The sequence below is a fragment of the Anopheles nili genome, chromosome 2, assembly GCF_943737925.1.
Source record: "Anopheles nili chromosome 2, idAnoNiliSN_F5_01, whole genome shotgun sequence".
Taxonomy (NCBI): Eukaryota; Metazoa; Arthropoda; class Insecta; order Diptera; family Culicidae; genus Anopheles; species Anopheles nili.
Window position 1 is genome coordinate 30,797,188 of NC_071291.1, and position 70,121 is coordinate 30,867,308.

Genomic DNA, 70,121 nt, shown 5'->3' on the forward strand with positions numbered 1-70,121 from the left:
GCAGCAGAGAACCGAGCGACATTTGAGCCACGGGCACGCGGAGTTGTCGGTGGTTGCAAGGATTTAACCAAGCAGAACGCCAAACAGGTAGTGACTGATCCACCGAACCAGCCGACCATTGCAGGGCTTCACAGGACCGCAACAGGACCGAGAGAAAGTGAGACAGAGCAGCCCAGAGTATCAGGCAACGGAGTAGCCCCTTCGCCACACGTCCCATTCGCCGAAGCCCTTTCCGTCCGAAGGCTTCCCCAATCGACCGATGGGCGAATATGGCACACTGGACACCAACACCATCACCAGCAGCAGCAGTGCGTCCTCTGTTACGTCAATTCTGATGCCGATGCCGATGCCGATGGCGGCAGCTGCCGTTCCACCGGGTTCCACCATCACCGCAGCCGCCATGTCGGTGACGGCCACAGGAAAACCTCCACCATCTTGCTCCTCATCGTCATCCGGCGGTAGCGGACCATCGCCATCGATGGTGGCAGCAGTGGCCGCATCGAACGTCACCGCGAACCAAATGCCGTGCAATCACGTCCTAGCGTCGGTGTCCTCGTCCTCGGTTGAAGCGGATGGGTACCATTTCTACCACAAAGCTGGCGGTGGCAATGGATTGGCCGGAGTCGTCGGAAGCACGTCCGGAACTAGCCCTGGAGGCCACCACAATGGGACTGGTGGCTCTAAAGGTGGTGGCCGAATGAGTCACGAGTCCTCGTCGTCGTCCGGAATGCCACGGCCAGCTGGAAGTGGAGCGACTACCAACGGTAACGGGAGCTCCGGCAACGGTGGCAGCGTGCGGGTAAAGTGCAAGGATCCGATACGTGTCGGTTTCTATGAAATCGAGAAAACGATTGGCAAAGGCAACTTCGCCGTGGTCAAGCTGGCCCGTCATCGAATTACCAAAAATGAGGCAAGTATCGTTGCGTGTGGGGAATGACTTCCTTGGAGGGTTGTTTTTGTTTTTTTTTTCGTCCATGGTTCGGTCATATATCAAACGGCATCGATCGCTTCGGGGATGAAGGAAAGGTCTTGTGTTCTCTTGAACGCTTCTTCCCGTGATGGAACGCTTCAAGGAGCCAACGAAATCCGCGCCCTGTGTGCCCTTGGAGAAGCTCTACACAAGGTGGCTCGGAATGGTTCGCTCGGCCGGAAGGCAGGGCTTCATAATTTTCACTTTTCATGGCCAATCGGAAGGTTTAGTAACATCCGGTTGCTGGGCCGAACTTTGCCAGACGTTGCTTGATGGCGCACCGTTTGCGAGAAAACATAGGAATGTAATTAACTGGACTATTTCGGGAATGCCGTAAGGTGAACCGGCGAACTTTCATGCCCGTGCGGGAACGCTGCTTTTCTTCGAACGAAACTTCTTCTGGCGTGGAAAAGTGAAACCAAGACGGATGGCCTTTCGCCGGACCGTGCCGGCTTCTGGTTTGTTCGTGTAATGCTTATTGAAGCACCGAAATTCGTGGCCATGGTGAGGCTGTTGTGTAGTGAAAACGCCTATTAGTAGCCGGTCCTCGTTACCAAGCACGAGAAGTAAGGTTGATGGAGAAGGACGAGAACACAAAAAAAAACCCTACAAAGCACCACTTTTTGTCCTTGATCGTGTCCTCCTTGTAAGCAAGCGAGTTTGAGTGATGCCTAAAACATACGGAAGAGCACCAGATTCGTGAAAATAAAAACAGGCCTATTTATGACACGAACTTGTGGGAAATTTTCAGAATCCGCATCGCTCAGGCGGCTAATCTTGTTTCAATTGTTTCGCACTACTCTTGTTACAGGTAGCGATTAAAATTATTGATAAGTCTCAGCTCGATCCGAGCAACTTGCAGAAGGTGTACCGTGAGGTGGAAATTATGAAACGCTTAGACCACCCGCACGTCATTAAGCTGTACCAGGTAGGTGGGACGAAAAGTGTCCAAGCGAACGCCGAGTGGACGGTGCAGACGGAATTTATATGCAACCAAGCTGTTCTCTTGCAGGTGATGGAGACCCAGAGCATGATTTACATAGTCTCGGAATATGCTAGTCAAGGCGAAATTTTCGGTAAGTTCCACTGTAAACATAAGGCGCCACGTGGTGACGGTCGGGCAAGGGATCGATAAAGCTGGAATTATGGTCGAATATACAGAGAATTCATACCGATCTGAATATCAGATTATACGGTCGAAAGCTCACCACGAATGGGAGCGTTATTGTTGAGACAAGTTTCAGCTTTGTGTCGCGTTCGTCAGATGCATGGTGATTAAGGTCAGGGTGACCAGGTGGCGCCACAAAGTCTGTTGATACTGGAATTAATTTGGGCTGCTGGTAAAAAGGTGCTATTTTACGACCCGATCATTTTCATGCGATTGACCAATTTCATGGACTAACAGCTTCAGACTAACGGACAAGTATTGTGCTCTCTATTCGATTTCAGATTATATCGCGAAGTACGGACGGCTTAATGAACGTGCGGCTAGAAATAAGTTTTGGCAGATCCTATCCGCCGTAGAATATTGTCACAATAAGGGAATAGTACACAGAGATCTTAAGGTATGCAGTTGAATATGTCGTTTATTAAAATCGATCCTTTCTGACACATTTTTCCCGTCTTCCTTGCTGCAGGCTGAGAATCTTCTGCTAGATTCCAAGATGGACATCAAAATAGCAGACTTTGGGTTTTCTAATTTTTACAAAAAGGGCGAATTGCTTGCCACCTGGTGTGGCTCTCCACCGTACGCGGCTCCGGAGGTGTTCGAGGGAAAACGCTACACTGGACCGGAAATTGACATATGGGTAGGTAGACAACACCAGACACCCGGCTGGTTCTTGCGGTTCCTGCGTACTATAAACTGCTTCTTTGCTCTTTTGTGTAGTCGTTGGGAGTTGTGCTGTATGTGCTTGTGTGTGGTGCCCTTCCATTCGACGGTTCCACGCTACAGTCGCTGAGGGATCGCGTGTTATCCGGACGTTTTCGCATCCCATTTTTCATGAGCTCAGGTAAGTTGTCTTAATTTTGTCCCACTACTAGCAGCACATAACATTTTCCCCATTTTCCTTTTTTGCTCCATAGATTGCGAGTCGCTTATCCGCAAGATGCTCGTGCTGGATCCTTCTCGACGGTTCTCCATCGATCAAATCAAGCGACATCGTTGGATGATGGTCGAAATAATCGACACACCGAAGATCAGCAGTATCGTCATCAACGGCAACGTGAGTGACGTCAGTGCCCTCGACACGGAACCAAACGAGCAGATACTGAAGATTATGCAAAATCTCGGCATCGACATCCTCAAGACCAGGGAAAGTCTAAAGGTGAGCTACGCCTGTCAACTCTCGTACATTTTGGGACAACGCTCATGTGTTTGCGTTTTTGGTTGTGAATTTTTCAGCTCCACAGCTACGACCACTATACGGCGTTCTATTTGCTGCTTCTCGAGCGATTGAAGAGCCGCTCGGTGACGCACGAGGCTGGAAACACCACCGGAAGTGCTGTCGGGGTTGGAAAATCGGCCATGCTCGAATCACAACGCCGTCGTCCTAGCAACGTAGCCGAGCAAGCCATGAGAAAGCTGGCCATCAGTTCACAGCACAAGTAAGGACCTCGAACGAGAATGATCTCAAACTCGTGCGCCCGATCCTTTTGCTTACTAATGGATGGTTCTTTCTCCCGCCCCGTGCTTTAGAGCCGATCAGTCAAGCTCACCAAAGCATCAGCAAATGCCACCCGCAGTGACATCGGGCCTGACCAACCACAGTTCCGAGACATTGCACAGTCTGCTGAGTGCGCCAGTTGCCACAGGTCTCCCAACGATGTCGACTGGCGTGATTATGTTGCGAGATACGAGCATCCGCGAGCAACAGCCGGTCCTGAAGGATAGTTCCTACTTCCGTGGCGTGTCGTATACGTCTAGTTCGGGATTTGCGGATGCTTCGCTGTATCAACTTGGGTCACTGCGTGAGCGAGACTGTAGTTCGACATATCTAACCGGACCGGGCGCTATTGGGTTGTTGCCATCGTCGCTTTCCTCGAATGTGGCCGGTACCTTGGCGGCATCGGCGGCCTCACGAGAGAACAACTCGATCGTACTGCGTGAGTCAGGCATCCTGTCAAGTCGCATCTCGTCAACACGGCTGCTTTCGAGCAGCATTGACAAGCGCATCCTGCAGCAGAGTACGGAGGATTGCCGACGGTTGCTGCAGCAGGTAAGCCTCTCCTTGTAGTAGCCAGTGAATCGACATTTACGTCGTTTGAAGTGTCTATTTTGAGTCGCATACTTTAAGCGCACATTTTTGGAGATTGTAATGTCCGTGTAGAAGCTAAACTAATTATCTGTAAGTAAGGTAGTCTGAGGATACGATTTGGTGCTATTTAGCTGCGGCCCTTAGCCGTTGAAGCAGATTGTAATGTCTACACCAGTTAGCTATCGTACAGGTTGTTTGAAGGTACGATTTGGTGCTATTTAGCTTCGGCCATCTACCTTAGCCTTAAGAGCATAGATTAGGGTTTAGTAAAGAAATAAAGCCGTCTTTGATTATTATTACTTTTGTTTGTTTTTGGTTTATGATTATTTTAGGATTAAGCTCAGGTTGTTTCGTGATTGGTGAATCGTTAGAAATCATGCTCTATCGTGTTTAAAATCGCATCAATATCACCATTAGAACCGTTGAGTAGTGTCTTTCTTCTATCGTGTTCTGAATCTGTCTTAGAATAGCACGTTAAACCGTCCCGTTTGTTTGTTTGCTCCTGCAGGCTCGCCCCGTTTCGATGGGTGAATCGAATCGGTACACAAAACCACCGTCCCATTCGCCGGTGAACAATGATCTCCAGCAGGCAGCCCAATCACAGGCGTCTCCAGTGCCGGCATCGATGCCACAATCCCAACGCTACTCGGATCCACTAAATGGCTTCAGCAAGGACTATCTCACAAGCACATCCGCTGCGTCGAACGAAACATCGATCACCGTGCCACCGTTCAAAGATTACATCAACAACATTCAAACTTACTCGTACCTTCAGCACTACGAGCCCAACCTCACGGTCACGAGCTCGTCCGGAAGTGGTCACACTCCACCGCCACCGACGTCTATCACGGCGCAATACAGTTCCAGCACCGACGAGGGCTGTGAGACTGATTTGGGAGGTGAGAACCAATCAAATAGTAGGTGGTGTTTGTGGTTGACTCATTTTGTTTTCTTGCTTTATTTGACCCACCGCCAGACGACGACGTGCAGCAGTCGATAGACAAGTCGATCCAGCGGTTGAACTCCTTCGCCAGCTCAAGCTCGTCCAGTGGCGTAGTAACGAACATCCATCCGAAGAGCCTGAGCCAGAATCTGAGCTGTGATTCATCCCGCAGCAACTTCTCGACCTTCGAAAGCCTGGATCTCAACCTGTCCGATTGTGCGGAGCTCGCCGGCAGTCTACCATCCTGCACGGCCACGACGGAAGCGTACGAAAGTGTTGTAAAGGATGAAGGTTACTATTTGCTCCAGTTTTGTTTGTCCTTCGACCAGCAGCAGAAGCTTAGATGACGAAGTTTTTCCCTTTTCTCTGGTTGCAGCTTCATTCCGTGCTGTCACGAGCTCAGTGTGCATCAATCAGCCACAATGCGTGTACGCCATGTCTGAGAAGTCAGCTGGTGGTTCGTTCCTGAGAGCCAACACGGTGTACCAAGACGTGCACAATGGTGACCATCGCAGTATTACTCGATCACCCGTTGATTTTCGGTAGCGTATTTCATTGTGAGGCAGCTTGTGGCATTATGTCTAACATATCCTTCCTCCCACTAGTGAGGGACGACGTGCTAGCGATGGACTGGTCACGCAGGGTCTGGTCAACACCGCGGATCATCCACTAAATTCCCCGGTCGCATTCAACAGTCAGCGCTTGAACGAAACCTGTAAAGCGAAGGGTGTGCTAGAGTTGCACCTGCTGCAAAAAGAAGCCGCCCAGCTAAAGGTGAAGTACCAGGCAAACGTGCCCCAGGACGAAATTAATGCACGTCAGATCCAGCACAGCCAGTTCCGTGTGAACCCTCTGGACGGGCTCATACTGAAACCATCGGTAGGTCCTTCACACGGTAGCGTTTGCCTGGAGCAGATGAACGGAGGCAATGCAGGGTACTACAACAAAGTGACGGACTACGTAGGGCTTGCCCTCGGTGTGAAGACGGCAACGGTGGCGACCACCGGAGTCACCGAGCATCCGGTGGGAAAGCTGGATGCGGAACAGCTGCTGCTGCGGGCCAGTGTGGCCCGCTCGGACCAGCTAAGTGCTGCCGCCGCACAGCAGCTGCAGCAGAAGCCTCCGCTGCAGCAGCAACTCATGCAGCACCGGTTGCTGCAGCAGAAGCGCCAAATTCTGCAGAAGCAGGGCGCCATGGAGGCGGGCCTGAGCCGGCGGCAAATGCTGCGGCAGCACAGCTACAAGATCGCACAGCAGACGCAAATCCTGCCACCGCTACCGTACGGTGACATGGCCGAATCGCTGGACGGTGCCGGTTACCCGACGCTTCAATCCGTCCGCGAGTCGGCGATCCTGGAAGCGGAACCAAACTCCACCCTTGCGGATCCGCTCGATCTGTACTCACACCTACATGCCCATCATTCGCACCTGCATCATCATCACCACGCGCAGCAGCAACAGCAGCAGCAGCATCTGCTTCTTCAGCAGCAACAACAGCAGCAGCTGAGTGCCGGAGGACCACATGCCGTTCATTTGTCCACGGATCGGACTTCCCTGTGTTCGTGGAGCACGCTGCCGAGTTCGATGAAAACGTGCCAGATCAGTGAAGGGACACCCGCACCTGACAGCCCGTGGAATGTGGCGGCACTCTACCACCAGGTACATACGACACAGAAGTAGTAGTAGACGGATGTGTCGCTCACAGTTTCATAATCCCCGCCATCGCCCGGGTCCGATCATTAGCAACCACCTCATCCAATCTCCGGGCGGGGTTTTGCGGGTCCATTTGCTAGTTATTGAGTCTCATCTGAGCCACGTGCTTCATCCGTTCCTTCGCTGTTCGATGCCTCGCTTGTGTCCGCTTCGACGGGGGTTTTTGTGCGTGTGGCCAGCAACAACCTACTGTTGACGGTTTATCTGGCACATGGGACAGCGTTTAGGGGCTGGAAACAATACCACATAGTCTGCTTATGCCCCCTGATGTAGATATAGAGAGTGTGTTTCTAAATGATAGTCGTCGTATTAGTAAACCGGAACGCCATTCTTTCGTTTTGTGTTTCGTAACTAAAATTATCGTTCACTAGCCGCCGTAGATGCGCTGGCGGGATAGTTTATTCGTTCGTTCGTTCGTTCATTTATTCGTTCGCATTTGTCAGGAAACAATAATCAAATATCTTAACCATTTTGTATCGTAATGGTAATAACGGAAGTAAGATATTGGAATTTAATTCGCTTGGAACGAGTTTTGGAAGGATATCGCGAGAAGGATGAAAAAGAAAAAGTAACAAATACGTACGCTCGTAGGTACATAGAAGAGAACAATACGATAGAAAATAACGTTTGTACTGAAACTCTAAAGCCATGATGTTAAATGTTTATAGGAATATGAACCTACTTATAGCTGCTAGAAAAATGGTAAAAATTTTTGAACAGCAAATATGAGACAACATCAGCTCTGATTAACCATTCAAGGATAACATATCTATAAATAGCTTTTTTCGCTTTTACCTCATAATTTGTACACTTTCATTGTAATCTTTCGTAGCTGTTTAGTTTGAAACAAATTGTAAAAATTATGGTTTTTAAACATTCCTGCGACGAATGGAAAGTATTGATTTTATGTTTCCCTGCTTTAGTCATTGGTAGGGTTTTCTTAAAAAACGAACAACGCTAACTTATAGGCTGACAATTTTTCATGAAATGATGTAGAGAGAGAGAGAGAGTGAAAAATTAGAATCTTGCCGCTAGTGTTTGATTGGCTTTTACATTAGTGTAGTTGATATTTATTCATCTACGTTTTTTCAACCCCATTTGTTTCCGTTTTACATTGCACGAAAATGGTTACTTTCCTGTTCTGTACAAAATCATCATTCTTGCTGGTATGTCGTGTTGTGTTTCGTAAATTAACAAAAGAAGTATGCGCCATCGTAGCGGTGACAAAGCCACCCCTTCTAACAAACGCTAGTGTTGCCTTAGCCATGTTTCCGTAGCTTTTGGTGTGTTTCGCTAGGTCTGTGTAAAAGTAACCTGTCCATCGTTTGCTTTAGAAGGCGAAAATAACCGCGCAGTAACCGGCTTGAATAGATAACCGTAGCAGTATTACAAAATCAGCTTCTCATTATGAAAATCCGCCAATCCGCAAGTATCGTAAGCGAGTGTTCGTTCGTGTATCACCCTCACAGAATGTGCCGCCTGGTCCGCTGTACTCGACGCCGCAGTGGATGGCACCGCACGTGTCCTCGATTCCGCACTCAATGCAGCTACCCTTGAGCGAAAGTCCCATACCGGAGCTTGCCGAGCAGATGGAGTCTATTTGAGGCGAGCCTGTAGACGGGGCTAGCGATACGATCGGTTGCCCGCCGTAGGTCCAAGCCGGATAGGGCAGATATAGCAGGACACTATCCAGGCAATTCGTGGGCCAAAAACCATGAATGTACATTAAGGGTGCGCTACGGTAAGATCTCGAACGAACGCTACTTTAGAGATGCTGTATGGATGCCGAATGGAAGCCACAGACTCATATAGTTGTTACCGTTAAAAGGGATAGGGATAGGAATAACAGCTCATTTACACGAAATGTTTCGCCTAGCATTTCCTTATTGCTGGACTTTTTTTTTCTTTGTACAATTGTATAAGAGTAAGAAGCACAGCGAGAACGAGAGAAACAAAAATCGTGCAATGTGCAATAAGAGAGAAGATGCAGCGGAAGCAAATTACTACTGAATAAGTCAAAGAGACTGGTTGACGTCAATTTAATGAAATTGAAATAACGTAACACAAATACACACACACACACATACTTACACATACAAAAAATTAGCAGATAATAGATGAAGCTTTGAAAAAATTACAATCATATACTCGCAAACCACACCGCAGCACCGCCAGAAGCATTGACTATGTTCACGGATTTTGAGCTTTGACATTTTTGAACGAAACTTTGGAATCACAAACGGTCTCGAAAGCTCTGCGACTGATCCAACATCCTTTAGGAATTTGTCAGCTTCGAGGGAAGGCGTTAAGCGAATAGTTTTTTCTTACGAGAGTAATAGCGCTGTATTAGCCGCAAAGGACTTGGGTGAGATGTTGATGTTTCTCGTTTCAATGGTTTTTTTGCGTATCTACGCGCTCGCTTGGTATAATGAAAAACTGAACCGATCCGTTGGCCGACGGATTGATGGCGGCACACGAAAAGTAAATGTTTGGATGGACTGTATTGCCCTTCTGTTTGATTAGATAGTCGAGTAAACAGAATGATGACAAAAGCATACCAACATTTACGGTCGGAATAAGATTGGATTATTTTGCGATGTGATACACAAACTACTAGTCAATAATTGAAGTTTCCGCTGTTGCGCTTCTTGTCTCACGATGGCGATGGTTTAATTAAGCGTCCTAGAGCAAAACATGCAGCTGAAAATTTATCATACTATCCCATACGTTGTTTGATAAGCCAAAAAGCTACAATTTGTCAATAGCCAAACATGATGGGCCTTTGGTAACAATTTTGAAACGGTCTCCGATATGCGGTGATTTGATTTTCGTTCTAGAAAACTCGTAAATCTGCTGCTATCTCTGCTAAAGCTAGTTGGTAAGCCCGTATAAGTATAACGGACTGTAAAAAGGGCTGATGCAAAGCTCGTATAGTTTAGCTATTCTCGGTTGATTGCAATTACATGCTATATGTTTTATTTCTCCGTTTGTTGTGGTGTATTCGGTTTCCAATGAGACAAAGAAGGCTATTGGTTTTCAAATCATTGCAATACATAACAATCATTACAATCTTCAACTTGTTGTAGCACTGCAAACCGAAGGTGCGCTCTAAATCAGAGGATCAAACTTTTCCTTCCGAATAACCCGGTCGCCTTTAGCAGCAGTAGTGCGTTCAATTTTCGACATTAGCGAATAACAGACAACTGCCAAGTATATACTTAAAACGAAAAAATAAACAACATAGCGTTGGACCCGCGCACTAACACGAACTGCCCATAGTAAGGCGATTTGTAGGGGGGTCTCATGGGCACGCCGTTATTTATTTCAAATTTGTGAACCTCGTTTCGTTAACAGCATACATGCACCGCAGCAATTGGGCATCGATTAGAACACATCGAATAGTACTGTATACACGCCTAAGTGGAAGCTATTGTTTATTGAGCACACGTGAAGGCGATTGTTAATGTCATAGAAAAAAAAACAACATGGCGAAATCGTTGCGAAACGGTTGGCAGTAATGTCGTATCGTCGCTTCAATAATACCTATTGTTTCGAAGCAATGCGAAGAAACGAATAACCAAGGGACCGGACAAGATCGGTTTGAGTTCGATCGTGAAAAGGGTGACCAGACAAAACACACTCATACAATAACTCTGCTAAGAAACCACGGGGAAGTGCAAATTGAATGGATTCAAACCATGTAAAAAAAGAAGAAGAAAAAAGGAGAAAACTATGTTAACAGAGCGAAACGATTACCGAAAATCATTCATGTGATTGTGCTCTAATTGGAATAAACATTAGCAAAGTAAAAAAAAATGATAGTAAAAGAACATCAACAGCCACAACATCACCAAACAAACAAAAGGAATCGCGCCAATTCTATATCTAGTCATATCAATCATACACGTGCACATATACATATTACAACAAAACGAATCGATAGCAGGGGGACGAGTTAGAAGCAGTAAAGCATATTTGGTAGCAGTTACAATTCATCACATTCGGTAGGGCATACATATTCGCATAGGCGTCAATGCCGAATGGCAGTGCATATGTTCGCACACCATCGTGCATAGTCCAAGAAAGCATAGCGTCGTCCACTAATAGTGCAGCACGAATCGTAATATAAGTATACATATATACCACGAATATTGGGACAGTGAACGCTGCCGAGGAAAACATACAATAGCAAGTGCGCAACCAGGCGCCCTCTAGCATCTAGAGTAGCAACCAAATGCAATCAAAACCGACAACGAGAGTGAAGCAATCGTTTGATAGGGATTTGTGGAATTAACACACCATGTAATGTGGTGAGCAGCTAGTTTGCGGAAGAACTGGAACGATCCAGAAGCCGTCCGATTTGATGCGATGCACGTGGCGTGTTTGCCTGAGGCTGAACCACCAGGCGTCTCCATCGCATCTGCCGAGGTTGTTGTTTTGGGATGAGAATTCGCGACCGTAATGGGCGTGAATGCTGTAGTGTTCGGCTTTTATCATGGCGTTTTCAGGTATGTCACGTGTCGCAAATTACTCAAGTGTTGCTTGAGCGATTGGATGAAGTGAAACTTGCAGTATTTGTTGCGATGAGCAGAAAGCTTTTTCGATCGGGGGACGGATAAAGTAGCCATAACTTGAGTTGGCACGTCAACGTTGCTCGAATAGGAGAAAAAAAGGCAAGATAAATAAAAGAACAATGTAGATAGTTCAACCGCCCACCGTAGGCGTAGCGTTGTTGGAATCGTATCTATAGAACACAATTATTAAGTACATTCAACACATCTACTATGCAAGCAACGCGGCATTATAACTAGAGGCAATCCTAGCGAATTTAGCGTACGTACATCGCTACAATTAGTCGAAAATTAACTACAGGAATCGTGTCTAGGGGAAATTTTGTTCAATTTAGTAAAAAAATCATCAAGGCTAACGAACGCAGAGTTGAGGGGATGAATAAACTGTATATTTCCGCAGTAACTTAGTCTTCGGTGGCATAGTTAATAGCAATACCAAGTATTAGCAGTCAATAAACGAGACCACCCCAGAGTGTGAGTGTGTTATAACAAAAGCACATTGCACACGTTGCAGAACGGTCGAAATTTGAGACTCATCATTTACGAAAAAGTGCATGCGTAGAAACAACGAGTATCAGAACGCATGCATATTTAAAAATCATTCCTACCAATCAGACGCTACATAACACCCTAACCGAATGTTTGCATTCTCTGCAATAGCTAGAGGTCGCATATTTTTCACTTTAAGTATTACGGATAACGCTGTCAGTTTGTTCTTCTTCATCTGGCTTGTGATCGCGAGATGGCTCACACGTTTCGCGAAGAAATAATGCGGAACACGATGAGAAATAATCAGTGAAGCAAAGCTCTGCACAAATATGCTCTAAACAGTTCAAAATCTAAGATTCATGCATTCGGCCGTATCATCAAAGCACCTTTAGTCACTGGGCCAAAATAGGTGCACGTGAGTGCGCATTGAATTATTTTGTGTCGATTCTGCTGGAAGCAGAGGCTTTCGTGATGCAAACTGAGCCCGCGGGCTTAAGGCACAAGCAGTACTCGAGGGTTGATTGAGTAATCATGAGACCAAATATAAATAGCATCCCCTAAAAGAGATCCGGTAATCCCGTAACAGAATCCAGCATAATTCCAATGTCCCACAACAAACTGTCAATCATGAGTGATAAATGAAACATTTACAGAGCAAACGGCACCCGCAAAATGGTTGGACTAGACGCGCTGTGGAATAGGGCACAGAGAAAATCAGCGGAATGGGAAGAAAAACGGAGTGATGGGAAGAAAAAAGAATGGAAGGGAAAGTAATGGGCAACGTAATACAAATGGATGTGAATGAACACATATTGATTATTTATTAACATTACATTTACAGGAAACGAAAACAATAACATTATTAGATCATGTTTGTAAGGAAAGAAACAAGAAAAATACAATTAAACCGTAGACTAGCTATAATTACTTGATATACATTTTTTCACAAAAAATATACTTATAATCACGGACAAATAAAGAAATATTGTGAACGACAAAAAGGAAACACAAATTTCGAATAGTGTGCTGCGAAATGGTAGAAATTCTTTCGTATGAATTGAGAAACTGTTAATTCGGTATAGTTTGGAGTACACTTTTATTCTCTTGTCATTGCCTTCCTATATCACGTTCGAAAATTCCTGTATTCTTGTATATAACATCTAAATTTGTCAACAAAAAAGCATTTAGATCTACTGTATATATTTCCGTTTCCATCTCATGATTATATTCGTTACGGTATTTCTTGTGCGTGTAGGAATGAACTGAAGCAAAGAGTACTGTTATGAATTGATACAAAACATATTGATGTATTATACAGCAATTGTTCAACGAGATTCTTGTCCACAGTTATGGACTTTTCCGGTAAAAGACGATTATTGTTTGGCACGATTATTTAAACTACTTTAATACTTGAATTGCTAATACTCACATAATGCCGTGTACAAAAATTTAACCTACGCACGGCCTATAATAGCGGTTAGACCTATGCGCCAAGCAACTATGTTCTAAGACAAAAATACACAAATATACCGACATGCATCTTAAGAAATCACTATATAAAAACGGACTGCAATGGATCCGCTAGGGAATCAGTTCGGAATGGGGTTTGTTATCAGCCAGCTGGTGAAGAAGGCGGTTAAACCTACCCTAAGACGAACGGGCAGGTCTTCTTCATTTACCTCGGAATCGTGGTTACACAATGTTCATCTGTATCTTGATTACCACCATATTATTGTCGGCAAATTTAGCCAATATATCTTTGATTTTTGCAAACTCCAAAAACCCGAAACCACGGGGGCTTATTTCTTGGTTCGGGCGATGAAACGCAAGAATTTCGGGTTTGGACATAATCGTGTCGTGCTGTGACAACTCGGGAGAGCGCACGTTGAGCAGCGTTATTTTGATGCGTCCTTTGAATGGCCACTCGAGGTGATAATCGTTCTCCGATTGCATCAGGTGCACGTGCAACCCGATTGAGTCTTTAGTGCGTGGTGATACATTGATGCGAGCGCAAAACTTGTACCCATGCGGTGAGGTGTACGCTTCGCCGCTGTAAAACATGCAGTTGCTGTTCGTTAGCATCGAGTCCATTTTGTTCGAGAAATCATCCAGTTTCCACAGCAGTACTCCACCGCTATACCGTGGGTCAACAGACTGGTTCACCTTGGCCAGCTGCAACTCCTGCTTGGACAGTTTGATGCCGAGAATATGCACCTCTTGCTCGAGTATAACGATACGCTCGTACATCGACCTCACAAGATCGTTCGTACTCATTTCTGGCACGCTATTCTTGGCCGGTGGATCCCAAAATTTATACCGTTCGTGGCATCCCGTGTATGTGTCCAGCAGTAGCTATAAATTGTATGACAAATTTTCGATCAAATTATCGTTTTTGCAACGGTGAATCGATTGTACCAATTTTCACATACTTGCAAATGCTTCTGACAGTCAGAAGTAATGTGCGCATTCAGCGTAGCATCATCCTGAGCGACGAATGCGCATTTTACGCGTGCAAACGGACACGGTTGGCTTTGACGGGACATTGCAAACGGGCATTGGTGCAGGTGGGTGTCGATTTCGGTGGGTGAAAATTGGTCCGCGCAACCTCGTATCGAGTTCGGGCAGGGTTTTTTGATCTGCGATATCTCCCTACGAGTGCAATTATCCGGAAAGATGTCACTCTTAATGTCCAGCGGTTCGTTGTCCAACGGGCAGCTGGATTTTTTCTCACTAGAAGAAAGATAAGTTGTAGTGTGGTACTGTGAAGGATGTAATGGTGCTAATCGTCCAATACTCACTTCAACCAATCAGTGATGCATTTTCGGCAAAACCGATGTCCGCATTTTGTCAGAATTGGCTCATTTAGCCAGCAGTAGCAGATGGGACATTCATATCGTGCTTCCAATCCATCGTCTACCCTAGCACCACCCTGGCGTGGAACATATAAAATATCGATCATTGAAAGTTGAGCGTTCACATGTTCGAATTAAATGTAGCATTCCATGCTTGTTCTTTTGTCCCTCGTACACTTGTGCTCAGTCGCTTCAGCATGAGTCATCCGGGCATATCCGGGATCATCTGCCGACCATGTGCTCGTTGCCGTTGAATATTTCTCACCTGAAGGCAGTTTTCCTCCGCCGATACTTCTCTTTTCACGGGTTTACTCATTTTGCCTCATAACTATGCGTACTAAAATATTGCACAAAACAAAACTGTTTATATATTTTTTGCCATTGATTTGTTTGCTGCGTTCGATTTGTCAACCGCCTCAGTTGTCAAACAAAATAGCACTTTTGTTCGCTTGACAATGTTAGGGCCTAGTTTAACGTCAGTATCTCTAGGATGTATAAAACAACAGAAATTGCTATGTAAAACGATTATAAGAATCAAGATATTATTGATAAGTAAAACATTATGGATATAGATATTATTGATAAGTAAAACATTATGGTTAATGTTTAACATAATTAAAACGCTGATTTCGGAATTCTGCATTGAAGCAATTAATGATAATTTGCCGTGTAGCTAGTCCCTAACTCCCAGTTGGAGTGCGTGCTGACAACTGTCACTGAGGACGTGTACAGCTCCGTTGTTCCTCTTGCCACTGCTTTCGGAATTGGCTAATCGGTAAATCTGCAATCGCACCGAAATCGTTCTGCTATACCTGCAAACTGTCCTTCGGGAGCTTCGACTAGAATTGGTCCGCGCCAGTTGTGCTTCGTGTTTGTGCTATCGAAAGTAATCCAGAATGGCAGGGGCACTGACACCGGAGGAGAAGGAACACCTCATCACCCGCAACTTGCAGGAGGTGCTGGGACAGGATAATCTCCGAGCGGTTCTGAAGGAGCGTGACCTTAAAATATACTGGGGCACGGCAACGACCGGCAAGCCCCATATTGCTTATTTCGTGCCTATGTCAAAAGTGGCAGATTTCCTGAAAGCCGGCTGTGAAGTGAGTGACCAGATATATTTTTTAATTGTATCATTCAACATCCGTCGGATGCGTTTCTTAACGATCGTTTTTGAAATGTTATCTCTCACCATAGGTAACCATCCTGTTCGCAGATTTACACGGCTATTTAGATAACATGAAGGCACCCTGGTCTTTGCTGAAGGAACGTGTCAAGTACTACGAAGCAGTAATAAAGGAAATGCTCATTTCGCTCGGTGTGCCACTGGACAAGCTCAGTTTCGTGTGCGGTACAGATTATCAGCTCTCGAAGGAGTACACTTTGGACGTGTACCGGCTGGCGTCAGTCGTGACCCAACACGATGCTAAAAAAGCCGGCGCGGAAGTAGTAAAGCAAGTGGAACATCCACTTTTGTCGGGTATCCTGTACCCTGGACTGCAGGCGCTGGACGAGGAATATCTGAAGGTGGACGCACAGTTCGGTGGCGTTGATCAGCGGAAAATTTTTACCTTTGCTGAGAAGTATCTTCCGCAGTTGGGATACGGTAAGCGTATTCATCTAATGAATCCCATGATTCCGGGTCTGGCTGGTGGAAAAATGTCATCGAGCGAAGAAGACTCGAAAATTGATCTGTTGGACAGTGCAGCGAAGGTGAAGAGTAAGATCAAGAAAGCGTTCTGTGAGCCGGGCAATATCGAGGACAATGGTCTGCTGAAGTTCCTGAAGCACGTAATTTTCCCGATGTACAAAGAAGGAGAGGTGTTCACTATTCACCGTAAAGCGGAGTTCGGTGGCGATCTCGTCTTTCCCCAGTACGAACAACTGGAGACTTGCTTTGCCGCACAGGAGTTGCACCCTGGCGATCTTAAAGCAGCCGTAGAGGTGTGCATTAATCGTTTGCTCGATCCGATTCGCAAGGCATTCGACACTGAAGCTCACCGGGAACTAACTGAACGTGCTTATCCTGCACCGGTAAAGGTACTCGGTGGAGGGAAACAAGCCTCGGCGGGAGGCAAATCTCAACCAGCAAACACTGGTGGCACAAACGCAGCAGCGGGTGCTGGAGCTGTAGGAGAAAATTCCCCTGATAAGCTTGAGCTCAAAGTTGGACAGATCATGGACGCTATCAAGCACCCGGACGCAGACAGCCTGTGCGTGCTGACGGTGGATATCGGCAATGGTGAGCGCAAATCAATTGTTAGCAATCTTCTCACGCACTACGCGCTGGAGCAGCTTCGAGACCGGTTGGTTGTGGTGTTGACAAACATGAAGGCATCAAAAATTCGTGGCGTCGAGAGTGAGGGATTGGTGCTGTACGCGGCTGGAACCGATCGATGCGAAGCCTTGGCAGTCCCGGATGGCTCGAAGGTTGGTGAGCGAATCATTGTGGAAGGATTTGATAATACAAATAACCCGGTACCGCCACTCAATCCGAAGAAAAAGGTTTGGGACAAGATTCAGGCGGAGCTGCATACTGGCACAGAAGGAGAGGCACTCTGGAAGGAATTTTCACTTATGACGTTGAATGGCGATCGGGTGACGAGTACACTTCCTGGATGCAGCATCAAATAGGCGAAGATGGTTAACGACATGCGCTACTACGTAGTGAAAGTTGGGTTTACTGAGGCATTTCGCAGCTACTCTAGCTTTTTTCAACTCATTTACAGCAAGATCAAGATCATTGGACGGTGAAGATTTTTTTATACTCGTTTAGTTTTTCGCGGAGTAATTTATTAAAGTTTGTGCTGCACGTGATATGAATTGTTTTTTTTATTCATCGAGTCCGAAAATTTAATAATTATTCTTAAAACGATACGTACGAGGATATTTAATTGTAGCAAGGATACGCGCATCTGTAGCTTTGTTATTGCTACTGGCAACACTGCGCATTTGCGGTGCGCTGGAATGTAAACATAAACATTAGCACGTGCGTTGGAAGTAGTCAAAAACAGCTGATCGTGCTAGTTGCTGTGCTGGCTACGGACGCCCGAAAAAGGGCGGCATAGTTTTTTTTTATAAAATAGTTGTTTTGTGGATGCAATAACTCGCAAAGAAAGAAAAATCATGGTGCGCGTGGAGTTATCGAAACTTCTGCAGCTGCAAACGGAAGCGAACAGAGTGCGTAACATTTGCATTCTGGCACACGTGGACCACGGAAAGACGACACTGGCCGATAGTTTGATTGCAAGCAATGGCATCATTTCTACGCGACTGGCAGGCAAGCTGCGATACATGGATAGTCGCCCCGATGAGCAGGAGCGTCAGATAACGATGAAGAGCAGCAGCATTGCATTGTACTTTCGACAGGATACAAAAGGAGCGCTCGCATCCGAGGAGGATTTTTTGGTAAACTTGATTGATTCGCCTGGTCACGTTGATTTCAGCAGTGAAGTGTCAACCGCAATCCGGTTGTGTGATGGGGCCATCATAGTCGTCGATGTAGTAGAGGGTGTGTGTCCCCAGACGCGCGTGTGTCTCCAGCAAGCGTACAACGAGCAGCTTTCAACAGTGCTACTGTTGAATAAAATTGACCGGTTGGTGTTGGAAAAACGTCTGGATCCCACCGAAGCATACCGTCACCTGGAACGGGTACTGGAGCAGGTTAACGCGGTTGTAGGAAACCTCTTTGCCACGGACGTCCTGGCCAGGGAGCAAATTAGCATGACTGCTGATCAAACGTCCGCCCTCGAAGAGGCAGATGATTCGTTTCTCTATTACTCCCCCCAGCAAGGCAATGTTCTGTTCGGATCCGCGCTCGATGGATGGGCTTTCGATCTGGCCACGTTTGCACAATTTTACCATGGAAAACTGGAAGGAGTAACGGACAACCGCGAGCTGATGAACGCCCTGTGGGGTGACTATTTCTACTCGCCGCGACGAAAAGCGATTGAACCTGGCGCCACCGAAAAGGGTCGTAAGCCGCTCTTTGTACAGCTGGTACTGGACAACTTGTGGAACATTTACGGACTGGTTGAAACGCGAGACGAAACAAAACTGCGAGCATTTTCCGAGCGGTGTGGCGTAGTGCAGAGTCCTCGTGATTTGCGGCATGCGGATGGTCGTGTTCCTGTGAAGAATCTTCTTTCCGGCTGGTTGCCAATAGAACGTTCACTACTACGGGCAGTTTGTCAAACTGTTCCTGATCCAGCTGGCATCACCGATATGAAAGCCGAAAAATTACTATGCTCTCGGTTGGTTGATTTCGAATCGTATCCCCCCGAAACACAAGCCCTCAAGCAGGACATCATGCGCTGTGACGCCGACAGTGAGCGGTTGATCGTGTTTGTATCGAAAATGTTCCCGATTGATCATGGTGCTTTGGCGGGAGCTAAGGACACGTTGGAACGGTTAGCGAAATCGCTTTCCATCAGTGGCCCCGATGATGATGGAGGGTCAGTAGATGGGTCTGGTGGGTCATCAGAAATATTTCTTGCTTTCGCACGGGTTTACAGCGGAACTCTAAAGAGAGGATCTCGCGTGTTTGTCATTGGGCCTAAGTACGATCCCCGTACAATGCAGTTGGACGCCGAAGTAGCATCAACTCCGCATCTTGTAGAGGTTGAAATCGACAGCCTGTTCGTGCTGATGGGTCGGCAGCTCGAACCGGTCGATTCCGTGCCGTCGGGGAATATTGTGGGCATTGGGGGATTGCAAAATGTGGTCCTGAAGACGGCGACGCTTAGTAATTCTCGGTACTGTCCACCCTTCGTCGATCTACCTCTGATTGCGACACCAATCCTGAGGGTGGCAGTTGAGCCGAAGGAAATTTCAAAAATGCCTCATCTGGTACGAGGCTTAAAGCTACTTAATCAAGCTGATGCTTGCGTCGAAGTACGAGTGCAAGAAACCGGCGAGCATGTTCTGCTCACGTTGGGTGAGGTGCATCTCGAGCGTTGCATCAAGGACTTGCAGGAAACGTACGCCAAGATCGAACTTAATGTATCGAAACCAATTGTTCCGTTCAAAGAAACGATTGTACCATTCGTGTCAACTTCGGAGGACAACGCCGAGGAGGAAATCGCGAAAGATCGCGAGAAGGACAAATCCGTGACACTTCAGACACCGAATAGGCAGTGCACGATCAAGCTGGTGGCTGTGCCGCTTTCGCAGGAAGCAGTAGATCTTCTAAATGACAATGAAACCGTGATGAAAGCGTACGTTCGCATACACGAAGCGAAACAGTCGTTGCCACAAGCACTGCAAGAATCGATTGCGGAATTACAAAACAACCTAAGGAAATTACTGCCGGATACAATATCTTTCGAACGCATATGGTCATTTGGTCCGAAGAAGTGCGGCACTAACTTGTTAGTCAATTGTACTGATTTCAAGCACACATCCGTGTGGCATGAACTTGGATCTGGTCAGGGAGCATCGAACGATCCGCGAGCACAGTATGAGTCATCTTTTCTGAACGGATTTCAAATGGCCTCTCTGGCCGGTCCACTTTGTGATGAACCGATGCAGGGTGTTTGTTTTATGGTGGAACGTTGGGAACTTGATACAACGATTGGTGTAGACCTAGCATCTGTTGCCTCACATGGACCACTCTCTGGTACGTATATTTCGTTGCATTGTAGCTCGAAAAGATTGCTTCGCTTTAGGACGATGCATAATGCTAAATCTTTTTTCAGGACAAATAATGTCCGCCGTGAAAGAAGGATGTAAGAAAGCATTTTTGAATCAACCTCAACGTTTGGTTCATCCGATGTATAGCTGCAGCATAACCGTCAATTCCGATGTTCTCGGTAAGTACTATTTAAAATGTTTGATGACTACCTGGGAATTGCATATATTTTATGTAATTTACATATGTTAAATGCGTGATTGATATTCATATATTGTAATGTGCAATATTTCAAATATTGTTTTGGCAACACTGTGTTCTTCATATGGGTTCTGTTGCCTACCCCCCGGGAGGAATAGAGAGCTGTCACTTAGGGGGTTGTTTTTCTTGTTTACGGTTAAATTGCTGTCAACGTTGTCAAAACGAGCACATGGTTTGTTGTCGATGAAAACGACGGCAGCCGATGCGCTTCTTTGGCCGGTTAACAAATTAAAAGCGTGATCAAGTATACAAAACTAACGTTTCTTAGTGTCGTGCATGATAATATTGTTGTTTAGAAGGCAGATAATAAACGTGAGCAGTCGCAAGCATGGGTAAAAAAGGAAAAGTAGGAAAGGATCGGCGAGATAAGTTCTACAAGCTCGCTAAAGAATCGGGCTACCGATCGCGTGCCGCTTTTAAGCTCATCCAGCTTAATCGCCGCTTTGGCTTCCTGCAACAATCGCAAGTATGCATCGATTTATGTGCCGCTCCCGGCGGATGGATGCAGGTGGCCAGACAGAACATGCCCGTTTCGAGCATCGTGATTGGTGTGGATCTGTACCCGATAAAAAGCGTGCCTGGCTGTATAAGTCTTATCGGCGACATTACTAGCGACAAAACTAAGTTAGATCTGGCAAAAGAGCTGAAAACGTGGAAAGCCGACTTGGTGTTGAACGACGGTGCGCCGAACGTGGGTAAAAACTGGTTGCACGATGCTTATCAGCAGGTCTGTCTGACGCTCAGTGCCGTCAAATTGGCCACACAATTTCTACGCCCTGGTGGGTGGTTCATCACGAAGGTATTCCGTTCGAAGGATTACAACGCACTGATTTGGGTGCTGAAGCAGTTGTTCCGCAAGGTGCACGCCACTAAGCCGTCGGCGTCGCGTAAGGAATCCGCCGAAATATTCGTCGTCTGCCAGTACTACAAGGCGCCGGATAAAGTCGATCCTCGCTTTCTCGATTCAAAGTATGTGTTCGAGGAGCTCGATGTCCAACCGACGGATATTTCTTCGAACAACATTCTCAAGCAATTGGAGCGCAAAACGGTGAAGAAACCGAAGGTTGAGGGCTATGAGAGCACAGACGTTCGACAGATCGTAACTGCTATGGAGTATATGCAACACGAGAAGCCTCTCGCGCTACTGACGCGTGCAACGGAAATTACGTTCACGCCTGCCGACGAAGCCATTGCGAAGCATCCGCGTACGACAACGGAGCTGAAAGAATGCTGTAAGGACATCAAGATCCTTGGCCGAAAGGATATCAAGGAGCTGCTTCGGTGGCACAAGTTGCTAAGCAGCGAATTTAGAAAGCCATCTGAAGAGGTAATGGAAAAGTCAAGCGATAAGAAAAAGAAACGCGTTGAGGGAGATGAGGACTCGGAAGAGGAGGAAGACGTGGCAGAGGATATTGTAGAGTTGAAACAGCTAGAGAAAGAAATCGCCGCTCTGCGTAACGAGGAGGACCGTAACTCGAAACGAAAGCGCAAGAAGACTAATAAAGAACGTACGAAGTTGAATGAAAAGCTCAGCCTGAAGATGGTCATCAAGGGTGATGCGGGACCGACGGAAGAGGGCGATGATATGATATTTGCATTGAAGGACGTTGCCACCAAGCAGCACTTGGAAAACATACTGGACCAGCCGCCGGACATCGTTGCCGAAGAATCATCGGAAGACGACGAAGAAGAAGATGTCAAATACGTACGGTACGATCGTGAAACGAAAGGGGATCTGTATGAGGACGAAAAATTGCTCGCGGCAGGATCGGACAGTGGGTCGGATGTAGATTCGAACTTTGATGAGAAGGGTCTAGCGTTCGACTCTGATGAGGAGGAGTTAAGCTTCGATGAGGATCTGGACCAGCCTGATCTGTCGGATGATGAGAACCGTAATCCGTTAATCACCGATCTGGACTATCGCAATAAAACCGACAAAAGGTTGCAAAAGGCTCAGCTGTGGTACGAACAGGAAGCTTTCCAAAAGCACAACCTCGCTGCAAATGACGAGGAGGTGGACTACGACATGGACCAGCTGATCGATGCGTACAAGAAGGCTGGTGTGAAAGTGATCGGAGCCGATAAAGATGAAAAGGATGGCGAGAAGGAATCGCTGGGTAAGAAAGCACGCCGGCGGGCACGTCATGATCTAGACAATGAAGAACCGTCGAGTGATGAGAGCAGCTCGTCGGACGAGGAGGATGAAAAGCTAAAAGCAAAGGTAGGAACGCTAGTTCACAACACAGTGGAGAAAGTATCCGATAAGAACGGTGGATTCGAGATCGTTTCTTCTGAGAAGGTGCGCAAACCGAAAAAAATAAAGCTGAACGAGAAGGAGTTGGCGCTTGGACAGATGCTCGTGATGGGAAAGAAGATGCGGCGTGACATCATGGACATGGCGTACAATCGGTACATGTTCAACGATTCCAACCTACCGGATTGGTTCGAGGCCGACGAACGCAAGGCGATGAAACGCGATCTTCCGGTACCGGAGGACGTGGTCGACAGTTACCGTAAGTCCAAGGAAGAATTCAACGTGCGTACGATCAAGAAGGTGATGGAGGCAAAGGCGCGTAAAAAGCGCCACGCGACCAAGCGCCTGGAAAAAATCAAGAAAAAGGCCGAAACGATCATGGAGAACGTGGATAATACGAGCCAGGAAAAGATTCGGCTGTTGAAGAAGTAAGTATCGAGGTGTAATGCAACAAAGATGGGTGATTGTAACGCCTTTCCTTCCTCCTTCGCTTTTTTACTAAACCCTTGTTGTGTTTACTCTCTTTTAGACTCTATAAGAAGGCGGATGCCAAGAAGAAGGACGTGACGTACGTCGTGGCCAAGAAGACGGGAGTTAGCGGTAAGAAGGTTCGTCGTCCAAAGGGTGTGGAAGGACGGTTCAAGGTAGTCGATCCACGTATGAAGAAGGACCGGCGAGCGGAAATGGCAAAGGAAAAACGCGCCCAAAAGCACGGCAAAGGCAAGGGCAAAGTGAAGACAGGCGGTGGCAAAGGTGGTGGAAAAGGCGGTGGAAAAGGCGGTGTTAAAGTCGGTGGCAAAGCTGGTGGTCGAAAGAAGTAAAGAAAATACGAGCAAAAAATGCTTCGATTTGAAGCAATGAATATAAATAAACAAATACATTTAAAGTTATATATCGGGTTGATCAACTTTCTACGACATCCTGGCGTCTCCACTTTACTGGTTCCAAGTTAAAACTGTATCTCCGGTCAATAAGGAAGACTAATGGATTCGTCAAATTCAGTTGAATTTATTGTGATTATGTTATGATTTTGTAAGTTATACACGCAAATCTAGGAACATCTTAAAATTGGCAAAATGACCCAGCATATTAAGAGCGTCTCTAGTTGAAGTGACGAAATGCTTGAGCCCATGTTTTTGGACTGAGATGATTTGCTGGTATTATTCGTTCCGTGGCCATTCGTAGTATTGGTGCTTGTAATGGGAAAGGATGAAGTGGATTTCTCCGCACCAGGGGTCGTGCTCCCAGGACTATTTCCGGCTTTGTTTGATTGCGAAAATTGTGCAAGTGGCATGGAAGTTGACGAGGTGCCCAAAGGTTGCGACGGAGATCCGCGTCCAACCGTAGGTATCTTCTCTGTGCCACCCGTTACTCTGCACTGAGTGCGTTCACGCCATCCTTTACAGATGTTGGTGGTGGCGAAAGTGCAACCCATCTGATAGTTCCAAATTCCGTTCACTGTGTAGTTCACCTGAAAACACTGATATTGGCCGGCCGCTGGAGCAACTTTCTCGAGAGACGGATTGTGCATGGCGAGCAGGAGGTGCGTCACGTTTACGAGAGGGTCGTTACATTCTACTGGGCCGGTGCTTGAATCGCAGTTGATGTAGCTGCTATCCGAGTGGCAGAAATTGCAGCTCAAGCTGTGTACTAGAGTGCAAAATTTTTAGCGCGATTGAGGTTGATTTTGCATTTTTTTCTCTCTCATGCTTACCTCCATAGTTTATCGTAATGCACGCTAATGGTAGCAAAATGACGAACCAAAAATTTAATTTAAATTCCATTACTGAAAGTTCGTCCAAACTCGAGCGTTTCTGCTGAAAACTGGCTTCTCTTCGGTGTGGAAAGTATTCTACGTGTCACAGAATATGATTGTACTTGTTCCTTTACATATAATATGAATGAAATCGATTGTTATCTTCTTGTTTGGCTATACGAGAAAGAGAACAATAAGTTCTGTTTGTTGCAAATTAAAGGAGGGTCGACATACGCTACTGTCTCAAATGTTCAGTTGAACGAAAACCACGTGATATGCATAAAAGAAGTATCCGTAGAGCTTTTAAATGTATCGATTTTGTTTTATTAATAATATTGTTACTAAAGCTACGTACGTACTCTTACTGTTCTAGCGCTGGAATTAAATAGTTGCGTGGGATTCTTCCGCTAGGTCAATGATTTGTCTCGTTTCTCGTGTCTCCTCACGTAATCATAGTGGTAGAAAATGTCAGTAAAATGTCCCCCTCGCAGGACTCGTCCAATTTACTCTACATTGATTATTGAGCTCCCGTTCCTCGCTGGATTATACTTTAGTTTTACTTTAACTACCGCATAACCGCACATATAGCTCCACCGACTTTCCCAGGGCTGTCGGGCTTGATTTTGGCCTCCGTTGGGCAAAATCGTTTGAAAACTATTTACAAAAAAAGTATACTACCATCCTAAGCGTCTTGTGTGCTGGTGCACGGATCGGTCAAAGTACTTTAGGCGGTAAAACTAAGGCTGTCGCGTTTAAAAAAAAGTATATCCACTGTCCGGCGAGCGTTCAAATAGAGCTCGAGTGAATCGTTTGCTAGGTTCGATCGCATAATGTCTCATCCCACACTTGCAGGATCCGTTGGTATGCTTTTAAATCGTATTAAAAATATGTATATAGATCTCGTAATAAATAGAAAGGTTACAATAAATAAGCAAGATTAACGGCTAATCGTTGGCCGATCACCGAATCCGAGCGTATCCCGACGGGACCTTTTTCTACCGCCTTGATACCGGATCTCGTTCTTTCCATCGCTGGTGGTGGCCATCTTTTGTCCAATCCCAGCAAGCAAGGCCTTCGCAAGACACAGTGTTAGTACGGTTGCTAATTGCCGTTGCTTCAGTTGTTTTAACTAAACTGCGCATCATGGGTGGCATGTTCTGTATTAGGGCTCAGGAGCGATGAAAAGAAAAAGATGGCGGCGTTAATGTGGCGGCAGCGTGTCGTCCATACGTTGGAGGGACCGGATGGTGTGCTTTTGTTAAATGACGATAAATGTCCTTAAATGTCCTTCCGCTCTCTCGGCTGGGTTGACTCGAGTTCTAGTGATCTCTTTCTGCTCCCGCAACTGTCGGTGTCCTAGCTTTGCCTTACGATGTACGATAATCGGATCGGCAGAAAACGAACAAAACGATTCCAAGATGGCGTCCGTTCACGCACGTTCGTGTACGATCGCGATCGCGGAACCGTTTTCGGTGGTTCCCACCCCTCCGATTCCAGCAGTATAATGTAAAAGTGTAACGGGATACATGGATGAGCGTGGAGGGTGTCCTCGCAGGCGATGAGTCGATTAAAACGCTAGTCGAGAACATTACCGACATTATCGGACACGGCGTTCCGGAGTGTCGTATTACCTACGGGCAAATAAATAAGGGATCGATGGGAGAGAGGGTGTTTGCGTTAAATCGCAAAAAAAGGCCCGATTGGATCGGGGTTGCGGATGAGATGGGGATGAATAATAAATCATGAGCGGCTGCCCGGAGTGCGATCGTCGGATCAAGGATCCTCTGCGTGCTGGATCCGCCGGATCTAGTTAGCGCTTCCGGCCGCAGTGGCATCGGTTGAGCTCTGGTACGATCGCGAGATGGGTTCAGTTTCCGTGTCAACAGCCGCAGTGATGGAGGCGGCTGAATTCGCACGGTACGACGAAACCGGCTGCCGGGATGGGACCTTCCACTTATTGTACACGTTGGCAGGCGTTTTGGCCGGCTTCGAGGCGTAGTAGCTGGAGGTTTCCGGAGGAACGCACAGCATACCGTACACGTTGATGCCTGGAAGGCCGGCATACGTTGGCTGATCATGAGCCAGTGGTCCCTCTAAAGATGCGTTTTGGATGGGGCGAGAAAAAGGTACCAAAAGGACGTTAGCTCTGAGGGCGATTCATGGCAATCTGGTTCGACTTACCGAGTCGATAGTGCGGTGGGCACTTGCAGATGACCAGATAGTGCGATTTGCCGGTTCGCGTGTTTTGCAGAGCGAGAATGGACCAGTCCTTTGGTGCGCGGCAGTCCCGCAGCTCGTTCGTATTTTCGCACGTCTTGGCCAACGTGATCGCTCGCTTTTGCTGGTTACCGACGAGCTTGATCGTGTGGTTGTCGTCCTCGTTCAGGCTGGCAGAGCACGGATCGCGGTATCTGCGGGAAGATAGAGAGAGAGAGAGAGAGAGAGAAGAAGCATCTCGTGAGTGAGGAATAATTAACGTCAATTCCGCGGTAGATGGAAAACTAGATAAGGCTTGGACAAACGCCCATGCTCGGTGTAAGTGCCGTTAATGAGTGTCGGTCTTGAGAAGATCATGTTCGTTGGGGAGGAAAAAACCTCTTACGTTGAAGCCATTTCCTTTAGCCGCTTGGTGTCAACGTTGGCGGTTCGGTTTGAAATTGTTTTTCACACGATGAATCAACATTGGAATGGGGAGTTGTGTAAAGGTGTACCAGGAAGCTGTAAGACCTGAACGATAGTTCAAAGGGACTGATAACACATGGGATTGATGGATGTCGTTCGCTGGTTCAATTTGTACAGTACACATTTTTACCCTGTCATGTGGACGTTTTTTCACCCCCCTAAAAACCCATTTTCGAGGATGATTCATGTAGCTTCTTGCTACGTGTACCGAACGAGCTGCTGTGCAAACAAAGTGCAATATGCCAGTGTTAGTTTCATTCTTTCCCATTTGGCTGTCTCTCAACGCAGCGACGCAAAACCAAAACGAGTCAGTTTTCCCCAAAATGTCTTCAAAACCGCATGTATTTCGAGGTCCAGTGTCAACCCTTACTTTACACACACTTCTTGCGACGTCGCTGTTTGTTACCGTGTGTTGTCTCGTTGGAAATGGTTAGTTTTTCTGAGTTTGGCGTAGTTTTTCCGAGCTGACATTATGCTTCCATCACACGCTCGATTTGCAGGACTCGCGCTAAACTGCAGGATATGCCATTCGACTGGGGACTACGAGGCCTGTCTGCGCAGCTCCTCGGCCCCATGCACACCCGCTCTCGTCAACACAACCCATCTGTTCCTGGCGTCAGCCAATCCGACGCTGCGTAACGTCAGCTTGCCAGGTGCCGTTGCGCAATTCCAGTGCTTTCAGGTGAACTACACCGTGGGTGTGTTGTGGCATTATCAGATGGGTTGCACATACGCCACTACCAAGATTTGCGAAGGCTGGAAAGCGGCTAGTAAGTGTCTTACGAGCACTTCGAACGAGATGGGTGTACCGACACGTGTCAGCGTTCCACGGATTGCCGATTATAACCCACACGGGCCACCTTTGGTTATCCATCCACCTCGAGGACCTCCAGTTATGGGCGCTCCTGTACAGCCTACGGTTGTCGTCGTGACCCGGGACTATAAACCTGGCAGGGGAGCAGCCGAAGCGATCTCAAGCCATCGAGTTTGGATTGCGATTTTCGCCGGATGGATTGTGGCCAGGGTGTTGGTGTTTTGATCGTTGCCTTGCGTGGCTTTGGTGTAACATATTTGAAATACATCTACTTTTTGTGACCGTCCAGTGGAAATGTTAATAACAACATTTGTGTTTTTATGCTACGTGCTACGACCTGTAAGTGGTGATCGATCTATTTGTTTTCCTTGGGTACCCGGATGTGCTTCAGTATCATGGGTGAAGTTCTCTGTTACACTGCTGCATGCGCTAAATGACGCTAGAGTACGTGTGATTATAATGGGCTTCTTTGTAAGTTCCATGGCGCCTAATGGCTTATTACGTTCTCTTGCAACCATTATGTTGCTGTACGAGCTAAGGTGCTAGACGCACGGCGCTAGCTTCCTAAAAAAACGGCAGCTTGATTGTAACGGATGTATTTAAGAAGTGTTTGTTATGCTTTTCGCCGCAAGTGAGAGCTACTTACAGGCACACCCCAAAGCTCCGTTGCACAATGGAAATGAAAGTATTATGTTTGTTTCTCGATCGCTCGAGCCTCCCAATCCGTCTAACGCCTTACGCAGCGGTTCTATCGTTCGATCGGATAACATTTGATCCAATTATCAATCAATATTAATCGACCGCTTTCTTCGTGGGGCCGCAGTTTTCACGCGTCCAACCCCCTGCGCCGCCCCCTCCCCCCTCCCTTGCACCCCTAGGGAACCGTGTGTTTTCGACTTCATTAGCAGGTGGGTTTCGGTGGAATGTTCGGAAAAATGATACGTCTGAGGCGTGTACCGGATTCCAGGTCACCGGAATCGGATTCGGCCTATCAAACATACTTCCGGGCCGTCGGCTTGTGGGCTGTGCCGGTGGGTGGCACCCACCGAAATGAAGGAATTCCATCACTCGCTCCACGGCACAGGTGCGCTGCGGTGGAAAATTCTCCCCTTAGCATGCGTGCATAGCCATGGAGAAAAGAGCAAGCGAGAGAGAGAGAGAGAGAGAGAGAGAGAGAGAGACAGTGAAAGAGCTGCAGGCCCAGTAACCCGGTTGGTGGGACGCGAATCGATGCGATCGAAGGCAATTTTCCACCGGTGCACCGTGCTGGGGCGTCTTCGAAACCCATTTTCCCAGAGCCGCCCGTGGCGTGGAGGCCAGCTTGTTCGAGTCGGTACCGGCCCCAGTGGTTTTAGGGAGAAATTTTTGCATACAAAACTGCTGGGCCGGTCGGTCGATGGCACACTCTAATGGGCACTACTACCCTGCGCGCGAGTGATCGAGCGCAATTCGATTCGATTACGATTTTCCACCGAGATGAGCGATCGATGAGCGATTGTTGTTGGGTGTCCGGGTACGCGCGGGTCCGCCATGAATATAAAGCGAATTAAGGGAAACAATGTGGCCGGCGTTTGGGGCAGGGGAAAGTTTGAAGTACCATTTTTCACCCCCTGCGGGTGGTGCCGGTACCAGGGGCATGCGGTGCAAGAAGGGGCACTTATTGAATAGATCTTTCCGTTAAATGCACCATCACCAAATGAAAAAGGCGAAGAAAAAAAAAGAAATCTCCGATAAGTATCGGTAGGTTTCGATGGGGTGGAATCGATAACGCGTTGCTGAATGGTGCTCGGTGCGAAAGAAAAACCACGAAAAGGGCACACGCGTTGTGTGGTTGTGCGTAGTTGATATTCCGCGCGGTTATATTCCACCATTTGGTGATATGGTGCGGGAATAATGCGGGAATAAAACAAATTCACTGCGCATTTTCCATCCCACTGCAATTCGCTTCCCATTCGCGTGCGATTCCTAATGAGTTCCCTTTTTATTATTTTACCATCCTTGAAGGGCGGACAGACTCGTCTCCCGTAGAGGGCGCGCAATTATTACTCGACGATCTATCATCTCCAGGCACCCTGCGGGAATCTGAGTGCTAAGGGATCATGTCGAGTGGAGAAAGTACCTTTGATTCGATGGGAAATTGCGCATCTGAAGGGATTTATTTCTAGTGATTATTTTAACCCAACATTGGCTCACTCTTCCGGCCTGCAGCCGGGAAAGCAAACAGTCTCGGCTCGGCCCTCTAAGGGCTGATAATTGTCCTCGAGTACGCGCCAGCAGTTGAATCAGTCGGTCGAGGGTGGTCTGCTGCATTTTCCACCCATTTCGGCGAGAGCGACGCAATCGAACCAAGCGGCCGTAATGGCACGTAAATGTGTGAATGATGTGGCACCCTTCTCACCCCAACACACAAGGGGTGGTCCTTCCCGAGGTAAAATCGAACCTTTATGATGATGATGATGATGATGTGCGCCCGTGATGATTAATCGGCCGTGCAAGTCCGCTTTTGTTCGCCCGGCATACCCAATAGGCGGCCCTGCAGTGCAATTGATTTTCCTGGCGCACTTCACCCTGGCGAAAGTTCGTCGATGGGAGGTTAGACTTACAGGCCCTTTTACGAGTACAGTTACGGGCCCGGCCGGTGGCCCTGTTGTTCCGGTCGACGGGTGTTTGTTTGGGGCCGGCTGATCGGCGATTAATGTTGCGCGTGTTTTATTTTAATGAATTTGATCCAAAATTCCATTCCCCCATTCGATTATGCACGATCGCTCGATCGATCGCGATATGGTGCGGGAGTGAACCGGTGAAAAGAGAAGAAAAATGAGTGAAACCATGGCGCCCTGAAATTGAGTCATCGCCCTCTGGTGAGATTGCTGGTGCTGGAATTTAATTGGCTAGCTCTATGTTGTAGGCGCCATGGGTGATATAGATCACCAAACACCAACCAGAAGTGCCCAATCGAAGCTATGACCGTGCCACCTTACGATCGTGTAGAGTTTCCTCGACGAAAGTTGGCGCTTTTCCCGGCCAGATGTAGCCCTTCGTATCGTTTACACGCGTGCAACGGATATGCTAATAAGCGAGCATACATTTGCACAATCGACGGCGCATGGTGCCCGAAAACACTCCTGCCGGACACGACATGAACACCCGTACTAATCCCCAGGGTCGACCTCGGGCTTGAACGGCTTGTGGAGCCTTCGTCTTTGCTGGGAGAATCGCTGGGAGAACAGCCAGGGATGCCAGGGAGCTCAGTTTGAAACGAGGCTACCCGTGTTCAGCGCTCCGAACAATTTTCATTATCTGGAAAAGCCTGTGGGGGAATGGCGCCTGTCTCCTCGATCGTGTTCTTATCCAAGCGGGTATGTTCTTTGTCGCTCCCAGCGGGGATAGAAGCAAACATATTGCATATTACATAAACAGTACCGAGCCTCAGGCAGGGTCCGTGGCTGGAAGGAACAATTTTTCGCTTCACGATTTCGAACCGACACCGATCTAGAGATCGTCCCAAGGTGCTCAGCATAAGCGAGCCTGGCAGGGGGTTTCTTTCATTAGACCATTGCCAGCAAATGGCACAAAACCCACCAAGGCGATCGGAGAATGCTTCACGGATGACCGAAATATTTAAGCCAAGTCGGTTGGATCGACAAAACGTGTGCATGCGGGAACTGCTGGGTGGCCACCGAACCTTGGGGAATTTTCCCGCTGGCTTCCATTGCCGGTTGGCCATGTTTCCTGGTGATTTAATTAAATACGTGACCGCTCCATCGCGAACTGAGGATGCAACGGGGAGGACCAAGTCGGGAGGCACTACACGGCCATATAATGCTAATAAACATTGCAAACATTACAATAGACGGAGAGGCTTTTCTCCTGTCTCCCTGCCGGTTGTGGTCAACGCAACCAGCGCATGATCGCAGCATGATCGCGATCGAATTTATGCATAAGGTTAGAAAATTGTTGCCCATCGAAGGGCAGCATATTCCAGGCAGGGATTCCAGGCATCCCTCCAGGACACCCGATACTCGGCCAGCTGTCGATGGAAAATTGGTGGTCCACTGCAACGTCCGTTGTTCGGTAGATTCGATACAATAACAAAAAAAAACTCCAACACTTCCTACCGGTGTAGCATTACGGTCTGGTGCGTACTTTGAGTTCATTGAAGTTTGTGGACCCACGGGTTGTAAACCTGTCCGACACTGATTCGATTGCCGTGTAAGATTTATGGGTTAAGCCCCCCACTCGCTCAGAGGCTCAGGTGTGCGACGCCAGACACGATCGGGTTGAAATTCAATAAACTCTAACAGTACCACGCGGCGGGAGGGAGTTGGTGTTGTTTTACTTTTTTTTTGCTCGCCCATTCGTGTTGCTGCACCACCCATCGAAGGGCTTTTTGCGTTGCTCCGAAGGAACGCCGTTTGCCGTGCGCCTGTCATACATCATGTTTAGCAGCTTGTTTAGCTTGCCAAAGCATAATGAGACGCGCTGCAACGGGTTTCGAGAGTGCGCTCGGGCCTTGAACGGCTGATCGGGCGCTAGTGTCCGTGGAGGAAAGCAAACGAAGGGCAAAGATACCTCAACCGAAGGGACCACACCGCGATCGGTGCATCGAGCAGACGAAGCACGTGGTGGAAAAAAAATAAGGTACTGGAAAACCCTCGAAGCATGATTGATGAGGGTAATTGCTTCGCTTCGCCATCCGACCAGCAGCCACCGTGACCGAGGCGTCTTCTGATCGCTGGCCCTGCTGGCTGGAAGTGATCACTCTGGAAGGGCTCCGATGCGTTCCCTTAGAAGCGCTGGCCAACGGCAAAACAGAAAAGTCTGCAGTGGTCATGGCGGAAAGTGAAAACCAATTACCAACGTTGGTTCCCCTGGCACAAAGGATCCGCTCGATTTGTACAAAGCAGCCGGAGGTGTACCTGTTTTTTTTTGGCTCACATTCAGAAGAACGAATCGGCGCAGTTCCGGACCGCGGGTGGGACTTATTGGCGTGTGAATTTCAGATCACCCGCCCGTCAATGACACCGACACTGCGATCGTTGGTAATCGGAAATTAATCATCGCCTCAAGACGCCCTCCGAGACCTTGCGTGGGCCCGGTTGCTGGACGTGAAATTTCCCGGTCCGGAACTCCGGTGGCCAGCCAACTCACTGATCAGTCGATCAGTGACGAAAGCATCCGCCCCCGGAAAGTTTTAACAAGTCACGGTAGTTGATGACGGAACCCGGTGTTGCAGGCCATTGGCCCTCCGGTAGCTGGGAATGCTAATGAGCCCTGGATGTTTTCCAAGAATTAGAAGATCCTCCAACGATCCTCCAGCTAGAACGAGGTTCTATTTCGCGCCAGATGGCGTTTGCGACGGCCAGATCGCTGGGCAGGTTGATCTAGTGCGGACTTACCGAGGCGGACAGGCACACAGAGGCTGGGTGTAGTTCAGGCGCACGTAGACGGCATTGCAGACCTGGCACGAGAGTGAAAGAATTTGAATATTGATTAGGTGTACGGTGGCTTCTAACGGTGTGCCGCGGATGCAGATGCCGAACCGGCAGAGCGTTAACGCGATCTTACCTGCTGGATGGCGCACTCGGGCAGGAAGTAGATGTGCTGATTGTGCGGGTAGTAGTGGTACTTGGTCGGTGCCAGTCCCGTCTGTAAGAGAGAAAGAAAGAAGTTGGGATTGTGTTTAATGCCTCATGGTCTAAAAGGGGTGGTTTTGGGGTTGGAAAACGTGAAGGCAATCCCCTAGGGGGGGTGCGTTTCTGGGATGATTTTTCATATTGCGCTATTTTGGGCCCCCGAGCTATGGAACCGTTAACGAAAAAGAGGCTCGTCTTCACTAGATTGTGATTAGCGTTCGCGGGAGTCGGTTTCGCTAGATCGTTCGCTGGTAGGTTTTCCATTCTTTCGATTTTTTGTTTCATTTTTTTCATTCGCCACAGCTAATACACGACTCGATTTCACCCCGTAGGAAAGCTGTACGCCGTGATCGGACGTCGGCACGGGCGCATCCAGTCAGCTGACTTGATCGAGGGCAGCGGCCAGTTCGACGTGACCGCTGTGATTCCAGTGATCGAGTCGTTTAACTTCGCAACTGAAATCCGCAAGCAAACGTCCGGCTTGGCAATGCCACAGCTCGTGTTCAGCCACTGGGAGAAGGTCGACATCGATCCACATTGGGTGCCGTCAACGGAGGAGGAATACCTGCAGTATGGCGAGAAGGCTGACTTCACGAATGTGGCCCGGGTTTACATGGACGCGATCCGTGAGCGTAAGGGTCTGCCGGTGGAGAAGAAGTTGGTGGAATTTGCGGAGAAACAGCGCACACTTTCCAAGAACAAGTAGCAAGTGTACAGCAGCGTACCGTCTATTTTAGGTGACAAGGATTGCAGGATTGGAGGAATGCAAAGCATAAAATAATAAATACTGAATTCGACAAATTTTCCAAATTTTCTTCGCCTCCTTTGATTTATTGAACACAGTTGCAGTAGGAATAATCCTATCCGAAATGGCCATTGAGGGTATCTCTTCAAAACAGTGGGAAATGAAGCAGCTTGAAGTCTAGCTAGCTAGTAAAAGCGTTTGGCTAAAAGCACCGCGCGCCAAATGAAGTGATCTGGGTCGAACATAATGCATTTGTGGTGAAAATTAATTCCTCCTCGTACGATGTTCCCTAATTTTCGCACACATCGTTGGGAACAGGCACAGAGCGGCACGGAATAGCACGTTCGCTTATTTGGCCAGCTCAGTAGCACTCCATTAGCCAGCGCTACAGAGCGGTTCCATTACTACCGAATGTAAATAATTTCACAAACTGATAATTTAATCGACCCCAGAGCCCAAGTCCCAGTTCCGCTGCACGCTCTCCATTCATACACACACAGAGGTCGTATTGAGAACGTGGAACCGTCGAACGCCGCCGTGATTATGAGTTAGGGTTTTTCCTTCGTCGAGCCAGCCCTCGATTCGTTTTTGTGTTACACGGGCAAAAGAAATGATATAAAATAAAAAAAACGCCACACACTCACAAACTGTGCCCAATAATAAACCCCTCGGTGATAACCTCCACCGGGCGGCTGCTTGGGGGTTGCTGTGGGTAATCGAGCGACGAGTGACTGTCCCAAACGCGAAAGTGAAGCGTGTAAAATAGATCAACTTCAGCGGTGGGCTGAGGTTCAGGTGTCGGCTTTCGACGTCGTCGTCACCCAAGTGGAAAGGCATCCTTGTGCGGTGACCCAAAAAACGAAGAAGAAAAATATAATAAATACAACCCTCCCCCCTTAAGACCACCTCCCACCGGGAAAACCGTGCCGAAAGCCGATGCCCACAGAAAGAAGATTCGCTTTCGACTCCGGTGCGATTGCGGTTCGTTCTCGGATTAGAAATCACTGGCGTGTGATGTGATATGGGGGCCCTACCAGATGGGGCTAATTACAAGTACACGGAGCGTGTCACCGTGAGACAAGCGCCCTGACAACCTCCACGAAGCGCTGGAGCACGCCAATTAGCGGGTTGCGTACAATGCACGTGCAGCCACGAGATGCAACCACGCTATCGAACGTATTGCAGCACACGGACGCGCTGTGAGCACCCGATTCCCACACGCAACCCGATGCGACGGAATCCTTCCCTCCCTGGAGCGCGTGGGAACGTGGTTAGGGATAAGGTTAGTTACCCTCGTGGCTTAACACGATTGGTTTCACTTTCACGTATCGGCTGCACGGATTTACATGCCTTCCCGAGTGGGATGGGTGATGGAAACGACACGCGAATTGAGGTTGCCATGGCGACCTATCCATGCTCCATGCTCACTTTCATGTTCGAGGATGGAGGTTCGAGATTTCGCTTTCGTCGCAGGGTGCATTGAGCGGGTTTTCTCCCTCAAAAAGGGGCTTCTTCGTTGACGTGGACGGGGATTTATCTTGATGCGCCACAGACGCGCGCTCGGAAAGGAACCATTTCCGGTGGAGCGAAGGGTTCGCTTTCGTTCTTCGAAAGAATCGCACAAATCACGCGTCGTGCGTACGGAAACGCGCAGTGGCAACTGTCCACCTCGGCCGGACGGAAGTTTGGAAACCTGATTTCCCTCTGCGAGCCGTGACTTCTGTGGGCGAAGGTATAACAAGGGAGGGTGGGCAAAAAATCCCCCACAAATGGTGGTTGAAGGGAAAAATGACAAGCGGTTGCTGGCGCCCTTTGCTTTCCTGCGCACCCATTGTACGGGTTTCTGATTTTCCGCTGGGAGCGATGCCAATTAACGGAATGTCGTGGCCGCATAGTTGTCTCCCGGGCTATGCTTTGGCTAATTAATGAGCTGCGTAATTGGGTGTAGGTTCCATGTTGGGCCGCTGGTTAACCGACGTCCAGTGTCGCCGTAGATTATCGTCACCACCCGGGTATGGGGCGGTCGTGGTCGTGTTTGCTTGAACCGGAAAAGGGAAAACCTCTCGCACGATGCAACCCCGATCTATGGTGCGCGGATCATCCGCTCGTACGCAAACAATCGGATTCTTTCGTCTGGTAAACCTCATCCAGCAGCCGGCACGAATTTGGCGACGGACAACGGACAAAGTGAAAAGCCCTTTTTCCACCGCGTAGCAAAGCTACAACGAGATGGAATGCAGCGCACCTCGACTACGGTGACATTCCACCTTCTGCTCTCGTTTCGATTCCCGGACCAAGCCGTCTGCGAGATCGATTCGCTGCGGATCAATGTCCGGATCGCTTACAGGCATCCATGTCGGCCACCGGGGCCACCCTCTCGAGCGCCTCGAAGGGTGGCTCGTCACGCGGTGGAAAATTACAAATTTCACACCCCCGAAGCGATCGCGCGATCGTGAACTGAAAAGCGACCGATCGATCCGACGGGTTTTGTCTCCGCGATCACGTCTCGAGATGAGGCGCTCTGAAGATCGTCTTCCTTGCGATCGCCTGGCCAGCAAGCGTTCCGGTGGGAAGAAGTAAACCGTGACCAACGTTGCGAGGGAATGAGCGCGATGGGACGTCCTCCATTACGTGCGATCGGGATCGAATGAGGTCTTCGGAATGGTTGACGAGAACGACCTGATCGGGACGGTGGGTTTGGGTGATGGGTGACAGTGATTGGCAGGGATGGCGGTGATGGTGGCCACCGTCGGGATGAAATCTGTGATTGATTTATGCCGACTCACACCGTGGCGCATGTGTTTGTGGTGGCTAACCGTGGCCAGGCAATTCCGCAAGCGCGATCCGCTTCCGATCGCAGCGAGTCTAATTAATAACGGCCACACGGCCGCTTGACAGTAGCCGGCGCTAGTGTCATAATGACAGATCGTTAGTCAATTATTTGATTAGCGAGTGGGCGGTTTGCGTTTGACCGCGATGCCGCCGTGCATTTGTGGGTGGCAAAGGTGCACCTCAATCGTTGCACCGCTAATCCCGCCAGCAATGAAGCCGCAATGAATGACGCGATTCAAGCCCTCCTTCTGGGTGGAGAGCGCTGATTTAATGATGTTGTATTTGATCCCCGATTGATTGGCTGGCGTTGCTGTTCCAGTGATCCAGAAAGACGGAAGGCCCCTGGGGCGCGAAAAAGTAAACATCGGAATCGCGTCAAGCCTAAAGCAGGCAGAAATGCGATTATGATCGCAAGCGATCGGTTGGATATTGATCTGCTGGATTCAGGCCCAAGCCCGAAGCAGGTTGCAATTCGATGCGGATGATCCGCAGGCCTGTGTTTAACCTTGATGGAAGCGGATTACCGCGGACCGTAGCGAATCGCGGCGAAACCGGAACGGAGCCCCGTCGCGGCGACGGAGGTGACAGTTGGTGGGCCACACTTTCTACTCGTTTGCCTGCGTTTGCAGCTTGGCAGGCTCCGTGAGTGGGCCAAGGTAAGACTCCGCGTTCGGTCGGGTCATTGTGCCATTTCCGCGACGATAGCACGGGCGGGCATTATCGGTGGTTGGCGCGAGGCTTTCCATGTGAACTATCCGATCGTTCGCGCATCGGTCGTGTGAAAAGCTAGCTGGTGGGAAATGGTTGAGACCGAACCGCGATGATAATGGCGGTGCGAGCAAATCACTAGCTGCAGGTGTCGGTGGCGGCGGTGCGAGAGAAAATTGGATACATTTTCCTCCGGCAGGTGAGAGTTTCCGCACCGCGCAGACATCTTCACACGTGCTTTTTTTGTTGTTGTTGCTTTCCTCGAATTAACATGCTGTGCATTGGCACTTGCAGCAGAGCATGTGCAACGGAACGAGCATGTGAGCAGCTGGCACATACTCGCGTACCTTGTTGGAAGTCGCTAAGGAAAAGCGAGCCCTCGGAACAAATCATCGAGATCTTGGGAGGAAAAAAGGGGATGCCTGAGCTGTCCATGCTGTGGCTGGGAGAACGTGTTGCTCATAGTTCATGCCTATCGTGGCTAATTTATTCTTGCCGTTCTCACGGAGGAGGGCTGGCGGCAAACTTTTCCTTTTGTTATGCTCACTGGGAGCCGGTGTAAATTTGTTATAAATCATTCTGCCCTTCCGCCCGTAGCGGGTGGAACTAAAAAAAAACGGCGCCTTTCTAGCCTAAGATGCGCCCCAAGACGAAGAAGACGAAGAATAGGTTCTCAGCTTAAGCGTGTCATGTTTCCCGTGGGTAGGCAAGCGTTATTTATGATGATAAGTCGACGAAATTGTTACTGCGATAAGGCAAAGGGTGTGCTTTTATAGGCGAGCGATGCCACGCACCGATAGCGGAAAGAAAGTTTCACTTTCGGATGTGCAGCAATGCCCCATTTCGTTTGTGCGGCATTGCTATCAACGGAAGCGTTTTGCTTAAATTAGGGATACGTTTTTCATCGCTATCTGCCATTGCGACGAAAGCCAGATGAATGGACTGAGTAAATGACCGAAACCACACCCCATGTGTCGAGGAATTATCACGGGTGTGATCGAAAATATTACTGAGCAAGCTTTCTGCATTATATGGCTCTTTGGGCTCGCAGCTCTCTTGTACAGCTGCGCCTTACGACATCCACGCGTGCAAATTGCGGTGTGAATGTAAAATCCGTGTACAAATCGTGTCCGGAAGGTGGTCGGATTTTATTTCAACCGATGTAAACTTCTTCCAACCCTACTTCTTTGTGCTGATCTGTTGTTCACTGCAGTTTGTCTTCCCGGTGTTTCGCGTGTACATCCGGCGAGAAAAGATTGGGGTCCGATCAGTTCCGTGGGGCTGTGTTTGTCGATGGTGGGCCAAATTACAACCATGTTTGCACCACTCGTGTGAGATACGGACCATTTGGTGGGGGCTCATTGCGAGCGAAAGGACAATTTATGCGGTTCAATTTTCAATTACAAACCCTTTCTCCCGGGGTGGCACCACGAGTTGGGGCGCGTGTGGGTCAAGGTTTGACTCTTGTGCTGTCTCCCTGGAGCTAGAGCGCGGCAAATAAATTTGTTCGGCTGCTGCGCTGGGCAACCGAGCCAAAGGTAAGCGCTGGACTGGTGTGACCTTCTCCGAGCGACTGGCGAGAAGGATCATGGGCAATCAGCAGATAAGCTAGTGAAAGAAAATTGTGGTTAGGAAAGGCAAGCGAGCAGAAAAAAACCGTCGTCAGCGATAGTATACACTAGGCTGTGACTAGGGCTCAAACCTACAGGCCCTTTGGGAATGTACGAGGGTTGGACACGGTGAAGATTTATGGTGCCAACCTGGAGGCTTTCGGCCTCATTTTGCCGGTGTCGTACGGCATTGGTTGCAGTCAATAAAAAAGAGACTGAACGAAGCTTAGCCTTGTTTTGTTGATGATGATTTCTTACAACATTAACGTGCTCAGCATAGCTCCGCTGAAATTGGTGGCAATATAATTGTGCTACAAACTGACGATATCATCACACAGCAAATTAGTATGATATTGCAACGCCATAAAGGAGTTTTTTAGAATCCTAAAGGAGGCAAATGTCTTGCGAATGAAACTTTTGGCAGATGACACGAACTGCATTAAGCAGCTACTCAGAGAGTAGCAAAGCAGCAGAGTAGATAAGACAGCAAATGCGAGCACACCATCGCAAACCATCAATCAGCTGAGCAACATTACGATCGATTCGGAAGGATGATCACATGCATGCAACCGATCATACACCAGCCCGCGGTTCTGTCGCATCGTGCCAACGTGCATCAATGCACCAGCGCATGCTGTAGGCTAGCGGATCCTCACGAGGAAGGCTAACGGATCGGGCGCGCCTCCGCAAAGCGATGGACAGAAGAATGGGCGAAAGAAAATACCTTGCGGTTGTTGTTACTTTTTTGTTGCCGTTGTTGTTTCGTTTGTTCTGTTTGCTCTTCAGCGCTCCGTTCTCCGGCCGCAAGGAGGAGGAATTTGTAATTCTAATTTTCCGCCAGCATCGGCACGGCCGATTCACGGCCGGCTGGACCTGCTGCACTGGGCAGCTAGCGGAATGTTTTATTAATAAAATTAATCTTCCGCGGTACGGTAAGATGGAATGAAAAAAAAAAAAAACAAAAAAAGTATAACGAACATTACACCGATCAAACGTAACTCTCGCAGTCACTGAGGGAGAGTGATAGAGATAGAGAGAGAGGGCGTGGGTCAGTTTTAGTGCAATTTTAATTACATTTCCGCGGTTATGACATGGGAAAAGCTGCGAGCCTTCGTCGCGCATGCCTCAAGGGTGGTTTCGTTGCGAAAGAATGTTTACCGGTCGCATTCTTTGTAGAACGCTGACATTCTGATGAATGCCGGAACAGCATTCCATCCAGCTAGCAAAAGTTTGACCACTGCTAAGAAAGTGTTCTGGGAAAGCTAGCTTTAGAGCACATTTCCACGCATAAAAGCTCCCCCAGCAAGCATGACTTGACGTGGGCAAATGTGTGTTGTCACCAGATGCTCCGATGAAGTGCCTTTTGAGCTTACGCTTTGGCTACTGTTTCCCGTTTCCCAAGGGTGTGCACGTTTGCGAATGGTTCCTCGGTGTACACAAAGCAGCATGTTCGAAACGAAAAACCGTTGGCTTCGGGAATTCCGTGCAGAACAGCTCGTCAGCTCGTCTGCCGCATCCAAGTGGGGTGAGTTGCCTGAGATTGGGGTGCTTCCTTTGCCCGTGGGCGAGACATTCGTTGGTCGGAGCGAGCGCACGAGGTGGGACGAGCCTAACGAGCTCCGGTGCATCGTCGAAGGGTTTTGTGCTGAATGCACCGAGCCTGGGCCGGGCGCTAGAGCATGCTCGAGGGGTGATTACAAGCTAGCGATAGCCAGGCCGAATCACTCGAGAACATGGGAGGGAATGGGCATGAAATTAATAATTAACTGTCCATCAGTGCACGCCGCCACCGACGGACAGGGATGATCGCGCCTTCGCGTGGAGTTCGCAAAGTTATTGCCGATGGAGTCTCAATTACCGGCATTATTGCGACGATTACTGTGGCGGAACCGATAAAGCGAGGGCTTTTGAGTTACACGGCGTTCGCTGGGGTGCGTTTTCATATATTTATGAAAGGGAAACAAACGGGCAGGGCTATGGACGGTGTGACTGAATCGTGGAAGCGATCTCCTTCACAGATCGCGCACTAATGTGCAAGTTGTGCTGTGCAAACATTCGAACAAATTCGCTAACTTTGTCTCATCTTGAACTTTGGAAAATTGTCTCGCTTGCTCAGGCTGTGAATTCGAAACAAATCATTATTGGGTGCGGTTGCAGCGATCGTTGAATCGATTGCGAACGCTTGCGTTAGGGAATGTTGTAGAATTTCACCGACGACCACATTGTTTGGCGAGGCGGCGAGGTTTCTTGCGGTTTTGTTGACCCACAATCGCGCCCAAGGCTCGATCCCGTTTGCAAGAGATTCCGTGTGCAAGGGAAGTCATAAATCAAACATTGTAACCGCCTCCACGCTTTCGTACGCGGGGTGCATCGCTAGAATCTCGTGCCTGCGGGGCGGATCCTCGGACAGAGCCATGTTTGCGGACGATCACGTAATGAAGATCTGCATTTGCTTGCGCGGGCGCGAGACACCGTGCCGATAGCCTCGAATCAACCCACTGAACTTCGAACCACGGTCACACGAGTCCGGGGAGCATATTCGCGTCATCCGCGAGTGAAGGGCCCTTGCGGCTGATCCGGGGAAAGCCCTCTGAAAAGGGAAGGGCGCCGGCGAAATAAGTGGAATCAAATGTCACGATCATCGCAGCGCGGGTTTGCGACCTATCGAGAGACTTTTTTTCTCGTAGCTAGGTTCGTAGCTGTTCGTCACCTGAAAAAAAAGGGTTCGTCGCTTACTCTGGCGCGCAAGTCTTTCGTACGGATTCACGCGAAAGCGAGCTGCTATGGTTGGTGGGAAGTATTTTTTGTTAGAAAAATAGCAATAAAAAAGGGCTACCACAAAGAACATTAATATTGCCTGATGGGGAAAATGAGCAAAAAACCGAAGAAATAGATATCGATGCAATACATTCACCCCCGCGGCAGTCGCGGGTTGTCGGACGGCTTCTGCTTCGTGTTCGGAGCGGCGTCAGACAAATGAAGGGAGTTTGTTTTTGCGATCGCAGCAATAAGCTCAGCCTGGTCGATGGCATGGCAGACCCCTGCAGGGGGATTGTTAGCAAACACAGCACACGATCTCTCCCGTCTGATCTGCAGGGCCAGCGAGATCGCCCTTTTTTGTCTCCGTTAATGAACTTTGCGCTTGACATTGGCGCTGGTTAGCTGTTGCCCGTGCGGTATGTCTTCACGCAGAGTGAAGCAAAAAGACGAACAAAAAAAACAGATGTTACAGCATATCGGTGTGATGTTGCTGCTACTCTTTGTCGTGAGGTTGAGCCAGACGTGCATTCGAACGCTTCGATGCAGAATATGTTCAGACGGAAGTTCATGATACCGTTAGATCAGCTATGTGAATTCCCCATCACCTTGAAGTTGGCGCATTCGTTTGCTGTTTGGTGAAGTATTGGCCAACATAAGCATGTGATGCAGGACTGATTAATGCATCCAAAAATCTCACTGATTTATTTTATCTTCGAGTAGAACAGTTGCGCTGTCAGCTTTGTATCCTTACGTCGCTTAATGATTAGTGTTCACTTTCAAGGATTTGATGATTCGAAATGTGCACATCATTTCATTTTATGATGGTGCAATAAGTGAACAAAAAATATATATACCACACCTGTGTGCCTTGCATTAATTTGTACGTGCGATCTGCTCTAGAAACTCCCTTTCTAATAGTGGCGCCTATAAATGCTACTTCTGTTTCACTTTCGATGTCCACCCTGCGGGAATAACTTCCCTAATGACGCGGCCATTGAAAGCAGCTCTTAAAACATATGAATTACTTTCGCTGACACCGACAGATCAATAGCTTGGAATCAGGTTTGCTCGACTCCCGATCGAAGACCGCTTCTCGCATCCCCAGGCCAAGCGAAATATCGGTCGATCAGTAGTCAGCTGGCCCGTGCGACCTCGGCCCATTGCATTCAGATTATAGTCTTTATCTGTGTGTTAATAATCGTCTTCCCGGTTCTCTGCATCACCTGATCGCACCTCTTAGAAAGGAAGTAGATAGGAAGCGTGGATAGAGGTTGAATAAAAAAAAAACAACCAGCTGATCAGGCCTCCCGATCGGGGAAATCGATCCTGATCATTAGCGCAGAGAACTCAGTAGCGCGGGAAATTAATTATCCGATGAACTTCGTCCTCTCTTATTATTGGGAAGCGATCTGTCCTAAAGGCTTATTAGTTCATCGCCATCGGCAATAGCGCACGATTGAAATCGATCGAATGTCGTGGGTTGGTTTGCTTGTCTAGCAGCGGATGTGAGAAATAAATTGGTAGAAAGATTTGACCACCGACGACTGGCACGTGAATCGTGCTCGGTAGGAATGGGCAGAGCTAGAGCCGCAGGGCGAACACCAAATCCTCTTCATCGCGTGCCGACCTGATGTCTAAATTAGCCACTTTTAAGAGGCGGTTAATCAGCGATCATTAATTACCGAACCGGTCCGCGAAGGCCGGCTAATTGATGATGGAGCTTGAGTTGAGATGTTTTTGTTGTGGTGGTTTTGCGCTTCATTGGCACCTTCGCTCTTTTGCTGGCCGGAAGGTACTCGGGCCGGAGGCGTAGGTCCGGTGAGCTTAAGTTCCCGGGACCAGCTCCAGCCCGGGGTAAAGGTTTTGCTTTTTTTATGCTGCCATGCATTCGTTTTTGCCACTTTACATTTCTTTGCGCTCTTTGATCTAGTTGGCGGAACATCGGCTACGATTGAGGTCAGGCACGCAGTAGTTCGATAGCAAAAACAAACTGCTTGCAAGTGCTTAAGCACACCGTAAGTTGCGGGTTGTTTAAGTAAAGAGCAGCGCTACCACATGGCAGCAGGTTGTACCGAAAACACACGCCTCTGCGGACGAGGGTCGAAAGTGCAGGCGTTCGAATGCACAAACGAGCTGTTCGTGCCTAAGTACTGCATTGGGCTGAGAGCCGTCACAATTACTGGAGTAGTGAGTAGCGACAAGAGGTCTTAACCAACGCTCTTAACCCACAGTCACAGCAACTACGCTATCATGTGGAAACTGCGGATCGTTTTACCGGAATTTGGAGGGTCGATTTCTCGTTCGCTTGCAAGCGGCATTCGCTTCCAGATTGTCCGGAACTTGTTGGCTATTTTCTCCAACTTCACCAAAGCCACGTGTCCCCAAACGTACGAAGTGGACGTCCTAACGAGTACTTGTGGAAATGGAATGCGGGGAAAATTTATTGCTATCGGTGAATGCGAAAACGAACTTGCTTCTCTTTTCCTACTGGCCAGCTCGCGATCGGCATCGTTATGGGGATGCTGTCACAACTCGATTCGCTTCGCGGTGCTAATTTATTTTCACGCCAAATTTGGCCACACACACATACATACACACACAGGTTGTATGACCCTTCATCCACCAAACGGTGCAAACAATGCTCTCGACTGCAACGGGTGCTACCTCGCGCTTTGGTTAGCGCCAAACAAACCATTAATCAACCGTTTGGCGGACACGTGACGGCGGTCGTTTTAGGCCGTCTTGTGGAAGCAACAAAAAAAAATGTGAAGAAGGAAACCCCGAATGGAACCAGAGATAAATTAGACAGCTAAGGGCTTCCGTGTGCCGTTCCTGTGGCCACCCTGGTCCAGCCCTGTGGCACGTGTTTAATAGTGGTTTCGGTTTCGGTTTGTCTTTTAGTTCACATACGCGCCACGGTTGCCGCAGAATGGCCGGGTCTGACGATGTCAGATAAGATCTCGACCCTTGGGGGCGAAAGATCGCCGGCCGGGGTCCATAAATAGCGGACGAATTTGTTGCACGAGCCTGAACAACCGGATCGGGAACGTGCTCAGCAGAGCTCGTGGCCCGTTGGCGAAACGGCTATTCATGTTTCCGAACAGGGTGTTCGAGGTGTCATTTGTTAATGATATTGCGGACACAGTCTTTTATATTTTTCTGATTTCGCGATCTTGCATGATTTATGGTACACTGGTTCCGTGAAGAACGGGGTTCGGATTCAAAATAGACGAATGTTGTGAACATCACTGTCAATGGACGCTATTTTAAGCCATGGCATGGATTTACAGCTATTCGGTAGTGGTGCTTAAATTCGATTGGCTACCGGCGAACCGGCGCTCTTTAAAAACATCACAGTGCAATTTCCATGCCGTTCACTTTTCATTTTTGACATTTTAAAACGGCACGCGAGGAACAGCGCGAGAAGAAAATAAGCCGAAGGAAAAACTGGGCTAGAAAAGCGATCAACCATAATCTGCCGCTGGGGCGACGTTGGCCGATCGAACGAAAGTATGGATTAATTTTTCGCCATATCCCGGCCCCTGGAGTGGCGTCCAACCCATCCATCACGGGAACAATAATCCCCCACCCAATCTTGTTGATTAAAATAGAGCAATTTGTTGCGTGCTTTTTTTTCGCGGCCCCCCAAACCTGACGGCGTCGTTTTGTAGGAGCGATCGTGCGCGAAAAAATAAAAACAAATTCCCTTCAAACCGACTTATCGGCGCTTCATGTCGTGGGCTATATTTTCTCTTTATCTAAGCCACATGACAGAGAGAAAAAGGCTACACTACCGTACTCTTTCTTGACTTCTGCTGGAAGTGGTTTGCAAAATTTGCCGACCCACCGATCGCAGCCGCCGTGTGCACGTCGGAACACTCGAAACAATCGATCGGCATTTTGTTAGGATTTGTTGTAATGCTGTTTGTTTCCCGTTTCCTCTGTTTCAAACCGACGGATCGCCAACGACCGAACCGGGAAATAAGAAAGCAAATAATCCAACACAAGACCTCCTGCTTCGTTTCCGCGAGGATCGATGATCGCGGCCAGCCTCGGCGCACGGTTGCTCGGTTCTCTTAACTATGCTAATTTATTTATCTCCTCCTTAGCGATGTGCATAAGAAAAGGAGATCATTTCGTTTCATCCGCTGGCATGGTGGAGGAGCGCATGCGTACCGCGCGTCCGCCACAGGTCGGTGCAATGACTCTATTTCTCTCTGTTTCCGTTCGCCACGGTTGATCACCCCACGCCACGAGACCGGCCGTGTTGTGGTGGTGAATTTGCATCCGCCAAAGCAATGAATTGCAATTGCGATGATAACGATCGGTCGTAGCCCACCGCCACTGCCATCTGCGATCGATTGCCACCCGAAAGAGACCTTCTGGCCACTCTCGGGAGTACGGAGCTGCGATCGCTTTAGGGTGCTAACTGCGGAACCGCGGGAATGCCGGCTGATAGCTGTATTACGATCAAGAGTTGAGTGAGATTTTGCACGCGATCGCCCTCAAATCACAGGCGCCGTAACGGTTCTGCTTTTGTCCGTGCGGTCGCAGGAACAAAGCAGCAATAAATGGAAAGCTTCGGTACCATTTGGAGGCCGAGATCGTTATTCTTTGCAAGCCCACGCGCGGTACCGATTGTGCTGAAGGTATGGAGGGAATGGTTTAGCCTCCAGTCGTCGTCTCAAGGGCTAACCAAATAGATCGGTAGCCAATTTCATGTTTTCCGCCTGTTGGAGGGAGCCATATTAGCGTAACATGAAAGGCAAACATCATCAGCCGAGTAGGGGAGAAGCTTTATTGATTGTTTGATTTATGGAACTACATGGCGGCGAATGAAAGCTAAACATGGCACGATGCATTATGAGGCGTTGGTTGTGAGGCTGGATCTATTCGCCAGTTGCATAGTTCACGATCGTATTGTCCTCAAATACACGCTTCTTGATCTAGTTTTTTTTAAATCACTCCCAAAAAAAACTCTCCCAGCTACTGCTCGAGAGGAAGCGAAAAGAGTAGCTCTTTTGAGTGATGAAAAGTGGAACTTCCCAACCGAATTTCTTGCCCTCAACCTATGCCCCACAAAACTTATGCCGCGTCATTGACCCCCGGTCGGTGCGATTAGATTTCGCGATCAAAATTCAATTTCCCAATCATGCGTGACGGGCCTCCCGGGGGCTTCGATGAGTCGGCGAAACTGACCCCCGGTAACCCGATCCGGCTAATCGAGTGGCCGGGAATTTGTGTCAGGTGATTGTTTTGCGCGCGGAAAGATTATAATACCGCCGCACAAGGGCTCCGGCTAGCCTCGTTAGGCTGTACGCGTGCGAAATCGAAACCACCGGACGGTTGCCGATTTGGACGAGCCTCCAGCAAAGCAAACCGACCGCATCGATGAAATGAAATGGGAAAAGAGGAGCAAAAAGGGCGTTACATTGTAATGCTGGTCCGCGGCTGGGCGGTGATCGTTTTGCATAAATCGAATGCACCGCAAGCGCACGAGTTAGATCTTCGCCGGTTGTGCGATTTAATCGCGACACGCCTTCGGCACACACGATGGAAAGGCAATTTGTATCCCTTTGCAGGACGATCAAGCGCGTTTTGGTTTGTGGTTAGTGAGTGGAAGCTAAGAATGGTTGCATCAAAATGAGTGCTGCATTCTATCGGCAACGTGGCCGGCAGCTTGATCGAAGTGTTGGCTAGAAACCGCACATTTGCGCTGATGCTCGATGTTGCGGTGCTATTTCCCGCAGGAAATTCTACGATCTTTGGTGCGGAAAATGGACTCGCCAATCTCCGGCACGCCATCACCGGCACCACCTGTTGCAGTTCAATGGCAGGGTTGCAGATTTTTTTCTCTACGCGCCCGTTCCATCGCTGGCAGGGTTTTTTTGCTCCTCTTTCTGGTTGCTTATCGCCGATCGATCGATATCGCGAGTCGAGTTCAATCGCCTGGTTTGGGTTTGATTTGTGAAAGGTAGAACGAAAGCGAAACAAAAAAAGCTTTACGTGAGCGAGTTTTTCACCGGCAGCCGGTAAAGGTACGCTAACCTTGCGCCGGCTCAAAATCGGCTACTGTTTCGAACCGCGCCCTGTCTGTAATGATGCAAATTCCACGGCGTGTGTGTGTGTGCGATTACGCCTCCAAGGGGGTGGTAGGAGGCTGCTAATTTCGTGGCGGGTTTGAGCGGGAAAGCACTGCCCGAAAGTAAGACCGCAATGAAAAGGAAATCTTGAATGAGCTTCAAAGTGCGATGAGATAATTCAACTGCACGAATTTGCGCGCGAGCTCTTCTAAGACAGCCGGTGCGTAGCTGGATGATGTTATCGGAACCGATGTTTCCGCACCGATGTCAGAGAGAAGCTGGAGTGGAGGTGTTTTCTCTTGTCCGTATCCTGCAGGTCTGTAAAAGGGCGCTCCAGGTGATGGCTGGTAATCATGATCCCGATCATCATATGGCAGATCAGAAGGGTGTTTTGGCGTGGCGCGAGAAGAAGGCGCGTCTAACGGGTTTTAGCTTTAGGTTTAAGGCGAGTGTTTTGCTCACCAAACCTAAAGAGAACCGAATCTGGCACTGGCCAACACGTTGGAGTCGTTTGTTTGATTGTACTGTGTGTTCTCGATCGCTGGCTGATCGACATCAGCTGTTGGGTTGTCTTAAAATAACCTTTCCAACTGGTTGCGAGCCTTTCATTTGTGGCTGCCATTGGAATGCTTCTGTTTCGGGCGTAAATGGCTGTCTGTTTTTTTTTTTGCTCCAGACGTTTCTCTCCTCCCAACGCGCAGTGGAAAGTTCTTTCAACCAACGTCAAATTCAACGCGCACAATAAACAGCAATCAACAGGCAACCCTTCGAGATCATGCTCAGTGGCTGCTCGAGTGTGTTGCACTTTCTACCATGTTGAACAACGGACGGGAAACGCCATTTGTCGCTCGTCCACGCGGCACCTGACACTTTGGCTGGGCGGGTTAAGCAAACATAAGTCTCGTTCGAAACGCGCCAGGCCCTTCCATCAGACGCGTGCCCTTGACGTCGAGCCACGACACGCGCTGACGAGTCGTTAATTTATGGCGCTGAACAACCATCCCGGCTGCACAGCTCGTCGAAACGACGGACATCATTTAACGTGTCCGGGCCATTTCCCGGGCAAAATTACGCCTCGCAGCACGCCAACGGCCAGTGGCCTTCGCGATCGTACGATCGACTACCAGCGAGCAAGCGTACTGATCTCGCGGAACTGCAAACTTGGCCTGGAATTGCAGCTACGATCATGTCTGCTCGATTGGCACAGGTTTCCGGTGGGATTTCAAGCTTTGGGCATTTTTTTTGTTTCGAGACCCATTTTCCCACACGCCCGACCGCTTTGTTGCACCATTGAAATTGGGCGACCGCGAATTTCGAGCTGCTGAACGCGCACACTGCACTTGCAACGCGTCCGATTGCTCCTGTTTTCGCAGGGCGTTGCTTTTTTATTTCTTTGAACTGAATTAAAGCGGCATTTTTGTGTATCCGCCGTTTGGGCCGCTTATGGGGGGAGAAAATTGAAGCGGCAAAAAACTAAAGCTGCCTTTTTTCCAGCACATTTCCAGATGTAACTGTAGAAAGGTTGGGGTGCTTTTTTTGCCACCATTTTTTCCACCATCCAGCCCACTGCATGTAGGCTGCGTTTCCTGCAGCGGTAATATTTAGCCGAAAATTGATCGATGATTTCCTCGCACCGATAAGCCCGCTTGCAGGGCAAAGCATCTCGTTCCCATCGGGTATCGGACCCAGCTTGGCCTTTTTCGCAAACAACACCGTCCAAACGGCATCCGGAAGGTAGCCTTAATTGCACCGGCCGCTACCAAGACCCACTACGACCTTGTTGCGACTTTCCCTCGCCATGGGGCTCTTAATTTGCAGCACAAATAAAACGATTCAAATTGGTTTAATTTGTGCGTCTTTGCGGTGGGGCGTGGGCGCTCGGTGAGCGTGATTCGCCCTCCGCGTGGTGGAAGGGATTAATTAAAATCGTTTTTGCTTGTATCACTTCCTTTCGCTCAGCAACCTACTCTCAATGGGGTGGAAATGGAGAAGCATAAAAAACACAAGACTCGAGCCATGTCTCTGCATCGTCAAAAAGTCCACAGCGTGCGCACCGGAAGGGCTATCCCTTTCTTTAGACCCGATCGCTCGATGTATGATCGTTCGGTTGTATGTGCGTGTGTGACTCGTGCGGAACTGCTTTCTTTCTGTGGCCCCTGTGGCGGTCGTTTCCTTTTCCCTCACACCCCCACAGCGACGATGGGGGGTTGATGCAAGGGTTAAGATAAATAGCAAAAAATTAAATGAACAATTTAGCGGCAACCCGAGTCCGCAGGGGCCAAATGGAACGTGCACACGCGGGAAGCGCTTCGAGGGCACTTGCACTCTAATTATGTAGCTGCGTCCGGTGGCGGTGGTAGGCAGGAGTGCAGGGAAGAATCTAAATGAGCGTCGAGTGGAGCGAGAAAATAAAAAAATTAAAAAAAAAAACGGCCAAATGAAACAAAACCACCGCCCTTGGCGTACTTTGCGCGCGCAAGCCATACGCAAGCCATAAACGCACGCGCGCGGAAGAGAGGGCGCCAGTGGTACGAGGCGCGGAAGAAGCTGGAGGTGATTAGGGATTAGGCTGAGAAGGGGTTTTGTGGGCGGTGCACAATGCGCTCACTAATGATGGTTTTTTGCCCTTGGAGCGTCAGACGGGGTGGTTTAGAATATTCCCGTTCAGTTTCCCGGAGCGGAGAAATGGTTCGTCCTCGTCGTCTCGTGGGGTTGGCTTTCCTGATTTTGTTACTTGCTGCGGTACAGGGAGAGAGGCCGGTGTTGGTTTCTTTGCCGGGAGCTTCCCCGTGAAAGCACGCCGGTTTTGCTTTCGTTCCAGGGCTTACCTGTAAAGGAAGCATAAAAAGCAAACATAAGTACACCGTAAGGGCGGCCGCGGGTAGATTACAGTTTTCCTTTCGAAAGGCAAATAAAACAAACGGCCCGGGCGTGCGCTCGCGCTCTCGTACACATTAATGAAAAACACAAACAACAAGCGAACAAACGCACAAACGGAAGCGTGAAAGGAAAATTCCAAATGCACCGGAAAGCATCGCGCCGACTAGCAGTAGCTAATAAACTCGCCCTAGGTTTGATGCTAATGCGCTAATGATAGGGATTCTGGCAGGTTGGCAGCAATTGAGCGAGCATCGAGGTTCGATGCCACGGTTTGTATCTTCGTCTGCGTGAAAGAAAGTGGTTCTTGTTCTCGGGCGTTCATCCCGTCCGTCACTTTCGTTCTGAGACCAGGATCTAACGAAGTGCCTTCGACGAGACATAATGGGCCAGGCTAAATGAAACGCCTCGTAAGCGGAGAAGAATCATCCCGACATTGCTTAGGATGCTGCATTCCGTGGGGATTGAGTAATTGTTCCTCGGTTCTGGGCACTAAGCAGCTGAGAGGGTTCGAAGGTTTTTTCAAATGGATCGAAGTAAGCCACGTCTTCGTGTGGGCTTAAGCCTCACGAGCGTCCGTGAGTTCTTCATTATCCATCTATTGATTGATCTCACTAGTAAAATGGTGAGAGAGTGCGCACGGATACAGGTTGTAATTGTAACTTAGATCGAAATGGTAATGGTAGTGCTTAATTTGCGGGCAAACAGTACTTAACATCCAGAGGAAGCAATATAAAAAAAAGGTATTTAGCTGAGCGTGATATTTTCATTCGTTAATCGAGTTTGATTGCGCGTAGACGTGTGCAAAAACTTAGAATATTCTTAGACTTTTATTAGAATACAATCAATAAATTCAATTGTGTGTGTTCAAAAAAAAAATCAAACAAATGTTTTTACTAAATCAATAACAATATAGTTTGAATAACACTATAGAACGGTTGATCGGTTGAAGAAATAGCACACCAGTCCGTCACATTTACCTACTTCCAAACACAATCGTTAGGGCACAGCGAGTTAGAGCCATCGTTAGCCGCTTCTAAGGGTGGCTAGCAGCCGAGATTGTGCTATTTCTGAGCCACTTTTCGTTACATCCCAATCAAGCGGCTTCCAGCAGCTGGCGCGTAAATTTTTGATGCCCTCGTGGTTTATGCTTCAGTTCCGTTCGGTTGTCTTGCTTTATCCAACCAACGGGCGTGGGTTGTGAATGTACCGAATCTAACAATACCCGTGCTGGAAAGCAGCCCGCGAAATGGGAGAAAGGTGCTAATGATCTCATCATCATGCCCACCAGCAGCACCAGCAACACCTTCATCATCATCGAAGTGATGGCTTCAATATCTCGATGTGCGGTTACTAAGTCAATTACCATCGAAATCTGAATAGGCGATCGCCAATCGAGCGTGGATTCCGCCGCCGTGTTGGTAATCTTAGGGGGTATTTTCGAATAGCATGCTGCAAGAATGGTTTAGTTGCAGTGGTGCCGTATTGAGAAACGTCTGCCAATGCATGGCTCTCTCCTTCTTTTGAAAGTCATCCTGATCGGTCGTCGTCGATCACCCACACGATGTATGAAAAAAAAAAAGCACTGCACCTTGGGGTTTTTATTAGTGAGCTTTCGAAGGGTGCTCCGGACACGGAATGTGACCACAACCAGGTGCGATCGTCGTGCGGTGGACCTGCCACATCTCATCCTAAGCCTTACACCTTTGTGGGACGAACCACAGCGGCTTGGCGAATTATAGCTTGTTAATAGATAAATTTCATTAGAGTCGCTCCCATTTGTCTTTCGTCGTACGTTGCCAGCTATTACGCGCTCCCGATCGTTCCTTTTTCCTTCATCTAGGACCGATCGCTTCCTTTCCGAGCCACGGGTACTGGCGACTTGCGCGATCACCACCATCCGGTCGAACAATAAAACTAACAGTACTTCCATCGGAGGACTACCTTGCTGGCAGGGCTCGCGAGAGTACGCACGTGTAAAGGCGTATTCATTGAGATGATAAGCTAGCGGCGCCCAGGGAAGCCCCACGGGACCACGGAAGGCACGGATTGGCAGGCCGATTGTGGTGGAATGAAATCTTTCCTCGCTTCGCGCTCATTGAAGTCTTTTGGCGCCGATCGGTGGCGGTGGCAGGACGCGGCTGAATTTAATGATAATCGCCCGGAGTCATACAATCAATCAGCTCGTTGGGATGGCTGTGCGGCGCCTTGCCGCTCGTAAACTATTCCAAATTCCCTTCTCTCGTTCCATCGGTTCCCTTGGTTCACTCTGCTGTGTTTTTTTGCTCATCGCTCTCGTTTCGCTTCCCGGGATTTCCTTGGAACTGGAGCTACGTTCTGTGGTAGGAATCCTGTCCGCGGTTGTTGCCCGGCATTTCTCGTGTTTAATCGAACCTGCTTCGAGTCGTCAGAAGTGGTTTTCGCGAGTCGTTTTCCGCGGACGAGTCTCCGGGAAAGCGCTGAAGTTCGAATCTCGCGATGGTGTGAAGGGAAAAGCGTGCGCAAGCACAAAGTAAACAAATTACACGGCTGTCCGGTTGTTGATTTGTGCGATTGAATTTAATCGCACGCTTTTTTCAGGTTGCATTTATTAATTTTATACAAATTTCCACGATCTTCAGTCAATGGACGAGTCTCCGAGTTTGAGTACTAGAAATTGCAATAATTAATCCGATTAAGTTGATTTAATTTCTCGGTCTAACGTTTTTGCAATTAGAGAGCCAAACCCCTCAATTATGAAGCACCAGCAAATCAAACGCGTTCGGGTCGATTATGTTGTCCGCTCTTTGGCAATAAATACGCATAATAAGCCAAAATTCAATTCAAACCTCTAGCGAAAACGAGATTTTTCTTTTTTAGATGGAGAAAACGGCCGCACATCCGATCGCCTCGGTGACTGCGTTAAATTATTATCTTTCGTTTGTAAAACGCGCTCCATCCGCACGAGAACTTGTTCCGCAGGGGTGCATGAAAGTGAAATGGAAAGGAAACGATCCTCTTGAGGTTTGTTGGCAAAATATCGACGCTGATTCGGCGGCTAATGGCACCAGGGAGATTATCAGAGAGTGCGCTTATCGCTCACCGTGACCGACGATCCCGCCTGTTTGTGGTTTTTTTTTCGGCCTTCAGGGTCGATCGAAAGGTGGAGCAAAGTCGACGTAAAAAACATAAGCCATCATATCACCGAAGAATGAAAGTGAGAGCACTCCATGCGCGAGATATCATGCGGTGTCGATAAATTTACCGATTGATTTTCTACCAAATCCCTCATACTAGGACCGGTTTCGCCTCCCAGGGGCGTGTTTCGTCTCGCAGCAGAATCTTCGCTCTCGGATCCGCGTGAAATCGAACCTCCGGAACTGGGCTCAGTTAGGCGATTCCGGCAATGTTCAATCACGCGCTCTGCCAGCCGGTTTTAGCCGGACGTGCTGTATCGACATCTCAATAGCCTCCGCAGAGTGCCCCATTGTGCTTATGGTAATTTTCACACCGCACACATACCGTCCCAATTGAGCCGATCGACTCACCTTTCGATCCAGACTACGTCCGCACTTTCGATCGTAAATCAATCCACCACCGATCGCCGGCAAAAAGGGGCCTTCGCAAAAAACGATTCGAAAGGAATCGAACGATTTTAGGGCCATTAATCAAGCACCCGGTTTGCGTCCGTTCGGCCGATAAAATGGACAATGAAACATCCGTATACAATTGATGAGTTGGGGGTGTTTCTTTCGCCCTGTCGACTGACCCCCCGATAACGTTCTCAAGCTGGTCCGTTGATTGATTTCGATCCGGCTGCTAACCGGGTGGGTGAAATCGCTCATCGAATAGGAATGCCCTTGCCCGCTAGATGATTGAATGATGAGCACCGATCGGTTGGGCAGCTACCGTGTGAAGGGTTATCGTACGATCGCACGATGACGGTGCAATCCGGATGCCAATACTGGGCTCCGACCGTTCGTTCTGCGTGCTGAAGGCCGCTAAATTCCGATAATTTGCATCGTTACCATCGGGCGGAGTTAACTTCGTAATCTTTGGCGTGAAATTGCTTCCGACAGGAGCCGTTCTTCTTAAGCCCGTGAAGATCTGTGAGATGGACCATCCTCCATACTGGTTGGAGTAGAATCGTTTACCGATCCCGGTGTTTATGCTCACCCGGCTGTCTGCGATTGATTGGCGATCGTTTTGGCAACGTTTGAGGCATTACAACGATGCCCAAAAGCGCGTTCGGTGGAAAGTGTAGTGATTTGTGCACTACATGTAAGTGCTGCTGACTCTCGACCATTCATTACCATTTCCCAAAATCGAACACCAATCGTCCCTCGGAGTCTCAATTCGGTTTCACTTTAATGCGTGGCGGGCCGAGATTTTGGCATACGCACTTGGGTGTGGAAAATGCTGTTTTGGGTAATTTTCTCGTAAAACGTATGCACACGACTCCGAGTGCGGCACGGTTTTGGGTGGTGCGGGAAATGCGTCCATTGCCCTTCCGTAAATGAAAACCGATCGCTAGCCGATCGTTTAAAATCCGCGCCATCATTGCGTACCGTCATTTGCGTCGGCAAGCGCGTCCGATCGTACGCGGGCCAACCCACGAAGGGGCACTTTCACTGCCGTCGATCGCGCGGTTATCATACGCAACGCTCGGTGTATCACTTTTATTTCACTTTTCATACGCTCAACGGCGTGTGGGAGGCAACATTCACTGCTGGCCGCTTGGTGCGTCAATGGATCGGGCTCGGGTTGGGAAAGTTAATGGGACTATTTGTCTCGAATGAACCGTGAAGCGGAAAATGGATGCGGTTCGCGTTGAGACGCACGGCAGAATTTCTAATCCAGTCGGGCCGCTAATCAGACCATTAGATTGAGGTCTGCCGCAGTGGGAAACGGGCGCTTGAAGGCGCCTGCACGTTGCATTACACAGAGCGAGCTTTATATGGATGCGGCACGAGTTTGGGTCGGGAATTCTGGTTTGCTTGGTGATCAATTTCCTGTGATAAAGGGTTGGATCGCTTCCCGATGCAAGCGCCATCTCGGTGGTTCAATGTGACCCGACTTAGTTAGGCAGCATGAACCGCGACTCTCTCAAACGTCTCGATCCTTATCATGGCCGGGTTTTTTTCTCGCCCCGGGGGTGCCAGCACGCCGATAACGGTAACAATGATCATGATCCTTCAGCAACGCGCTCGAGGGCCAACTCACGACCGAAAACACTCCGGCTGACCTTCGGTTGATATTTTATGCTAATTCACCCTGGGAAAGGGGCCGGCGACTGCAGTGGCAGCAAAAATGTGGAAGCAATCATAATCGAGATGGTGTATTTTTCTGACTCGCTTTTCAGCCCCACTCCCTTCGGAAGGGTGCATTCACGCCCCACGGTCGATCGACGATCCATCGCAACCCGTCGGTTTGGGACCGACGGGACCGTTAATTTGTGGAGTGCTGATTAAAGCGAGATAATCAGTGCGGCAATGGGAAGCGGAACCCACCGCATCGGGAAGGGTGCGCTGCAAAGGGTGCCGTATTTTGAATGTATTTTTTCGGTGTTCCTTTTTCTTCCGTCTGAAGAGGGGGATGTTTGGATAAATCGACCCAAAAACCTATTCCCGAGACGCAACGGGAACAGCGCTGTCCACTTGACGGACGCGAGAGGCCACCAGAACGCATGGGGTGTTGGGCCACGATTGGGGTGAGAACGGAAGGGATCACATTTTTCATGACTCAATTACTTCATATGCGTTTCTAGGCCCTAACGCTGCGGGTGCTGAAACGATGGTTAGGGATTCGTTAGAGGATCCCCGAACCGGACCCAATCGAAATGCCCATTCGAATGCAGCCGGGAAATGCGCTGTTCCGTTCTCTTTGGGAGGGCCGCGGAAATGCGGCAAGGGCGAGAGAATGGAAAATAAACAGACTCAAATGCTCGATGCGTTCCGTTTGGTTAAGTTCCGTTTAGCACCGGGACCGGTTCTGAGCCGTTCCCATGAGTGTAGCAATAACGGGCGCGTGTCATGCGTGTTGCCGCGCGAATAAAAATTTGTTCTAATTTTTTGTGGTGGATTTTTTTTTATGTTCATTTTTCTCCTAACGTGGAACATCGCTGAAAGGGTGTAGAGGATCATCTCATTTTCTGATCTGATGGATTTTTTTTGCTTGGCGTTCATGTGAGCGGATTTTGCGATATAGCTCTATATCGGGTTCGTCGCTTACCTTCCCGACAGCTCTTTCTCGTTCTCTCGCACATTCATTGTCGGAAAAATTGCCCGTGGGCAAAAACTACCAAAAATCGCACTCATTGCGGTGGGAAAGAGTAGCAAGTAGGCAGAAAAAATGAAACATTAAATTAAAAGCAACCTTAAACACCTCGACCGGCACTCGGTCGTACGATGCAGCAAACCGAATAGGTTCGATGTTTATGATCTAACCGCCGCGTCGACCTGGAAAATGGGCGACGGATGACGGGCGGCGGTTGGCTGGACCCAATAACGGGGCCCGTCGGTCGAAACCAACCACAAAACTGACCCCAATCTTAATCACCTTAATCGCGCGCCCAGCCGAGGTGTGGAAATAATTGTTCTGTTTGCGCACTTTGTTTGATTCGCGGCCGCGCAATCCGCCACGAACCCGCTAAATATTTATCCCGTCTAAACAATGGCCCTCGCCCCGACTTCCTGTCCCCACCGCCACACCGCCAGTGGCACCGCCTCGACCATGACCGTGATTTAACGCTTCCCCGGTCACTTGGGGTCCATTTTTTGGCTACGGTTCGCTTGGGTCAGCTATCGCCCGGTGGTAAAGTTTTGCGCGCGCTTTTTTCCTTCACCCTTCGATGGGTGCCTTGTTCCGGCCCTCTTGCGAACCATTATCGAATCAAGAACGATTTTCACTTCGCGCTGGGTTCTCCTCACGCGATGAAAGGGGTAAAACGGCTTGGAGGAACGCATTTGGGGTGGGCATTTCGTTTTAATTACCGTTCCGGCCCGGACAAAGGCGATGTGATTGTGGATGGATCGAGATTTCGAGTCTTCCTTGTGCTGCGGTTTTTTTTTCTGCGCTCTCGCCCCTTTTGGCACGGTTTGGAAGTAGCTGTTCTTTCCCCCGCATTGTCTGCACGCGAGAGTATCCCTTTACCATTTCAGTGGGTCAACGGATTAATGGTACACATGCGCGCGAAGTGCCCACCACAATGGCCTTGGTGGAATTTCGCTGGGTGGCCATCGACTCGGAACCGCTACGTTTTATTCTGCCAGCCCGCTAAGGGGGGAAATTCGCCCGCGGGAGTTTTTGATTATTTGGATTTTTTTCTACTTCGTTTGCCGCATTTCGACATCGGCTCGATTCACCTGGCGCCGTGAGATTCTAGCCCGCTAGTTCGCATGATGTTCGACGTGCGCTTTCTCACGGCTTGCTTCAACGGATGATGGATTGAGCCGTTCTGTGTGAGATTCTTGTGCCTCACAAAAAATGGTAGTTCTGTGAAGTGATCTCCAATCCAAAACGGTTACTTCAAGGCAGGGATGGCAGGAGTGCGCAAAAATTGTCCACGAAAAACGATCTTCCGGCGAGCGGATGGTAGAACTTCCGCCGGGGGACAATTTCCGTTTCTTTACGACGGACTTTTCACGATCGTATTGTTGCCTGCAGATGACGCTAATTGATTCGTTCTGTGCTGTGTCCCGCTATGGCAAGTGGCATTCGGTGGAATGTTTGTTCGTCGCCCGCTTGAGCGTTCGAGAAACGATTTGTCATCACACTTTGCGACAGAAACGAATCTTCCTGACTTGGGGATCGTAGGCGATTTTTCTTCCAACTCAATCGCCACATAACGCTCGGTACATTCACCCACCGATGGCATAACGTACTGGCGAGCACGACACGCCATTTGTAGATGACAAAGAATGTTCTGTGCCTCGAAAAAGGGGACATTGACAAAGGTGTGAACCCAGCTGGACTTCGTGGTGGAGTGTTGGGACTTGTCCCCGGGAAGTTGAACGTTGCGAGGCTCTTATCGTTTGCCACGCCGCCAACCATCATCATTAAAGTTTAATTTCGATCGCCCGCTGCAACGTTAATAACGGTTGCTGACGGTTGGCAACGACAGGATCGCGCGGGAATCGTTCCAATTCTCGGGCCCCAGCTTCGCGAATGCCGTACAGCGGGTATCATTTAGATTTGTGCCCTTTTTTTTGCTTGCAGGGAGAAGATTGCGTAGGGAAAGACTCAAACGACGCGAAAGTGACGAACCCGGTCTGTCATCTGGCCGGCTCGGAGTTAATCGATCGCACGCCAGGACTGCAGATCGACGGGGTTTGCGGAAGGAATGAGAGACTGGTGTGTGTGTGTGTGTGTATGTGTCCTAGTGCCCAAGAGCTGCCAAGGAACGGTTACGCGGTAGATAAACATAAATCATGTACCCAGGGCGCATGCTTATTACTGCCATTATCATCTCTCTGCCGATCCAGCTTCTCCCGTGACGTGATCGTCAACTTCATCCGATCCTGCCATTGCTTCGATGCTGGGGTGTGGAACTATCGTTCGAACACCCTTCGGAAGGGCTTGCAGGGAATAATTATTGGTAGAAAAATTTTCCAACCCCATGCTGCCACCGTTGCATGCTTCGGCCATTTGAATTGCTAATCATAACGCTTCTGGTCAGAAAGTCAGAAAGCAATGAGTAGCTCATCTCGCAAACAAAAAAAAAGCGTAAAAAGCTATAAAACGGAAGCTCTCAAAACTATGTGGCATTAAAATTCCTGCAAAAATCAATCCGCCAAGCGGCTACAAATAGACAACCATTAAGATGTCGCGGGGAGTTTGTGGCTAGCGCGAACGGTGTGAGAAAGGAAGCGCCTTTTTCTTCCCATCACGATAGCCATGCCGTTTCGGAGAAAAACTATCCAACATACCCAACAGAGCTCCACCCGGTGCTCGCAATTCAAGCCACTTTGAAAGGGAAGTTGCATTTAGCGTGCTGCGAAACCAGATGCCATTTCGATGCGGTTCAAAGCTCGCCCATTTCTCCGGGGCCAGTCCTTCGCCATTTCGAACGGGAATCACTCTCAAACTCTCACTAATGTCGCCCTCAAGAACGGGAACAGGTCCAAAGAACGTCAGTGGCAATCGTTCTTGGCGGCCGTCGATCTCAACGCAATGACGGTTGCGCAATCGATTCCCACTTAAAAGCGAGTTAGAGGCAGAATCGGCCCTCCGGCGGACATTAAGCCGCTGTTTGAGGGCTATTAGGGTCTCGTGGATACCGTCACGCACTACCACCGGGAGCGTAATGCGCGCGCGCTCGTCGATCATCGGCCGGAAGCCACGCCAAACTTGTCTTGCAACGGCAACTCATCGCGCTGAATCTCCACATCGTGAAACTGGTCTGACAGGGCGACCACACCCGGGAGACCGGTTCGCTTGTTTCACCGCGATCGACCTTCGCGATCGCCACTCGCGAAGGACGACGTACACCAATGAAGCCATTTACGGATGCGGGTTTAGTGCGCATCCATCAGCGCCGGACTGCCAGAGAACAGAACGTCCAAATGGTGGCTCCGAAACATGAACACCCGGAATGGTTCATTCATCCACGCGAGCTGCCGTTCCCGTAAGCCTTTTACGCTTGCAAGATCAAGTTGTGTAACACAAAACGATCGTGGAAACGTCAGTCTTGCCGTCTGACAGAACGACGGCTGAGAATGACGCTGGTTTACCGCTGCTCGGAGGTCACACACAAAACAAATGCAATAATTAAAAGAGTGTGATTTTGATGGACCGTAATCGCCATAAAACTGGACCGCCACCAACGGATGGTCACTTCCCAAGGGGGCAAGGGCTCCATTCCCACCGCGTTTATGATAAAACGTCAAGTTTTATGCGCTTCCCCGTGGCGTGTGAAGTGTGTCAGCCGTCACTTGGGGGTGCGTTTGGCGCGGTACCGAAAACGAAACGACCGGAGAAAAGCGCCCTCAGGTGGCCATGGTGGTTTGCTCGTCACGTTTCCGGCCCGAGGGTATGACGCTACCGAAAACGGTGCCATCGTCCTCATTGCCGGTATCGGTGGTTGTGGTGATGGGCTCGAAGGGCCGGAAATTCGACACCGCGACGTGCGATACCGTACTCGAATGGAGTGTGGGTCTTTGGACACTCTGTGTGTTTGTGACACTCTGTGGAAAACCTCAGGTAACTGTACCAGACAGACGTCCTCTTCAGCCTGTGGGTTTGATTATCACCGGTTGGCGTTCCGGTTGGCTTCGATCGGCTGATTGACCGCGTTTGGTCTTGCGATTAGATCATCCAATTTTGTTTAATTAAATTTAATTCCTACCGGTGGCTCGGGCGTGACGTGGTGGATACGGGAACGGCTTAATTTTGGGGTCGTTTAGCAGGGTTGGGCGTTTGTTTTCGGGCGTTCGTTCTTGGCCACTCGGACCGGTTCTAATCGGTGTTCTTTTGGAGGCGAAGACCTCCAGATGTGGTCCGGGTGCGGTCATTATCCAATTAGCTGGTGATGCCACTCGCGTCCACCCGTAGTTCCGCGAAGGGCGCTGGGCGATCGTCAATTACACACTTCGCGGACCGATTCGCAAATGGTTCCTAGTCTTGCAAGGTGTTTGTTTACACACCCGAAGCCTGAGGTGTGCGCGATAATTGGACGGAAAATCCATGGCTCGCGGTGCCAATGTCTAGCGTAGTCGACGGAAAACAGGTGAGCTAGCAAAAAGGCACACACTTTCCCGGTCTCGGCGTCTGGGAGCAATTTTGGGCGATGAATGGAAGTCAAATTGCGGACCCACAGCGAGGATTAAAGGCATTTTTGACAGGCGAACAAGCTGACGCTGGGAGAACCAGAGGCGATATCTGAGAGATTGCGATTAGCTGTCAATCGAGAGAAGAGTGATGGACTGCTGGGGTTCATTACTCATCACGATCAGCACTATTGATGTCGAAATGGGGGCTCTTGATGTAAAATTGAGCAATTTGAACGTCGAACCATCTGATAAATGCTCTAACGTTGTGGGGAGTTGGAGCCTTGTTTGGAGTGGCTTCAACCAAGCGCATGTACGGTGAGCTTTTCCAGGCCAAGATTCATCCCCCAAGATCAAATATATGCACTAGAATCCGAACGTTCAGAATTTATAACAGGCCCTGGCTCGTTTCGTTGGCCATGTCTCATAAAACGTGAACATCATAAATTATGAGCCCCTCACTGGCTCGTTGCACGTTTCGGACGTTCGGAGAACTACAAATCAACCAGCCCACGTGTAATGAGGGGGCCGTTCCATCGAAGGGGTTTATTGTTTCGTTCAGCAAATCGCCATCGATATAAGCTCCAAGATCGAGCCAGTGGTCTAAGAGCCAGCTAAGCACCAGGCAGTGATGAAAGCACTACATCTTGCGTTTGCATAAAGACCATCCGCCAGACCGCAAACGTTCTCCCGGCGAAGGTGACACAAATTCTCCATCCACCCGAAGAACCTAAGCTCCAGAGTAACCGCAGAGTAACGGTTCGTGTCAGCACCGGGTTGCGCGAGCAAATTGCAGGCGACGACGGCCTGCATCGTAAATCCCGCATCACTCTAGCTTCCTGGACGTTCTAGAGTGGACACGCCCACGGGCCCATTATATGGAGCTCAAAATGCGCGACATGCGGAAGACATTCTCGGTGTTGCTTCTGGCCGCGATAACGCTCTAGACACCACGAGATAATGGCGATTGATGGCGAACCGCCGGAGGACGCTTTCCGAGAGAGATTTATCAGCCCGTCGTGTCCGAGCTCGCCCTTTTCGCGAGGGCGATCGATTAATTAGCCTATCTTGGATAGTGGATCGCGTGTGGATCGAGCGTCCCGTTGGCCAATGTGCGCCAATGCAGCCAACGGCAGCTTTACTTCCTGGTGCACTGGGCAGCCCGAAAGCGAACGCAACGGCCAACCCGGCGTGTACATCGGCGCACGCGGCTTGTTTGGATTTCGGACGCGGCCGAGAGAAAACCGTTAAGGAACCGTTCGATGGAGCAGATCTAACGAGATGGTAGCTTGTGATGGGAGAAAGCCTTCAGCAACCAGCCGCCAGCTGTACGGTACGTCCATGCCGCAAGTTCCAGCTAGGCTAGTGCCCGACCAGACTATCCGGTTGGGTTAGTGCCGGTGGGAGTAGTTGGGCGCTTTTTTTCCTCCCTCCTCGTGTTAAGGCTTGTTTGTGAGGCTTGAAAATGAAGCCCGTGCGAAAAGTAAACCCCTTCTTCAGCCTCCCACACCGACGCCATGGCCATAAACCTCCCATAGTGCACCGTCTGCGGTCCGTTTTAGCCTACTTTTGTGGCTAGAATCGAAGCCGCGCGTTATGTAGGTAAGCGGGATCAGCTTCGTTCTATATTTTAGCGGCGCCGCCGCTGCCACACGCCGGTGCTATCAATTGTGTGGTTTATAGCGACTGGCCGCGGTGTGAATTAGAGTGCTTGCGATGCCGAAGTATGTCGACGAGAACTAGCGATGGACAACTACGGTCTTAGAACCGTATCTAACTGTCGAGCGGCTATTGAGGTTGGTGTCTTACGCAATTGCCTCATCATCAGAACCGATGCGTTTCCTGACCGGGTTTTCCGGGAAATCCAGGGTTGGCTGCGTGAACTCAGCCTGCAAAGCCCGGACGTGACATCAGGAGCGCGGGAACGTGCATTCGTGGCCCTTTTCGTGGCTCGGTGTCCATGGAATTAGGTCAAAAACACCATTCAAGAGGGCTTGTGTCCCTCTGTCACCCTGAAGCCCACAAGAAGTTAAACGCGAACACAAACTGCCTTCTCATCACCACCTACCTTGTCTTTGTTGTTTCCAGCCGGTCCGGAGACAGTTCCGTTTTCTGGCGCCGGTATCGACACTGCCGGTGGGCTCTGTTGCGGGCTCGACGGGTTACTGCTGCTGGCCACGGCATTGCTGCTGACACTGACCTTGTTCACGTTGACTGAGCTTGGACCCACGGTTGAGGGCTTGCTGGAACCGGCTTGAGCTGCGGCTGCAGCAGCGGCTGCCGCCAGTTTGTTCTTGTTCTTGTTAGAGCCGTTCTTGTGGGATAACCGTCTCGGTGTGCTGGCGCGAATCGGTGCGGATGGTGTCGTCATTTCGAGCGTGGCGTTTCGGTGGTTAGCTGACGATTCAGTTGATCCTGATGATGCCTTTGTTGAGGTCCCGGTGGTCGTTGTGGTACCAACTGTGGTGGTAGTGGTTCGCGTAGACTCCTTGACTGCAGGACTCGTTAGAGCGGCCGCCTTTGGCTGGTCAGCTGTAGTTCCCGAGGACGAAATGTCCCGGTTTGACTCCACTGGAACCGTCTCGTGGGTTGTACCCGTGGAAGTGGAGCCTGTCACAGTGGTGTAGGAAGTCGTCGTGGAGGAGGACGTTGTTGTCGTTGGAACAGTGGAAGCTCGAGGTGATGTCTCGGTTCGAAGCGCTTCCGGAAGCTCGTTCTCGGAAACGTCTCGCTTACGACGCCAGTTACTGCCAAAAGTGTGCGCCTGTAGATCGCTGATCAACTGCCGATACTGCGGATTGTTCAGGAAAAGCTGATCGATCGACAGGAAGTCGTACCCATCGTCATCACTTTTCAACTCCCGATCATCACCGGTGTCGGAATCAAGCTGCGTGTCCTCAACAGCCGTTTCCGGTGCGCTTGGTGAAGGCACCGCAAATACTCCCACCGCCAGCAGAGCCAGCAACACCAACATCACCCACTTCTGACAGGTCACCATCGTTGGCGCGATCGCTTGAGACACGGATGAAGTCGCAACACCGAAATGACACTTTTCGCGGGGTTGGCAATTATTTCCGGACGCTCACCGTGACCGTGGCCGGGTGTATTCTACTGAAGTGCAAGGCTGGTGAAGCTGGCGGGAAAAGGTTGCGAAGGTGACGAGCCGGTACAGGCTTAGCAGTGCCACATTGTCCCACGACCGGAGGGATTTCTTTGTTTTTCCGTTTTTTTGCGGACGCGAAGTAATAAACCGACCGTATCTGGAATCGTTCGCTGATGGCTCGCTTGTTCCCGTGGGTTTTCTCTGGGTTTCCCGGTGGAAATGGGGCTGGGTTGAAGGGCTGCCGGAGTTGGTCGAGCTGAAGATGGAGAACGAAATTATGGGGTTAGTCTTTGCTGTTAAAAATGATGATGTTGATGATGATGAGGATGATGACGAAGCGATGCACCCTGGCAGTGAGATAGAAAATCAACTTTTAGGACGCGTTCTTTTTTCCCTATTTTTTTCTCTCTGTCTGTCTCGCTCTTCTTCTAGGTTTCAAGATCTTATCGAGGCGCATTGTGTCCATCAGTCTTGGCGTGGTCTGAGTCCGCGTCAAAACGCACCGTTTATCGATGCCATTACGATAAGATAATGAGTCTAGGAGGACGTTGGACGAGAGAATAAATAAATTAAACACCCCAACCCCCCGGTTTATGTTTTAATTTAGGCGCGGAATCGAGCGGGATTAGTTTGGGGTTGTTTTCCACGATCTTACCCCCGTTTAGGGGGCGATGATGGTACGAAAAAAAGAGGGAGTGATCCGAATGGGGCGTAATTGCTGTGCTGCGTGCTATTATAGGCGTCATTTCCATTTAGATGAGCTCTGGTTTATGGGGACATGTGGAACGATTCAATTCTACACCCAAACGTGCACTTTTTCAGCTCAGCACGATCGTTGCACATTTCGTCAAGGCAAGCAAAATGCTGCAGCACACGTGCGGTGACATTTTCGAACGGGAGACTGTGCCAAGCCAGCGACCTAAATGGGATCTTCTACGCATTTTCCAGCCCCGCGCTGGTTGCAACGATTCGCTCCCGTTTTGCTACATTTTTACCCTCTCGTTTGCCGTTTCAACTTAACCAGCGCCATCGAATCGCTCGATCGAGCTGAAGCGGAACCGGGCTTCCACGATCAGGTTCTGCCACCGGAATCACCACTCCAGATCGGGAGCCATTTGCGTACTCCAGTTGCTTAATTGACTTGTCATGCTCGCGGGCCGCCTTGCGTTGAAGTTTGCTGGGGCTTTTGAGGTTTCATCCCTACACCGGTTGGTATGCGTTTGTATTCCTCCCGAGGTGAGCCACCGATCGAATGGCACGAATTAATGGTGCTCTGACGAAAGTGTAAAAACGAGAGCACTATTAAATGGGAGCGGTACCGTCTGTAGGTTGTGTACTTTTTTAAAAGTCCCTGCTCGTCGTCATGCCAATCGCGTCACGTGCGTGTGCTTACTCCCATTCAAATCAACACGTTAAAGGTATGCCTCGCTTTGGTATGTGTGCGCTTTTTTTTTGTCAACTCTCACCATGCCATCATTTTTGCCCTGCACTCCAACCTTGACACGTGAGCTTGGAGTGCCGTGAGTTGACCTTATTTCCTGAGCATTCCCACCTTCTTGGGCGGGTTCGCTGAATGCGCATTCAATCCGCGTCTTCTCGGAAGGGTAGGAAAATTTCCACTCTTTAATTATGACCCCAAGAAGCTTGCATGCCAGTTGATGGCCAGAGGAGAGAAAATGACAGCAAAAGGGTACGGTGGAAAATAAATGATAAAAACTGGATCAAGCTTCGTTCCCAAACACTCCCTAAAAATTGTACAGCACACGATCGACGACCCGGTCGGTAGGTCAACCGGAAAACGCCCCATTTTCGCACGTTGCAGACGTTAGGGTGCTCGGATTTTCCACCCACTAGCAACGGATGGGTTGCACGATGCAGCGGGTTTCTTTATTCCGTCACTAACCTTCGGATCACTACGGCATAACACTAACTCATAAGTCTGCTTGTCTATCAGAACCCAGGGAATTTTAATGAACAAAGTAAAGGGGTCTATTTTGAATGAATTACGTCTTTCCGTTACGGGTAACCTGCGATTCGTTTACCTTTTAACCGATACACTTTCCCTGATCGAGCATCTTTTGCACCAAAGTATAAACCTTCCTCACTAATGGAGCTTCGCGGGAAAGTGCACGTTGCGCATCCTTCGGGTAGAAGGAAACGTATTTCCTACGACCCACATTTTACTCGCTGCCATCGCTTCACTTTGCGCCGATGAGCAATAAATCACATCTCCTGCATCGGCACCTGTTTCGGTGGAAGCGCAAAGCAGTTACGGTCAGAGGAAAACACAAACGGAAGAGTAAACGGCCAAGGTGGTCGAGCTGACGGCATCCTAAATCCATCCATTATCCCTCCACGTGGACACGTTTATGGGTCTCTTCGGCTCTTAACGATGCCCCTGTGTGGAGGAGCAGAACGTTAAACATCGGTGCCGGTAGCACCGGTAATAGTTTCGTTTATGGCCAGTCAGCCGTTCGTCGGGTTCCACCAGTCGATCGATCGGTGCATCACTTTCACCATTGGGTGGTGATAAAAAGCTCGAATCAAGCCCACAGATTCATCCTGGCCATGGTCGTGAAGTCAACAGGTGTCCATCCATGGGTGAGACATTCGTTTTGACGCGTTTCATCGATGTGAGAAATCGAACAAATTAAGACAACCTCTCGAACCGCAGGTGTCACAGATGGAATAAAATATGCTGTCTGGCCATCTGACCTGTTTCGAGAGTGAGCTCATAAATTTCCTCCTCATTCGAGAGGGTCCCGTTTAGGTCTCTAATCGATCGATAAGGCTAAAGCTTTTCGATTTGACTCCCCTTTGCGTGATGAAGTGAGAATTAGCAGAGACAAGTCCCTTTCCCAGGTGAGGATCGAATCGCCGCAGAATCGCCTGGGGAAGGTCAATTTATGATCATTTTATAACAGCACCCATGTTGAGCGACACCGCCGTTTATTGCCCATGCCCAGCCTAGGTTTTAATGATCCATCCATGTTAACCAGCTAGCTTGGCCGCCTCTGGCGGGCCCCATAAATATTGTTATAATTTTATTCCCCATTTTTCCACGCTACAAAACGAATCCGATCGCTTGATAATAGGAACAAAAGTCGATGGCCTGCTGGGTGGTGGGTGGGGATGGGGTGGTGGGTTAGCAAGAGGAAGAAGAGGAGAGTAGTTGGAGAGGAAGGGGGGTGGGGGAAGGAGCAAAATAAAACACCGCAAGATAAAGATCCGGTTCGGCCCTGCCCCGGGTCGGAGAAAACGAAGCGCCGCTTTTCTCAGCCACGTTTGGGTGTTTTGGGTGGCGCATGGGTGGTGCCATGGGGAAATACGAAAAGAAGGAACCCTCTTCCTCCTTCGACCCACCCGCACTTGGTGGTCAATTGCGAGGGCGCAGCGCAATTAGATCGCTGGTTTGCGCTCTTCCGCTTCGAGGCCTGCTGCTCGATTTCGAGGCCGATTCCGCAGCAAACCTCGAGCAGGGGTCTCGCCTGGCATTTGGCGCTGTTTTGGGATGGGAAAATTGGCTTTTCCTCCAAGGGGCCGGGCGAGCGAGTGAGCACCCGATGACTCCAACCAGGCGGTGCGAGATCGGCGAATTGGTGAGATGAGTTTTTATGATCATGATGATCATGATTACGGCCACGATGGTGGGTGGTTCGTTCGCCTTGCAGGGTCATAACTCGGAATGCAAGCGCAACCGAGTGCTGGTGTGGGTTTGGCTATGTATGCGAAAGCAATCCGAAAACCATGCCAACGGGGTTTGGGGCATGTTCGTGCCGCGTCTCGGAACGACAGGAAGCTTGCATAAATCATAAAGTCATAAAGCCTTCATCGCCCTGTGGGCTTCATTGCTTGCGAAACTGCGATCTTCCGGTGGATGACATTGCCAGCCAGGCCGTTGTGGAAATGGGGTAGAGAGTTGCGTCAAATCCAGCGCACTGGATTCGAGAACTTCCAACGTCTTCCCACGAGAAAAAAAAGCGAACTGTAACTCGCGGTGGCCAGATGAAGCACGTTTGTGGAGAAGCCACTGTGTACCTGAAATGCATCGCGGGATTATATCTCGAGTTTTTCCATATTTCCCGATCAAATAGATGTAGGGTTTGCCTCGGTGGGAACGTTAAATTAATCTGGATTTCAATCTCCACCGTCCGTGTGTGGCGCCAGACCGTGCGTGTGACTTTTATCGTTATCTCTAATCGTTGGTCATCGTGTTTTCGGATGCACTCAACACCTTTTAGGCTGCCGATTCGTTACGGGACGAACAAAAGATGTCTTTCTTCTGCCTCAGCGAGCGAACCGGTTGAACCGGAAGCGCTCGATGATGTGTGGGCAAACAGACAACCGGTACGAAGCACTCGCAGCAGTGGGCAAACATTGAGATGTCAAGAAGCGACGCTTCATTCCGTGAGATTTTGGAACCCTTTGCGTGCACAAACCGACGGTTGCGGCGTCATTGCGGTTGTTTGATTATTTTTCATGAAATCCCACGAATGAAGGGCTCAAACCGTAGTTATTTATGTTTGCCCGTTTTTGGAAGGGGTTTTTTTTTAACTAAACAATCACCGAATCGTACGAGACGTTACTCGTGCGGTCAAAATTAACGCAACAGACATCCAAATAAAATTAATTCCCCATTCAGCTCTGTGCCTGCCCAGTTGGAGCCTCCACGCGATCGCTCATGTGCGAATGTGGAGATTTATGCCTGTGCCAGGATTCTCCCGTTGGCTCTCCCGGGGTGGCTAATTAATCCCTGTTCCACGTGGCCACCGTGGTTGGGTAGGGGTTTTATCATGTTTACGGGATCATTAAAACCCGATATTTGGATCGTCGT

General features: G+C 49.2%; 5 protein-coding genes across 6 annotated transcripts; 4 read left to right on the plus strand and 1 right to left on the minus strand.

Moving 5' to 3' along the window:
- Positions 1-259: 259 nt before the first annotated feature.
- On the plus strand, positions 260-8,487 carry LOC128731361 (serine/threonine-protein kinase par-1). The gene is made up of 14 exons (XM_053824476.1): positions 260-910; positions 1,782-1,898; positions 1,983-2,046; positions 2,420-2,535; positions 2,608-2,778; positions 2,859-2,982; positions 3,056-3,297; positions 3,375-3,577; positions 3,669-4,188; positions 4,736-5,126; positions 5,204-5,461; positions 5,547-5,712; positions 5,776-6,829; positions 8,353-8,487. The coding sequence occupies exons 1-14, from the start codon at positions 260-262 to the stop codon at positions 8,485-8,487; spliced, it is 4,212 nt and encodes a 1,403-aa protein (XP_053680451.1).
- A 4,589-nt stretch (positions 8,488-13,076) lies between these two features.
- Positions 13,077-15,126, minus strand: LOC128731925 (TNF receptor-associated factor 6). The gene is made up of 4 exons (XM_053825083.1): positions 15,061-15,126; positions 14,742-14,872; positions 14,373-14,673; positions 13,077-14,295 (listed from the first exon to the last, which is right to left on the minus strand). Exons 1-4 carry the CDS (start codon positions 15,109-15,111, stop codon positions 13,636-13,638), a joined length of 1,143 nt encoding a protein of 380 aa, XP_053681058.1. The 5' UTR covers positions 15,112-15,126; the 3' UTR covers positions 13,077-13,635.
- Positions 15,127-15,567: 441 nt separating this feature from the next.
- LOC128731082 (tyrosine--tRNA ligase, cytoplasmic) lies at positions 15,568-17,609 on the plus strand. Of its 2 annotated transcripts, XM_053824178.1 has the most exons (3): positions 15,568-15,895; positions 15,990-16,839; positions 16,906-17,609. In XM_053824178.1, the coding sequence occupies exons 1-3, from the start codon at positions 15,692-15,694 to the stop codon at positions 17,424-17,426; spliced, it is 1,575 nt and encodes a 524-aa protein (XP_053680153.1). In that variant the 5' UTR covers positions 15,568-15,691; the 3' UTR covers positions 17,427-17,609. The 2 variants fall into 2 exon arrangements, with proteins under 2 accessions (XP_053680153.1, XP_053680152.1); XM_053824177.1 differs by having other exon boundaries at positions 15,990-17,609.
- A 309-nt stretch (positions 17,610-17,918) lies between these two features.
- LOC128730842 (elongation factor-like GTPase 1) lies at positions 17,919-34,536 on the plus strand. The gene is made up of 3 exons (XM_053823924.1): positions 17,919-20,409; positions 20,489-20,602; positions 34,157-34,536. The coding sequence occupies exons 1-3, from the start codon at positions 17,919-17,921 to the stop codon at positions 34,528-34,530; spliced, it is 2,979 nt and encodes a 992-aa protein (XP_053679899.1). The 3' UTR covers positions 34,531-34,536.
- LOC128720882 (pre-rRNA 2'-O-ribose RNA methyltransferase FTSJ3) lies at positions 21,011-23,757 on the plus strand. The gene is made up of 2 exons (XM_053814581.1): positions 21,011-23,364; positions 23,466-23,757. Exons 1-2 carry the CDS (start codon positions 21,011-21,013, stop codon positions 23,755-23,757), a joined length of 2,646 nt encoding a protein of 881 aa, XP_053670556.1.
- Positions 34,537-70,121: the final 35,585 nt, after the last annotated feature.

Bases quoted from the DNA above. Each gene is read 5' to 3' on its own strand.
- LOC128731361 (XM_053824476.1), top strand. From the start codon at position 260: ATGGGCGAATATGGCACACTGGACACCAACACCATCACCAGCAGCAGC. The intron at 2,983-3,055 runs GTAAGTTGTCTT...TTTGCTCCATAG, and splicing joins CCCATTTTTCATGAGCTCAG to ATTGCGAGTCGCTTATCCGC. The intron at 3,578-3,668 runs GTAAGGACCTCG...CCCGTGCTTTAG, and splicing joins GCCATCAGTTCACAGCACAA to AGCCGATCAGTCAAGCTCAC.
- LOC128731925 (XM_053825083.1), bottom strand. From the start codon at position 15,111: ATGAGTAAACCCGTGAAAAGAGAAGTATCGGCGGAGGAAAACTGCCTT. The intron at 14,674-14,741 runs GTGAGTATTGGA...TCTTTCTTCTAG, and splicing joins TGCATCACTGATTGGTTGAA to TGAGAAAAAATCCAGCTGCC. The intron at 14,296-14,372 runs GTATGTGAAAAT...TACAATTTATAG, and splicing joins ACTGTCAGAAGCATTTGCAA to CTACTGCTGGACACATACAC.
- LOC128731082 (XM_053824177.1), top strand. From the start codon at position 15,692: ATGGCAGGGGCACTGACACCGGAGGAGAAGGAACACCTCATCACCCGC. The intron at 15,896-15,989 runs GTGAGTGACCAG...CTCTCACCATAG, and splicing joins TCCTGAAAGCCGGCTGTGAA to GTAACCATCCTGTTCGCAGA.
- LOC128730842 (XM_053823924.1), top strand. From the start codon at position 17,919: ATGGTGCGCGTGGAGTTATCGAAACTTCTGCAGCTGCAAACGGAAGCG. The intron at 20,410-20,488 runs GTACGTATATTT...ATCTTTTTTCAG, and splicing joins CTCACATGGACCACTCTCTG to GACAAATAATGTCCGCCGTG. The intron at 20,603-34,156 runs GTAAGTACTATT...TTCACCCCGTAG, and splicing joins CGTCAATTCCGATGTTCTCG to GAAAGCTGTACGCCGTGATC.
- LOC128720882 (XM_053814581.1), top strand. From the start codon at position 21,011: ATGGGTAAAAAAGGAAAAGTAGGAAAGGATCGGCGAGATAAGTTCTAC. The intron at 23,365-23,465 runs GTAAGTATCGAG...ACTCTCTTTTAG, and splicing joins AAGATTCGGCTGTTGAAGAA to ACTCTATAAGAAGGCGGATG.